We start from the raw sequence: 72,089 nt of genomic DNA, 5'->3' as shown, positions 1-72,089 counted from the left end.
CCTGCCCAGAGTCATTCAGTGCACAGATAACTTGACAATACATTGGTTTGACTTGGGCATGAGCAAGCAATTGTTCAACTGGTCATATCCAAGCTTGTCTGGCATTTTCAATATTATTTGTGCCTATGAATTCAAATACAGTGCTGTGAATTCAGCAGCTGTGGCTTCCCTGCATAGTAGGACCCATCTCCTGTGTATATAGAGGGATCTCAGGATGTCTGTCATGTTCAAGAACAAGGCTGTTCTGTTTGTTGTGGATGTTTACGTGACTGGATATACTCTGCAGAAGTGTACTTGAAAAATATCCGTGGCATGTGCTTCATCCCAACCACTCATTCCCTTTCCTTGACCTGCCCTTTGTGGAGAGCATGGAATGTTAAACATTTCTTGTTGGTCTGCCCAGCCTCTGCTTTATTTACACTTGCTCTCCCATTCCCTTATGCTGGGGCACCTTTTAGGATATTTTATTTCCTGCTCAATGTAATGGACTGCTGGTAGGGACAGATTCTTCAGCAGTAAGGAAGTGGACCTTGACCATTAAGGCTGGAGTCTGCACCCACTGAAGTTGCATGTAAAGCCAGAGATGAAAAAATAGCAGAGAAAATAATGCTTTGTAACTTGCTGAGCAACACATCCCTTTTTCTGCTGCTCTGAGAAGAAGTATTTTTAAAAGAGTAGGTAAAAATCTCTTCTGTTAAAACATTTCTTCTCAATGTAAACAAGTTTTGGGGTCTTGAAACCCACTAGTTCAGTAATCACAGAACCATCTCTGCTGAATTTAGCAGAGATTATATACCAAAGAACAACCCTTACAGCAGAACAACCAAGAGCCTACCCTTTCAGTCAAACTAGCTTACAGATTTTATTTTAAACTATTATACTGAAAATAAACTGTCTGGACGCTTACATAAAAGTCAGCCAGGTTTATTCCAATTTCAGCAAGGCCATTCAGAAGTCGCTTTAAAATAAAATAAAGCAAAATAAAACTCTTTGCCACTTTTTTTCATGAAATTTGCCTTTAGATAATCTTGTGAATATGTGAGACAGGTAAAGGATCAGGTGGAAGCTGTCGGACAGGAAACAGCACAGTGTCCATCACTGAGAAATTGTTAAATAACAATTTGACTCTTCCCACAGACTTCAGCTATAGCCTTAGAATTCAGCTACTTTCAAAGCTGAGTGTCACCTTATGTTACCTCTTTGTGAGGTGTTGTAATGCCAGAGTTGCCATATATGTTTTTTATCTCCAGTTTCAAATGCTAGGTACTTTAAAAGCACCTACCATCTTTTCTACTTCTGAGTTATCCTGTGCATTAAGAGCAAAGGAAAGAGGAAAGCTGTTTTCAGCAATGAGGTTGCAATAAAACAGTAATTTTAAAGGAGTATCCATAGAAAAGTATGGAGACGCTTACAAAAGTTTTTAAAAGCACTTTTCTCAACTTAATTCCTGTTAGATGTGAGCTCCAAGTAAGACCACCATGATGGTCTCTCATACATAATGTACAAGATGAAAAATATTGGTGCTGCATGGGTTGTAGTCACACCTGAATTGTGTCTGAAAGTTCATACTCTTAAGTCTAAAACATTGTTAATACACTTCTAGTAGTGGATTAGGTTGTTATCCTTATTTATTTTTAATAAAGAGAGCTTACAGATCAAAGCCATCATATTGGAAGCAAATAGCCACCTGATAGAGAAGCAGGGGTAGAAACAGGCCCTCACTTTGTCTCTGCCATATAGAAATTAAGTACTTGAAGTATTAAGAAGTCTTCAGCCCAGACCCTTTTCGGTATTAAATGTTCTGTGTGCCACTAACTTTATAGTGGATCAAATATTACTTTCACAAAATAAGACCTTGGCCCTAATTTTGAAAAGTGTATAGTAAATACAGATGCTTCTGAATTACGTGATTTCCAGAACCTGTTGAAAATACTAACCTTCAATATTCAGGCCAGACTGGTTCAACACTTTTGCAAGTGTGGTGTTTAGCTGGGGAATTCAAAATCCAGCTCAAGACCTAAGACTTGGAATTGTGTTTACTAGCTTGGTAATAGGGACACCACAAAGAAGCACACATGCCAGTGTCACAGTAGCTTAATGTTCAAGACTGAAATACTGCTTGTCTGCCTCGAGTGGTCATGAGGTTTAGAGCCAGCTGGCAACTGCCTGCCGAGCTCTGACCTGTGCTGAACACAGCAAGTCTGTACCTAAAATCTTAACCGAGCCATGGTGTGTTTCTTGGTGATAAAGTGGACTTTGCCTGCAGTGAGAGATGCAAAGCAGATCCGTAGATTCCTCATCCTTTCATCTATAAAGCAGGATACAAAGGATCTTGGCAATGGCAGAGGGCTGCACAGTTAATTCATTCATGTGTGCCAGAGGAAAGTCTGAAGGTGAGGAAAAAACGTCTGAAAGATCTGGCCAAAAAATATGTGCCCTCATATTTTTTTTTTGCTGCTGAACAGGCAATCAGAAACATTTCTCATTAATAAAGCTATTAGTCATGATCTCAGCAAATTGATGAAAATATTCTTTGGGGACATCTGAAAATAGCTTTGATTCCAAGCATTTATCAGGGGAGATGGTAGGAATTCCATGCACAGCCTATGTTCAAAGCACTCAGATTCCTTGTGGTTTCTCATCTTCCTGGAGGTAAGCTCGTAAGAGAAAAAATGCGTACCAACTTCTATGTTGTTGCACAAGCATACTGTAAGATGATCAGAGAGATTTAATCACTAAATGCCAAGAAGTTTATTTAAGGTAAGGCTCTGCCCTGCATGGGGGTACATGAGGCAATGGTGAGGTTATAGGGCAGCAGCACCCATTACATGAGTAAGGCAGAAGAGCAGCCCCAGCACCACTTCTTTTCCAGCAGTAATGCAAACACAGAAGAGGGGGAAATAACTATGTAGATTATAGAAGCAATCTAGGATGTGGGAATTGGGGGTTTAAGCCCCCACTGTGCCATCAACTTCTTTGGTGACCTGGGATAATTATTTAGTCATTTTGTATATTGATCCCAAACTGACCCAAATGTGCAGTATTTGCTGTGTGTTCAAACCTCGAGAGAATTGCTGGTGCCTGGAGGAGTGCTCTGTACCCATCAAGACTAGTGGTGGAAGTAGAAGTAATTCCACCTCCACTCAAAAGAGTGTGCAAATGGATTAGGAGTGCAAAGGCAGCCCTAATGGGGGGAGTAGGAAAGCAGAATTGGATGACAACACAGAAAGCAATGCTGAGTGGAAAAAAAAACCCAAAGTCACTCACTGTCCACCTCAGGCATGAGGAGGTGTTCCCCACAGCAGGGTGACTCCAGTCACTATCCCCAGATGAGGACTGGGGCCTTGAAGCTACTTTGTGCCAGCAGCTCCATGCAGCAAGACCTTTCTTTTGAACCCACAGCCAGGAGGGAAAGAGCATCTTACAGATGGATATGGTAATGATACAGGATAGAGATTTAATTGACACTATCATGTGTTATGACTCTCATACCTCCTGTTGTCCATGCTGAGAGCCTGGAAGAAGAGTGTTTTCAATTGCTCAGCTGATGAAAGAAACTAAAATAAGAACTGGAGGGTGGAAGAGAAAAATCCAGATAGACTCAATTCTCCTCACTCCTGTCTAAATCAGGAAACAGATGTAGCCTTGCATGGAAGGGGGAACTCTGCTCTTTATAACATGCTCTCTCTCTCTTTTTATTATCTGCAGACTGAAGTTTTTGGAAGCCAGTGATTAAGGAGCCCCACTGACAAGAATGGGGCAGTTACCTTAGCTGGAAGGAAACACAACTTTTGCAGTTTGCAGTTGCTTTGACAATAAGGCTTGGAAAAGGACCCTGAATAATTCAAATATGAATGATGCAAGGATACATATAGTCAACATGAAAGTAACATTATAAATACAGCATTAAATGAGAAAAAAATGAAAAAGAAGGAAAGAAAGGAAGAAAGAAAGAAAGAACTAGAGTTCTGATTTTATATTTGTTTAATAAACAGTTCTTGAAGTGCAACTTGTCTCTTCTGTACTAACAGAGTTTATGCTTTAGTCGAAAGGCCACATCCAAAAGAGTCGTTGTGAAATCTGAGATACACAACTTTGTTTACAGAATGATACAATTCCGATAAACCACTTCCATGTCACCACATACCTGCCCTTTGGGCTAATAGTTTTTAAGCACTGACCTTAATAACTACCTTAAAGTAATGGATTTGATCAGAACTGTGTAGTAGTATTATTATTTTTATTTCAATAGCAACAAACTGTATGACTACAGCAATTCCTACCTCAACCCTTAACACAAAGAGCCCATAAATTGTTCTCTACACCTTTTATGGCTAAGTTTATCTGCTGATGTCGGCTTCTGAGATATTTCCTTCCACTTTGTTTACTTATACTGCTGCACTTGCACAAGCAGCCTGTCATTCTCCATTATATAAACTTAAGCTTCACAGCAAAAATAGCGATACCTGTTCTTTGTCTTTGCAGATCTGGCACTTCCCTAGAACATTTGCAAAGACATTATTCCAAATATGAATGTACAAAGGAGAAGGTAAGGAGAGAACACATAAATCTAGTCCTTCCTTTAGGACTGATAGGGGGTTGGCCTGAAGAAAAAACTTATTTGAGCTACAGCTATCCACACCAGGGAAGTATCAAACTGATCTACTTTTAGCTGGTTTTGTTTACAAATTTCTATTAATTTGCAGTTAAAACAAAGCAGACCTTATATTTCACTTTAAATGAAAAAGATTCACAAGCTGTTCAAAACTAAGAACAATATTAAAACTGCTATAGTTACATGGTCAAACCACTGTGGACTGTATAACAGCAGCATTCTTGCCAATGTCATTTTGAAGTGAACTAGAACAATGAATGTAAAATTCTGATCACTTTGAAACGTTTGAAATTAAAAGACCAATGACAGGTCCACAGCTGTTTCACATGAGTGCGTTTCACTTTGTGATTAGCCATTTCACAATTTCTTGTATATGTTTTTGAATAATCAGATACCAGATGGATGTGAGTAGTCTAGTGTGGTAATTCCTTAGCAGTTCCATACACAAAATGAACAAAGTCATACCTGTCTTCCTGTGCTTACTGAAATTAAAATACAAAAGGAAACAAAAATACTTTTTCAAATAAAGATTTAGGAAGGAAATAAGAAGTGATTAGATTTCTAGTTTTAGAGTTTCTCTAATCTTGTACATGAGTCAGATTGGTAGGCACACACTCCAGAGAAGTGTGTTCTAAAACTGTGGAAATTTATTGTACGTCATTCATAGAAAAATCAAGTGATTTAATCTGATTCAGGGTGCGCAGGTTTTTTTCAGAGTTGTTGGCTTCTTAATTGCTCTCAACAGTTTAAAACCACATCAGACAGAAAAAATGTTCCCTTTTTGCCTCTCAGACCTTCATTTTTCCCATTTGTAAAGTATATAACTTTATAATTTTTTAAAATATATAAAATCATGATAGCAGCCTATTGAAAGATAGACTTTTTGTTCAGGGAATGGTGACCCACCAAAAGGTGAAATAAGAGCTGTTTCTGAAGAAGGGAGCTTGTTATTGAATGTATTTGAACCTAATTTCCAATATTAACAGTCATTTCCCTGCATAAACAGAATCAGGAGTTAATCAAAGAATTTCCAAGTTAAATTCTCAGCTTTCCACATCAATAAAAGAAATTCTTCCAAACCCACAATCTCCATATTTTCACTTTGCGTTGAAAGAGTGAAACTGGTAGCCAAACCTCAATGTGCCACATATTCAACAGAATAGCATCCGTTACATGGGTAATAAATTGCCTCTGGAGGAAGAATTTTCCAGCTCAAATGAGCTTCCAACAGCAAAGTGCAGGTGTTCCAAAACATTCCTTGGTTTAGATGTGGTGAGAGAATTTTACAGATGATAAATCTTAACTATTACTTTAGAACAACTACCTAGTTTTTACTTCTGAATTACCCATTTGCATTATACCTCCTCATCTCTGTGTACTCAGTCTAAAATGCTCCTTTCATTTACCAACATCACTGGCCACCCAGCAACAACAGAGTGTGTGCTCTGAGACAGAGAGAGATGCTGGGAAAGCGTATGGGAGTGAGCAGCAGCCAGCCACCAAAACGAGCATCATTTTCCAGAGTATGACAGTCAGTTCAGATAACCATCAAAATGAAATGCAAATCAATTTCCTTATTTTAGATATCTACATTTATGGATCTAAATATTCTCACTGTGATACTAGTATCACAGCAAAATGAGGGAGTGTGTTTGCAGGTTGTGCTGCATCAGCATCAGCAAGCAAGGACAGAAGACAGCCAGGAAGATTTGGTGACCTGGCCTTTGGGACATGCTAGAAAGCAAAATGCATGGCCAGGATTCTTGGAGAGTTTTTAGTGTAGTTGCTGGCATGTGCTAATATGTTGGACTTTTGAGGCTTCATTATTATTGTCACACATGCTACTGGATTTTGCTGGCAAGGTAGTCCTACTGTATTAACAATGGAACTATTCTTTTTCTGCATGGACATACCAGGAAATGTCATCACCAGTGCTTGAAGTAGAATTCAGGGTCTTACTTTGAACATCTCAATCACATTCTTTAACTTTTGTCAGGTTTCCTGGCATTAACGGATGCCACAATGTTTGGAAAGAAATTTTTGTGGCACCTTGTTGCTGAGTCATCATTTCAGGTTGGTTTATACTCTTAATCTTTTTTTGCTGCAAGACAATGACCCTCTATCGACACTTCTTCTACCTTAGATTCCACATGTCTTGTCAAATTACCTTCAAATTCACCACTGGAACTGGTCAGGTCTCTAAGGTGTAATAATAGCTCAGTAAAAGCAAAAATTTGTTCAGATGACTGCCCTTTGGGTTCCCAGATCTGAAACAAAAATAGTTAAAATCAGCACTTTTTTAATGTACACAAACATATATTTAGTTTAAAGAGAAAATAAGTTCACACTGCATGAAGTGTTTCAACATGCAAGGTTGAAATGAATTTTTCCTCCTCTCCAGCACATCTGCAGTTCACCACATGCAGACACACAACATACGTTTTTGTTGAAACAGAAAAACGCCGTATTACTTATGGGAGAAATCATAGCCACAAATAACTTCTGAGGAGTCAGCTGAGCTCTTTGAAAATGGCCCTTCATCATATTTTCTTCTGGGCAATTTTTGTTGTCTCCCACAAAGAAAGCCGCCAAATACCCCACATGCAACAAGCCGCCCTCCTCAGAAAGCCAAGCTGCTGTTTGATGTACCAGCCCTTCTCTGGATAATCATAATCTGATCTGACGTGTTTGTTGATGGACATTTCACAGATATATTTTTGTTTTGCTCTTCCCTGGTTTATACCTATTCTAAGAGCTTGTGTGACTCCAAGCCACCATCTGATAGAACTCAACTTTTAGCTCTTCTGGATGCTTGTGCATCAGCCCAGGGTCAGCCAAGCACCGTGCTCTTTGCATGGCAGCCATGCAAGTGAGAGACAGGGGCATGCAAAATTTTCTAATCCAGCTACAGGTCTGATCAGCAGGAGAAGCTGCATTCATTTTTAAGCAGGTGGTATTACACTCCAGTCTTCTGCCTTGCATACTTGAAACCATCAGTTGCTACATTGCACAAGACAACCTTTGAGGCTGAAGTTTTCAACCATTAGCATTTTGGTATAGGTTTGCAAACTGGCCATATGCATGTTACCTTGGCTAATAGCCATCAAGAGCATATTCTTGGCTAATAACCAGTCAAGAGCATATTCTATCCACGTATTCTGTACGTTTTTAATTAAATGACCTCAGTATGCCCACTCTTTGAAGTTGAATCTATGCGACATCATTAAAACTTACTCACATGCTCTTACTTTGGTATTAAAATCTACTGAATACCTCCCAAAGTCTTTCATTCTTCACCCTTAGCAAGAATTGTAATTACCCTACTATAACAAGAAAAATAATTAACAACTTAGGCTGCCAGCATTTGTTTACTTACCCATCCCAGCAGGGCAGTATTATGCATATCCCAGTATTATGCATATTTCAAGTTCTCTAGAGATATAATAAAATGAAAAATTGTATTCTTGAAAATGCTCAGTTGGACCGTGTAATCAACATGAAATGTTTTTGCGTCTTATGATTTAGATAGTACTTTTTTAAATAAGTACTTTTGGACTTTCCAATAAAGTTGTCAAACACTGCACAGTAGTTTGACTGCATTTTTTCTAGGATAATAATTTGACTTGATTTTAGCTTAGTAAATGCTGGATTGTCATCCCTTTGAGACTTAAAGTTCTGATTCATAGCTAATGAAGCATAGTAAAAAGCAAGGCCAAAAGCCAAGTTTTTACAAGTAGCTAGGAAATAAAAGCAAAACAAAACATTCTCTAAATTCAGAATTCTTTAAAGTTACTTTAACCAGTTGTTAAGATGCACTAGTGACAGTGAGCCCTAGCTGCACCTTGGATGGTGTGCTTGAATGCTTAAGCAAAAGTTTCAGATGACTTGGTGGTTTTTAAGGATAGGTTTGAATGCTTCAGCCAGACCTAAAGGCTCAGTTTAAGTAAGTCTCCTATAACTTTCACAGGCTCAAATATCTGTTCTAGAAGTTACAAGCAGTATTTTACTGAACACTCGTGCCCTGTACCCTATTGCTAGTACTGCAATTATTCAAGTATATTCAAGTATAATAATCTGTACTCTTCATTTTAAATGGATGATGCCTTTTGACTTCTCCTCTGTTCCCAAAAATATTGTCCTAGAAGATGAAACAATTGCAGGTGAGACAAAACTTCCATTAAGTAAATTATTTTATAGTACTATTGTATATGCCATATGCAGGAGAGATATTTGTTATCATTGTGCATTGTGACTAAATTATCTATTACAGCACAGTTGCAATGACTGTAAGAAACTCAGTTTTCTTGGTGACTATGAACAGTCCTCTGGAGTAAAATAATTTGTTCATTAGAACATAAATAGGCAATGCTATTGAATATCCTTCAACTTCATGAAATCACACTTGATATCAGTGTTGATTGAAGTGGGCATTATGTGCACATTTTATTGACTTCCCTCACCCTGCAGAGCCCCAGATGGCTTTCCCATGGGCTCCTTTGTCTTGGAGAAGGAGGGCATGTGAGCCTGTTGAACGCTGAGATGCAGATCTGCAGACTAAGAGAAGGATATATTTCTGTATTGAACAAAAAAATTGCTAGTTTTAACTAGCAATTACTAGTTTATTGAATTCCATCTAGTAAACATTATAGAATACTTTACAAGGAGTCCAGCCTTGACTTGTTACTGATCACTCAAAGTAGAAATTTCCAACTTTGCTTTCTTCCCAAAGGCAGTGTTCTTCATGCTCTCCCAGTAGAATCTCTCTCAACCACTCTCTTATTGATGCTGTTTACTAGAAAACTGTTCCAAGTGCTCCTATATCCTGTTGATCTACAACAACATGCAGCTGTCACATTACATAGTTGTAATTACCCTGCATCATTAAACAGTGTTCAGGTTCCTGGCACAAGACAGTATAGTTGAATTACCCAGAAATTTGGACTTTGCTGTATGTCTGCAAACAGGTAAATGGATGCTTGGTTGTTCTCATTTCCTATGGAGAGTCATCCACTATTTGACATTTTAAACAGAGTGGAAGTGACACAGAATACAGTTACTAGCATAAATGGTACAGTAATATGATTCGCTTACTGAGCTGTAGGACCCTACCCATCAGGAGGAGACTCTGGGCTGGCTGAGCCCTGGCATGGGGCAAGGACTGGCTAGGAGTTCTTTTCCTTCTGCCTATGCGTTCTCCGGGTGCACAGATGTCCCCAGGCAAACTGAAGGTAGGAGTATCAGCACTGGATTATTTATAAATACTCCTTGCCATGAGTTTTTGGCTTTATTAACAGGAAGCTACATTCCTTTCATTGTAGTTCTTGGACAAGTTTGTTGATACATGTGGAAAAATCCTGTCCTTTGCATGTGCATGTGGGAGCCATGTTTTACTCTTCCTAAATCTTATTCTGGGCTTTGCTACTCTGCATTTGCATACAGAGCATATTATGCCAGAACCAGTAAAAGATACGTGTGCCATGTACAAAACACTGAATGGGAAGGGAATAGGAGCTAAAATCTGTTACTACCACAGGCCACCTGCTCAGGTATTGGCTCTCAGCTCTCTTTGACTACCCTCAGACCCAGAACTAACATCTTCCTTTAATGTCAAGTTTTGACTTGTTCCTGGAGGATGGAAGACAGGGTAGTTTGAAACAGCACTCCGAATTGCACTTGAAGACCAAATTGTAACACTGACCGAGACGTTGAGTTTCAGCCCTTAAAAAGATATATGATTATCACTACAGCTGCATGTCCCAGCCAAGTTCCAGCTCTAGCACTCCAGCTGTGGGGTTTCTTAGTTTTACGTTTTTATCTCTAAGTTCTAGCATTTGTTCTACCTCTGCCATAGATGTTACTAGGAAATTGTTTGGTGCACTGTCATCCAAGACAAACACTTATCAAGGCTTTCATTTCTTATAAATAGGAACAAGTAGTTTGTGTTTTGCCAGAAGTGTGATGCCATCAATGTATCACAAAATCTACAAGCCATTCACTTGCCCATATGTTCACCAAACACTTTTCAGCTCTATCTGGGCATCCTGGATCAGTCTAAAAGCCATCTGGAATAATACGTTGCCAACTTCTGATCTTCAGTTGAGTACAGTAGCAACTTTCTGAGCTCATAGTTGCTAAAATGACTAAATTTGGAAACATAAAATTGCACTGCAACAGAGGAGCCTGTTGAAAGTTTTATAACCCCAAGAGCATACTCAAGTGTTTTCTTTTAGTCTTTTTAAAGAAGTATGTAAATAGTAAACAGCTTGATCTGCATCAATCCCAGAATAACTTCTGAGGAAAATTTTTCTAAAATTTTTACTTTTTCTGAATCTGCCTTTGCCCATTCTTTATGAGTTGCCTTTTCAAAGAACATTACTGGCGTTTGTAGTTTCAAGCCTTCATCTCCCTAACCTCACTTGTCCAGTCTCACTTTACCCATGGTCTGTTCATCCACTGACTTCTATAATAAACTGTTGCCCGCACATATGGCCATTTCTATCAATAAGAGATTCATAGAAAGTCATTAACTTTGAAAGACATCTCGGGTCCTTGTATTTCCTTTTGAAATAACATCTTCCAAAAAAAATTTACAAAACTCACAAGCCTGTAGATGTCATGAGGAAATACAGCTTACTGGATTCTCCAGATACAGCTAGTAACTGAATTATCCTGTCTTTAAGAACTGGAGGCACTTGCGTTTGTAACAACAGCATAAGCAAGCACTGATGATAAATGAAATTTTGCTTAAATATCATTCTCAGTAGGCCAAGCTGCCAACTTAACAATCTTTCAAAAGATGTTGCCATTAAAAAAGACATTGTAAACCAATACTGCAAAATATTAATTTTGTCAGCATTTTGTGATGTTGCAGTTAAGTACAACGTTCATTAGAAGAAAAGGTTGTGAGTAGAAAGTTGTGTATAGAAGCCTTTGGTCAATTAATTTTTATTGGACTAGATGACTTTGAGGTCAAGTTCTATGGTGAGGAGACCTTTTTCTCTGTACTACTTCACTGAATTGTTATAAATCTGTGAAGATAGAGCTGTAGATAATAAAAAAACAAAAACACCAGAAAACTTAGCTAGGCTTAACAAGTATTTATTCAAATGTGTCAGTAGCACATTCTGTTATGTAACTTTTGTTTGGTCTTCTGAAACACCAGGAAAAGCTCATTCCTGGCTACCTGGAATGCCTTTGGCACACCATCTTTCGTCAATGAAATGAATACTGAGAATTGGCTCTGGAAACTATTCAACATACTGAATATATTTTAGGGCTCAGTCAGTGGCTGTGCAACAACTTGGGTTTACTCCACTGGCAGAAAAGGCACTAAACAGAGAGAAAGGTTCCTCCACTGCAGCAAATCAGTAAGTGCTTTTGATGTCAGTGATTAGCACTGATTTACAGTGTCTAGCAGATGTGCTCCAAATTTTATTTTCCTTTTTGTTTTCATGTCACTGTTCCCGAAGACTGTCAGTAAACGTAACACCAGCTCTGTCCCACTGAAGCAGCATGTAGAGCTGCTCTAGTCAGAGGGATCAGAGCTTGTTTATCTACTGTCTTCTTAAAAAACAGTCATCCCTCCCTCCTAATCAGTGTTACAAATAAAAAGTAGTGTTGCAAAATTAGAGAATAACAGTCCATGCCTGTTCAGGAATGCCATTTTTAAGGCACAGATCTCAGGAAATACACACTATTCCCAGTCTCTGCTTCCAAAAGCTCTTTTCTAGGGTAATATCTTCTTACATTTCCTGTAGCTTTTTTCCCTGCCCAGATAACCTCATTTTGTGTTTCCATTACCTCATGAGTTCTATTTTATCTGACCTGTTTTACTCTGTCCCTGGCCTTCATTATGTTTTTGTTAGGGGACCTATACAACTGTAAGCTCAGTTACACAGCTAAATTGACTGATTTGTACTGTTTCTTATTAGAATCAAAATCTACTTACGCACTAATTCAGTCAGGCTAGTCTTTAGATTTACTATGTATCAACGGTCTCTTGGAGGATTTTACTAATTTTCTTTCTTCCTGACTCTCTCAAGGTCTGTAGGTGTTGCAGTGCCCAAGTGGTGGGTGGGGAAAGTGCCAGTAGATGGTGCTGAAGAACGTGCTGCACGCTCCCGAGTTTAGGTTGTTGCTTCCAGCAAGTGGCTGCTGGTGGTAGAGCATACACAGCTGAAGCAAAAAACAATCTCAATTTTCATCTTGTTAGTGTAGATTAAAAATGCAATTTTCTTGCAATATTGAGCGAAGAACTTTCAGCAAAAGAGAGAACAAATTTTTCATCAAAAATATTCTGTTTCCTCCACTGCAGACCTTATGTTAGAACCTTCTCCGAACTCCTCTTGCTTTAAAACAATACACATTTTCATATCCTGACATATTTTTTTTTACTCAACCACTGCTGCTTCCTTTTTCATTTCTTTATGTCTCATTCCAGGATATGAGACTTCTAAGCGTGGGGCAGCCACTGTGCACAAAATCATTTTGAGAGATTCACTTCTGCCAATCAGCCAGGAAATACAAGTCCACCTTGGTCAGATCCCCACCCCCTCCCAGGAAACTAACACTGAAACTCCTAGGACATGGACTCCTATCTTTGTATGACTTTCACTTTGTGACCTAGTCAAGGCTAAGGACACAATGTAAGTTTTCATCCTGTACTGAGTTGAAGGAAATCTTCACTTTGACAAACAACAGATAACACCACTTCATTCAAAACCTAGAAGCCTTGAGGCAGGAGGGTAGGTTTTGGGTGGGGGTAAACAGAAAGATTGGGAAGGTGCTCACTTGAAATAATTTAGATTGCTGGTGGTTAAATACATAAATTTGGTGCAAGTGATTGAGGCAGATTTAAAGAGTGACTCTTACCTCACCTTTTACTATATTAAACTTCATGAATAAGAGATTCAGGGGACCAATTTGTCTGCCTGAATCTGTTTTTATCCCAATTCCAATCATTTTAAAATGAAGGAAACCAGAAATGCTGCCAATAAAATATTTATCTCCATGAGACCTTCCTGTTGTCATTTAAGGGGCATGGTCTCATTCGTTGAATTTGGATCAGCTAATTTCAGAAAATTCTTCTATGCCTGTCTGACAGAGTTGCCCCTCCCACTCCCCTCCACCCCCACACCCTGCTAGGGAGACAGCACAAGGGAGAGCGTATCATGAGCTCCCCAACAACTCCCATGCTGGCTCGACAGCACAACTCTCTCTTCCCAGCTTTAACACATTACCCAGCTTTATGATGTATTGCAGCTGAGACCAAGGCACATGTTTATCTCTGCTCCAGGGGTGACAATATCTGGACGATTCCCCAAAAATTGTTTTGTAGTATAAAGATCTCAAAGGGCTGACAATTCCTAGACAGCTTTTTGAATTGCCTTCATTTCAGAAGACATGTTCAGCTGTAGGACTGAGGATTAAGAGGACAGATGCACAGCCAAAGAAACTTCTTGTTTAACTCCTCCATATGAGAAGAACCAGCTCTGCCAGCTCCTGCCCACTGGGCACAGGGCCATGCACAGCTGCTCTCCTGTTCTATCATCTGTGCTGAGCATGCCATGAAGCACAGAGAGGTCTTAGTTGAGCTTCAGAGTATGCAGATAAGTATGGACTGCTCTGCTACAGGATTCCCGGGTGCCAGGGCAGAAAGGGTGCCTAATGTTGAAATGCTATATTTCAGCATTTAGGTTTTGGGACATCTCAGGAGTGCTTGGGGGATATAGCAGGGTTGAACATGGCTCCTAGTGCTGTTGGGAATGGCACATTGACCCTGAGATTAGCTCAGCTGGTTAGAGCATGGTGCTAATAACACCAAGGTTTTGGTGTTGATCCCTGTATAGGCCATTCACTTAAGAGTTGGACTCAATGATCCTTGTGGATCCCTTCCAACTCAGAGCATTCTGTGAAATCTGTGAAGTGTGAATCCATGAAATCTGTAAAATTTCCCATCCCAGAGCCTGCAGTCCTCCTGGAAAGGTTCCTCTAATGTTTGACAGTGATTTTTCCGCCCCACTCACATCTGGCAACCCTTCTAGATCTTTTTGCATCTGAAGTGTTCATACCATTATCCATCTTAGAGTCAAAGTAGGTGAAGACTCATACAGGCCAAAGACTGGACCAGCAGACTAACAGCCTCCCATATTCCTCCCAGTATTGCAACTGCTAAAATGCCTAGAATTTTTTTTAAAACTCTTAATTTATGCTTTGAATGGAAGAAATCTCCATTGCAGCTTTTGTCTAATGAAAGCGACTTAACGTACTCTGTCAAAAATAGTCCTCTGGACGTATGAAAGTTTCCGTCTGTTTTATAATGCATTGTTTCTAAGAAAATTCCGCAGTGGCAAAAAGCATGGTCTTGTCCAGAAGCTCAGCCCATTAATAACGCACAAAGATGCACTGTATTCTGCCAGGCAAAAACACCAGACAAGTTGGAAGCCAATATGGAAATGTTTAATGATTTTTCAGTAGAAGTGCCAGCTACTGTGTTTCAACTAAATAACACATAGGTTCTGAAAACGTGGGTATCATAACATACAATGAAAATAATTTGGGTTTGGGTAACTGTAGTCACTGAAGCTAATATATTATCAAAAAAATGAATGGACCTTCATACATGGTGGCTCAGAAAAACATCTCTGGAGAAAGCTCAATATAGTATTTTCCCTAAATTTATATACATGTGCTCTGATCCTGTTCTCATTTTATAATCTATATAAAAACTCAGGTAAAAACACGGGGAAGAAGTTTGGAGGAATGTGTCTATTTGGTTGAGTTTTCCTTCCTTGAATGGATTTTAGAAGATGCTGTATTTTAGCTAGGAAGATCTACTAAGAGCTTTTCTGATCTTTGGCAGTAACAGGAGATACAGAGAAACTGAGCCAATACTGTAACTGAGAGTTACAACAGTAATCTGAGTCGAAGTTGTAAACTGTACTGGGCTGCGTGTATTGCCATCAAAGAGATACTGTTCAGAATAGCAGAGACAAAATCTGTGGGAATTCCCTGGTTTCACCAGATGCCTGGGTAATCAGTAAGAAATGATGACAAAATCCTACCAGGCAAAAAGAGACATATTTCATCTCTGCTTTCCACCACTGGAAGTAACCAGACAATGGAGCGCAACTGCAATCAGACTTACAGAGATGGATAGGTTTGGCTTTTAGAGTATTTAGGACATTTATTTAGAGCTTGATATCCAAATTCCACCTGCGGCTCTGAATGTAATTCCACAAATATACCTTGAAATCTGCTTGTGCAAGCAGTCATATATCGTCATATGAAAGACTTCTCAGTAATACATGGAATGATGCTGGCTGCATGATTTGGCTGAAGTCATATAGCCAAGTGGTCTAACTTTACATTAAAAAATACCCAAATAACCCATATACCTTTCTTGCTGGAGGCAAATATCTGTAAAACAGAGGATAATTTTCATTAACTCAATACCACACCTGTTACAGTGCAAGCTGAATGTATGTTTTAGTTTTAATCTGCATTCTTCTCTTATGTCTCAGGTACACTTCTGGGTTCAAGATACAATTATTTCAGTCCCTCCTTATTTCTCTCAACACATTTTGCTCCTCAGGAAAATCACTCTTGAAAACTGTCTAAAAGACAAAAGTTATAGTTTCAGGTTTACATATGCCAAACTGATTTGTCTACAGAAATGAAATAGGCATATGGTATAATGCAAAAGGATTTCCAGGCAATCAAGTGTCATGATAACTGACACTTATAGAGTTATTCAATCTTAGGGGCACTAATGCACTGCAAGATAAAATCCCACCCTTCACAACTCTCAGGAAATGCATATTATATGTGCTTCACAATCTCTATCTGATTTACTGCTGATATTGTAAAGTGCTCTGTAATCTATGTCCAGGCTCCAACTGTACTTTAGGAGTATCATCAAGGAAATTAGCATTAATTAGATACGGAAAAGATGAAAGACTGAGTGTGGTCAAATAAAGCTGCTGAATGATTAGGTGAGAGGTTCCTGCTTTGCAAAGGCCAAATGCAGTGAAAAACACTGAGCAGCCAGAGGTGAGAGAAGACAGCAGCTACACACTCGCTATTCCATCTGAACCTGGTCCCTCTTCCCTGCTGCCCCCACCCCACCCCCTCCCTCTCCTTACCCAGCTACAGCCACAGGCTGTGAATTGGAGGCACCCTCTCTAGCTCAGCTTGGCATTCCATGCTTTGGTCACACTTAACCTCCAAGGTGTCCAAAATCTAGAAAGTACACAGTAGAAATAATGGCTTTTTTCTGGGGTTGTATTCTAATGGTTTAAACTGCAATAATTCCCTGTACTCAGTCTGGCTACAGCCACTGGGCTGTATGTAGCTGTAGAGAATGGTGAACAAATTGAGTAGCAGTTTGCCAGGGCTGTGGCTGCAGCAAGAGGGGAAGTAAACACATACATGAAACAAGACTTTTGTCGACAATTAATTCTGCAGATTGTGCCTGCAGAGGTATACAAGCTCTCCTATCACCATAGAAACTACCAGCAAGCTGGATGTATCCTGCAGAAAAAACTCCAGTGTTTAGTGAAGGTCAAAGGCATGCAGTAGATCTGAAGTCATGTTGAGAGCAGAGGAAAGGAGAAACACAACATTTACAGACTTTGAGATGGCTCGTGTGAAATAAGTATCTCCTACTCAATGTAACTGACCTGAGCTGTCTGAACAAAGAGCTTTCAGGGCTCTACCTTGGCATTGTTTTCCAAAGTGTCCCCACACCATCTGTAAAGCTATTCCATTTCTGGTGTATGGTGTCACCATTTCAGAAAGAGGCAAGATGGTGCTGTAGAAGTGATGTGTGTCTTGCTTTCATATTCTTTGTTTTCCAGAGTCTACATTTGGAGCAATGCAATGTACTCTATCTGCCTTACCGTGTGAGGTGCATGGTGACACTACAGCCTGAGGTTAGAGTATGAGGGTTCATGTCCAGAGACCCATATCACTTGTGAAATCACTTCCACTTTTCTGGAAGTGCACAATGAACGTAAAATGCTGCACTTCAGACTTGAAAGCAAATTATCTTCACTATCTCTTGGTGGAAACAATCATGTAAACTCTTGAGAAAACACAAGTTGCAGACTTCCAGGTCAGCTAGATCAAATTCAATTGGTAGTTAATTAATTAAAATTATCCCTTATAATGCATATTCACAACTGAAAAGCTTTGTTCACATTTACTCAGTTACCTAAATTTATCAAATTATTAATTGCCAGTGGAAGACAGAAATTTGAAGTCTCATCTTCACTGCATCATTGAATCAGAATGTGGTGCCAGGTAAATCTGACACTCAAATTACTCCATGCATAAAATGGAAGTCACTGCTATGTCAGAGAGGGTAAATTAGTAAATAACTGATAATCAGTAGATAACTAGTTGATAATCAAGGGTGCTTTGAATCAAAAAATGTAAAGTATTATTACCAGCATTTACATTTGCAGTAGGATATGACTCAGCCTTCAGTGTCTAACAGTTCATGTAACTATATAATTTGATTTAAATATTTTAATATCATTTTCATTCTGATTTTATTAGACAAAATTAAAAGAGCCTATTAGCAGACATAGTTTTGTCTAAGAACAAAAATGTGAGTGATTTTGGCACCAATCTTCAGAAATTAAAAAACCCATTCCCATTACAATTTTAACATAAGAGATACTACAAACCCTTCTATACAGTGTTAGAAATCCTAGCTTACTTTGCCTATTTCTGTGTTAAGCATGGTGTATGTGCCATTCTAGGAATGACATATATGCTAGGAGCTTTAAGGAAATTTAAGATATATTATTTTGCTTTTTAATCCTTTTTTCAGTCCACCGTTCCTTCTTCATTTAAATTTCCTCACTGTGTTTTTAAGCACATGCCAAAATCTATACTTAAAATTACAAACTTCTTTTTTCAAACTAGACACTGATCTTGTGACAGCTTCTGAAGCCCTTGGTAGCCACACTGCTCTATCTTTCCCTCTACATCACTTCAGATGTCTTTATATATAGCTGGCAGGGAAGGAAAGCAGGAACATTTTAAATGATGCTACAACAGCAGTACAGCTGCCAACACAGCTTTTCACTCAAAGTCCTATGATATTTACTATGTTTCATGAAAAAAATAGTTCCTGTAATTCTGTGCTGCAAAAAGAATGAACAGGTGGTACTATTTAATAGGTCATAAAGACACACACACACACACACAAAAAGACATACACAAAAAAGTACAACATTTATTTGTTTTTTTAATACTGTGATTTGTAGGCTGACCTCAAGGCTTGACTCAGGTTATGCAAAATGTTGGGACTGGTAAGGCTAAATGAAGAAATACAGAACGTAGCTTTTGTTTAAACAACATTAAAGCTTCATAGCAGCTATTGCTAATATGTGTATGTGTAAGCAGACACCATATTAATGAGAAAACTTGTGCTGATTAACTTAATGCACATATGGAATGATTCTTACTTAGAACTATTTTTGATTTGCTTAAAACTGCACAGGAACTGATGATACTTCAGAGAGACCTGCTGAATGTCCAGGGACATAGTGGACTCTTTAAGGACAATGAAATACAATATCAGGTGCTGTTTTTAGAGCAAGGTATGACTAGGTAGAAGGTCACACAAAGTGTATCTAACAGCAGGGAATAAAAACAGCCTCAACATTTTTTGTTGCTTAGCTTGTTATGATTTGGGGAGAAACTATCTTATTATTTTTGGATGTCTGAGTTCTGCAATTACGTGAAATAAATTTCATGATTAACCAGCTCCTGAAAAATTTTTTTTTCAGTTTTTCTGACTGCTTTTGCAAATCCCAAAGGAGCTCATTTGGGAAATGATGTGGTGTGTTATAAAACCTCTTATTATTTAAAATAAAACATTTCAGTCAAACAAACTGACTAAATTCCTTAGAATTTATAACCTTGGCAAAAGATTATTCCCCTTTTTTAATGTTTATCTTTATTCTTATATGATAGTGTTTCTGGAAAAGAATGGATAGGGAACCCCTTTTTGACTGCAAATTCAGAATGAAAGAGTTAATGAAACAAAACCATGTAATAAGCATAAACACAACCATGATTAAAATGTAAACATATATCTGACAAGCTCACATATATGGAAATGACACCAACAGCCCTAGCTGTGTACAAATCTGTCCCATATATCCATAAGCAAAGGACATTGCACAACCCAAAGTGTTTTTCAACTCTAGCACCAGACAGGCACATCCTCCGCCATGAGAAAACCACGGGGCAACATGTGGATTTTGAATAGAAGGCCACATTCCATTCATGCAGTGAAATTAAAGCTAAATGGAAACCGGAGATCCTCCGGGCAAGAACTATAACTTCTAATTACCAAAGGTAAAAGATAAACTGAAAAAAAATATTCTTTCAGATACTGCTAAAATTATGATGTGTGTCTTAGAAATATTTATCTTTCCTCCCATAAGTGAACATTCTTCTGGTAACCTGGAGTTTTTCTTGGACTCTTGATGCTGTTTCACAATGATCTAAGGCTTTATTTGTAGTCTTAGTGGTGCTTATATAATAACATAAATCTAAAAAAAAATAGAATGTCTGATTATACTAAATTCCAGTTAAAATGAGTCAATTGAAAAAGGAACTATACATCAGTGTTTCAGCTACACTTCAGAGGCTCTTATATACATGTGCTCAGCAGGCCACAGAATGAATGAGGTTGTCACAGGAGATCATCAAGAGTTCTTTGAGATCACAAGCATAATTAACTCTCTAATGTGGATTCATAATAAACCACACAAGGAAGCAGTGTCCAAACCTCTTGTAGTCCTGAAAAAAACTAGAGCTGGGTCAAATTAGAAAAAAGACTATCTCCAATAAGAATTTGTCTTTGAGAAAGCACTCAAGAAAGTCAAGTCTAATTAACAGGGAGTACAATATTAAGGTTGATTCAACGGCTATTCTTGTGCAGTTGAGGATAGGACCAGTTGAACTCTGCCACAGATGCTTCACCTCTGTGTGGCACCTCCATACATACCTCTGGGGTTTCCTAGACCTACTGTCCCTCCACAAAGCCCAGTAATTAAAGCTGATTCCTCCTGTAAGTGTTGAACTGATTGAACAGCTCCAAGTTGGCTGTATAATGCATGTGGGGTATATCACATGCTTGCCAAACCACCAGGCATTGTGCAAGTGAGGTTTAAAATCCATACTGTGTGTCCACTCACAGTACGGTTGTCTTTGACCTCTGAATACAAGCCAGGTCCAAAACTGTCAGCTCACATGTCAGTTCAGGGCATATGAAAACCAGCATCTGACCTTTCACCAAGAACAGGAAGGCTTAAAATCCCAGACAAATATAGAAAGTGACCAAAATTTGCCCAGGCAAGATTGCCTGGTAGGAAGAAAGAGGATAAATGCTGGCATACAGAAAGCAAACATCAAACAAGGGGACATGCTAGGAATGGCAGTTTTTGCTGTATCATTCCTAGCTGTCAATGCATGCTATTGCTGTTGCAAAGTATATAAATATAAATTTCAAAGTCCTTCTGCTTAAGCATGTCTTCCTATTAACTATTTGTTGTGAATAAGTGTTATAAAGTCACTTAAGGAATCATGATTAGAATCATGTAATCAAAAGTCTGTATTACATATTAATGACTAGAGCTGGATCAAACTCAATTCGGATTCATTGCATAATTTGCCATGATTACAGTCATCTTTTTCTGTTGGTCAGGTCAGAAAAGTCCTATTAAAGGCATACAACTATAATTTCTCTTTTAGGATTAAAGGAAACCTTAGGAGGAACGGCAAAAACATACTGAGAAATTCTCTCAGTAGTTGTTCATAATGAAAAATGAACATTACAAGATATGTGATTAAAAATACAAATCCTATTAAAAATGCATGTTGTTTAAAAGGAAAGATAATTTTCAATATTTTTAGGGAAGTGTAATATGGTACCAATGGAGTAAGCTGGATTTTATAGGCAGAGTCCTTTGCAGAGCACAGCAGATCTGACTCAACTTTTTCAGATTAGAAACTGAGTAACAATAGCTCACACCTTTTGCACATGCTCTCTGCTGTGCTCTGCAAGAAACTTCTAGGTGAGAAGCCCCTGAGCTTTTGGCTGGTTGTCAGTCCCAGGATGTTCACTTTCTCTTTCAGTGTAGGCTAGAGGCAAAAAATGGCAAAAAAAATTTAGGAAAACATTCGAGACAGCTCTTCGTACTGGGTCCTGCTCACTAGTGTGTTACTGTGTTTGTACTGCTAAAAAAAGAAACCAAGGCTGAAAGTCAAAGCAGATCAGAAATCACTGTATTTCCATACTGTTATGTGCACTATATGTTGCCATGAGGAGTTTGGCTACTCCTTTGTAGAAAACATTCTCCATCTAGTAAGAATTTGCTGAATGTTGAATGCCTCCCTACTAATTTTGAATATCTGGGCCAAGAAATGTGCACCTGCAAATCCCAATACACAGCTGGAGCAACATTCCAGCAGGCTCCTGCAATGACTCATCAGCTCTGGTCCTGTTCATCCCTCCAATTAATGAAAACAATAACACTTTCAAAGTCCAGTTTTAAGCCTTTTATCCAGAACCACTCGGCCATTGCTAAAAAAGTTAATTACTTCCTCTGATATACACGGAGATTCAGGACATTTTACAGAGAACACTTTAAAAGTATATTAATCTTCACTTTAGAGTTGATTTTCATGTCAGTACCTTAGCTCAGTCTATTACATTAAGGACTTGCTTTTAAGGAAAAGTACAATGTTATCTACTTAGTGCAGACTCTTTTATTTCCTCTTTTATTCATAAATTTATGAAATTATCCAAATATAAGGTAAAATAAAATCTATACATATAAATATGTAAAATAAAAAACAGGAATTAAGTAATCACCATCAATCTGGGATTTTGGTCTGGACCTTCTTCTTCAAACTAAACTGTCAACAAATGTAGGACAGACAGGAACACTACATGGTTTTTTATGAATATCTAAGATCCAGATTACTGATGTTTTCACATTACAGCTGCCTGATAGCTATGGAGTTTCCTTCTGATTTGCACAATGCTTAATGAAAGCAGAATCAGTGCCTTAGAAGATCATAATTTTATCAGAAGTTGGCCTGTTGCCATAACCTTTTTCCTTAACCTAACAGTAACAACTAGGAGTTCTGGGTAGAGGCCTCAAGCACCAGATTTTTAATTTAAGGGATGATGAAGTGGTAAATTATCTCAGCCTTTCCCTTCTGTCAATTAAGCAATACAAAATGCTGCATTATTTGATTATGCCATTTTCTTTATGAGACCTCTGTTATGAAAATGAAACACTAATCGTCACACTTGGTTGCTAACAAAAAGCATATTAGTGAAAGACACAGTTACCACTGGAGTCTTGTCCCAGAAAATCATATGGAATTCTCACTCTTTAAAACTAGGAAAAACAAACACAGTGAAAACATAAGACATGGATGAACTGTGAGGAAGAACAAACAGACCTGATAAAAGTTACACAATTATTGTGTAACTGCAGGACAGTTAAGAGAAAACACATCTCTGCTGTCGGCCACAAATTTAATCTGGTCCCTGACTTCCCTTCAAGATGTCCACAGCAGAGCCCCAGTGGTGGCCAATGGGCCTGTGAGTTGCTGCCAAACCCACACCTCATCTCTGCAGCAGATCCCTCACTTCGCTCCTGGCAGATCCTTACCACTGCGGCCAGAAGGACATCAGCACCTGAGGGGGAGTCCTGTTCTGCTCAAAACACCCCAGTGCAGGATACTATCAGTGCAAGGAGTCCTTGAGCAGCAATCCCCCATTCCACCCTACCCACAGTCCCCAATCTACCCCTAATTACAGGCACCAACTGCAGAGAGAGAGAGAGGCTGATTACTAGAGGGTCATTACTGCTGGAAGATCAAGAAGCACCATATGGATGCTGTGAAAAGAGTTTGGATGTGAGATGCAAACAAGGGTGAGGTGTGGCTCATGTTTTCAACCTAGAAAGGGATGGCTCTCACCGTCAAACCAAACGGTTTGTAGAACCCGTTGTAGAACGGGTAGAACCCACCTGAGGGTTGTAGAACCCGCCTGAGGCCTGTCTAAACTGGTTCATCCAGAAGCACTTCCGATCCCCTGGGTGAAGACAGACCAGTCACTTCCCAGCTGCGTCCTGGAGGTAAACTCAGACATATGCTGTCTCCTCCCTGCCCTGGTTTGTGCAGGAAGCAACTTGGAAACTGAGCTGAGAGCTGCCACCTGCTCAGGGCAAGACCTTGATAGTGCTGGGAGAAGATCAGGATCCTCACTGGATACCAAAGCAAGCATCTACCCTTAGCCTAGACACAGCCTAGATGTGCCAGATGCACTTACCAGGGAATCTGTGTTCCACAGGGAATGGGAAAGATCCTTGAAAAACAATGGGGCGAGGTTGGTTTGTAGCAGCTATCAGTCCAGGGTGACCTAATGGTGCTGCAATTTCACGTACTCACATTCCTCAATTCAAACCTACCATGAGCTAATCGATGATCCATTTGTCTCCCCATTGGATAGCAAATAATAGGGGTTTAGATGCCAAACAGGAATGCAGCACAACAGGGGAAGTTTAAAGCTCCTATTTATTTGGGACTTCCCCATATTGAGATCAGCAGCGATAGGAGGGCCAACTGAGCAGGAAGGATATAATGGGCTATTGCCTGCTCTTTGCAATCAATTCCTTTCAAATCCATGCAGGATGTAGCCTTGTCATCCTGTTTGAAAACATTCTTCGCATGTTGGAGTTTTCAACGCTAAGAGGAAAGGTGGCCAAAGGGTTTCTTATGGCCAGAGAGATCAAGAGACATATATTTGTGAGGATGAGCGTCACAGAACAACTCTTTATGTCATCCTGCTGGCTCACTGCACCTGTGCAGGCATTGTGTTTTTTAGGAAGTGTTTCAGTTTACAATATCCTGTACTGCTCTGCTGAAGCCAGAGCTATTTACAGCACATGGAAATACTACAACATGAGAAGTGCTGGAATGTACAAGTTCAATGTTTCTTGATCTTTCTCTAGTGTGGACTATCATGTCTGCACCCACAGAAATTATTTTTTAGCTGTAAGGTGATTCAGTTCGGATCAGTATTTATCTCCCCAGACAATAATTTCCTTTCAGGTAATTCCTGTTGAGAAGGGTAAAACTTTCCTACCTTGCAGAAAAGGAATCCTCCCCCCCCAACAGTAAGGAATGCACAATAATGTCATTGGCCTATGTTTTGGTAAGTCAATTTGGTGCCCAGGCAGCACTTATTGCTTAGGGCATTTTGCCAAATCTCAGCAGCAAAGTCCCCCAGTCTACACCTAGTTACAAGCACCAACTGCAGAGGGAGAGAAACGCTGATTACTAGAGCAAATTCCATGGGAATTAATAATGAATTATAAAGCCCATCCATTTGCATGCTGCGTCATTTTAGTAGCTTGCTTTTAATGGCATTTTCCTTTCTACATTTTTATTTCCATTTTACTTTGAAGAGACTGCATATTTCAAAATTAATTTCCCTAAGTGCTAATACTGTTAATTTGTTAATATTGTGGGGGTTTATTTATTCTAAATGACAGTGTAATCTAAAAATTAGATATAAACAACTCGCTAGTCAGTGTGTTCCAAACTTGTAAATCTTACCAGATATATTACCAGGCAGTGGGCTACCTGAAGTCAAAAACCTTCCCTTTGAACTCAAGTAGGCTGTAAGATTACCTCCCCCAGGCAAAATCCCTGGGACTGTTCTATAGCAGGGAGTGCTGGGCATGGTGATTGGCTTTACAAACTAAAACTTTAATTATGAAGTTCACATTTTAAATATGCAACAGTTTTTCAGATGACTTTAAATAGGACCCCTTATTTCTTGTAGGTCAGTGTGTGGAGGGATGGGCTGTGTGAGCACCATCAAATACTCTGGAAGCCTTTTAGGGGGGTAGATTTATACTGTGAAAGGCTGCACATCACAAAATAGGTCTTTGACAGAATTAAGTTAGAAGGATTTGTCAGCACTTCTTACATTTCACAGCTCAGAAGTGCTATTCCATGCAGAGAGGGTATTATTAATCAGCATGCAATTTCTTCAGGATGTCATGAATCACAGATTGCTGGACATCCTCCTGAATGGCTCCATAAATTCTGACTCATTTTAAAAACAAACACAATACAATAGTAAGCAAGGCCAAACTAAGGTAAATGTGAAAACACTGAGATGCAGAAATAAGATCCCATCCTCTGTCTCCTCCTAGCTGATACTTTCCTCCCTTCTCCAAACCACTGGACATGCTGAGAGCTTTGGCATCCCCTCAGGAAGGATTGCCTCTGCATCTCCATGTGAACATCCTACCAAATCAGAGCCTGAGTAAATCTTTGTTCAGGACTTCAGGAACTGGTTGGCTGTGAGTAAACACTGAGTGAGACAACTTCCTTTCTTGATGGAATTCACTAGGGAATGTATTGAAATATGCTCTGGCATTTTTTTCCAGTGATGCATTTTTAAGTAGTTTTTATTCATCATTGGACAGGTCATGAGAGAGTCATCACATGACATTTTTCCATGGTCCCAAGGTCTTTTTTTCCAAAAGCTGCGCCTGTACTGCATAAAATATACAACTGCGATTTGCGTGTCAGTTAGGAGTCCAGTTAAAAATGGAATGGACTGAGGAGAAAAGTCATCTCTTCAAGGATAGAAATACAAGACAACCATACATGGTTTGAAATAGAAAGCTGAGCACTAACACCCTAGCTTTAAGTTGATGTGGCTCAAACATTAAACTGAAGATTGATGAATCTACCTGAAATATTTTAAGGAACTCAAAGCTAATGGGAAAAAGGACACTCTCACTTACAAATCAGATCAAAATGGAGAAAAACTAGATACTGAAAGCAATTTCATTTTTTTCTGATTTATAGTCTTGAACAGACACACAGAAGTGAAATATAAAGATTCATGCAATAGATTTTATAAGTATTCAGTCAGGCTGAATAAACAAATGGTTGGAAAGAAGTGTGATTTTCTGTTCTCTATGCAGTGCTAGCTCAGATCTGGAAAGGTTCATTAGAGTCCATATTGACTGCACTTACAGGAGGACTTGAAACAAACTTTTGTACTTTTTTTAATTCTGTCATCAGATTATATCAACTCAAATGTATAACCTGGTTTCGGCTAACACATACCTCTGTGTAGCATTCTGAAAATTTAGACCAAGTAGAAGGAGCTGTTCTTAGAGGTTTCAGAGCTGGCTGCTGCACGTAATGAAAATCTTGCAAAAAAACCACTCTGTGTGTTTCTAGCAAACTGGCAGATGTTACTAACTGACTCTATTTGTTCCACTCCAGCAGTTTTGACAGACGTAAGTGTAAGTATTATACACCTATAGTAGACACCATTTTAAAAAAAACAACAAACGAAAGCCAACATTTAACATACCAAATCCCAAATAAAAACTTCCAAGTGTTGTGGATACTTAAGAAAAACAAATTATGTCATTCAGCAGAAAGACTGTTGATTAAGGTTTGGTACACGTCTTTCTTCACTAAAATATGTATTCCAGTCATACCAGTTTTCTTAAGAGGTTACTCAGAACCAATAATTTAGCTAAAACAGAATAGGATTTAAAATAGTCACTAAGTGACAAAATTCCACTCAAACATAAGCATCTGATTCTGGACTACTGAATTAAGTGGGCGTTTTCTTATTACATTTGCAATGCACCATTTGCATGTAGTTAATAGCCAGTTCGTAGGCTGTTTACACATTTAAAAAGATTAGTCCATTTGCTTCCCAAATGATCTTCCAGGATGATAACATATGTGTGGGATGGGGAGGAAGAGAGAGAAGGAGTTAATGATGGTTATATTCTTCAGATGAAAGTATTTTTGTCTGGGGAGAAAAAAATGCACTATTTATCACAAGCAAATGAATTTTTCCAGCACTGTCATATTATTACCCTATGCAATTTGATCAGTGTTTTAATCACATATGGTATGTTGTTTGTTTAGCCAGACGTCAGGTCATCTAATCATATAACAGAAGTACTGGTAAAAATATTACTATAATTGATGTGAAGATTATGAAAATTGAAACATGTATAACAGTTATATTTGTTATTAGGTTTCCAGACATTTTTCTGACAATGCACTAGGTATCTTATGAAATGGAAGTATGTTTAAAAAAAATTATTTCATATTTTATAATGCTAACCATTTTTAAGCTTTTCCTGTATTTTGTTTCCACTAATACTCTTCAGTCTAAAATAATGCACTACATCTTTGCCATATGCAGGAAAAAGGTGTGTCCTGGATTAGCTACTTCCATCTTTCTCAAATTGCAGACTCCTAAAAATTTTCCTTTGCAGATCCATACCTACTGACAATAAGCATTCTTTTCTTACTTACCTTTCATAATTGGGCCTCAGAATTGGGCAACAAGGCCCCACAGACAACAGGCTCAAAACTAGTGCTTCAGAAATAAGGTAGCAACTCACTTCAGTGAGTTGCTGGGGACACTGGGGAACAGAAAAAAAGTCACATCTTTACAATCTTGGGTGGTTTGGTGGTTTCAAGGTTGGTTTATGACTTGTATAAGTTGTTAACTAGCGAATATTTGTAGGACTGTGGAATAGGTAATTTCATTTTGCATTTTAAATGCAGATTTTGATAGACATAGCTAACCCCATTTGTGAGAAGAAATAAGTCTCCGGTGTTTATAGAGTCTAAGGCAGAAGCAGATTTAGTTCCAATCTACAAGGCAGAGGACAGGAACTGTACACCTATGGCAACATCACGAGACGCAGAAGTGCACCCTGTAGTAAATACATAGTAAAGGCACGTTTCTATGAGGTCCATTTCTTTAAGTGATTCCTGAATGTAATTTCACACCAGCATCATGTCATTGATATTAATAGTTATTCTCAACTTACAGTAAAATCAGTTGAGAATCAATTTCATAGTATTTAATATGCAAAGGCCAACATAAAAAAAGATGAATCATTCCTTTGTTTCTGGTGGGAACAGGATCTCAAAAATAGATTCGTGGCAAAGAAAATGGGTAATTGTTGATTTTAAGCACATGAACAGCAGAGCTCTGCTCAAGTGTATCTACTCTGACAATGTATTCAGTTATGGAACAGACCACGATGTCTGAGGTTATATTTACTGGTTTTGACTGCATGCTCAATTGCACCATTCTGTGGTGTGCTATGGGAAGACTGGTCTGTCCTTTGTGAGTACCTGTACAGATGAGACTTTGTCCCATTAACACAGTAAACTACTTTCAGCTTGGCATGCTGAAGTTTTCTCTCTGCAACCTCTGTTCCAATCAGTGGTAAGGCATGAATCCAGCTTGGAGCACTGATCTGTTCCAGCTGTTGGCATTAATGCAACTTTCATTTTGGAACCAGGAGGTAAATGCAAGACATGAGACATGTTTGAAGGCATTTTGTCAGCGACTTGTTAGCCAGCAGCACGCCTGGCTAACAACGTGCAGATACAAGGGCAGCTGATACAGATTTTCTTAACTGTGAAATCCCATGATGCTGATCATGATGTTGTAGTAAGGCTGCAAGCAGACAGCAATGAAACAACTCTGTCTTAAGACAAGAAGGGGTGTCAGAAGAGCCAGATCTACAAGAAGAGTGAAGTCCCATGAAGCTGTTGGAAGACCTTGCCCCTTTACTTATCCAGAGAAGATGAAACTCCCTGCCTCCCTCTGCAACCTCTTCCTTCCAGCACTAAAAGTTGAAATAGAGCTCTACTTCTAATCTGCATGAAAATTAAGAATGTGACCAAATTTGGCTTGTCATGCTGGATTCACAAAGTGTTTACAAACGAGTTTAATGGAAGTGAAACGGGGAGCAATTGTTTAGCTTAGCAGGAAGGGTATGAGGAATATGGGATGTGCACGTGATATCTGGATTTGGGACTGAAATCTACACTGTTACCTTTGCTTTATCCTCTATGAACTCTCATTTTCATTAAGAGGAGGTCATGTAAAATGACTCTTTCCCAGCCCACATCCACACCCAGCCGACTTCAGCATTTCCTAATTAGGTTATATTCAATCTTTATAATGTGCTTGTAATAGATGTGGTACTGTAGCGTAATCTCAACTGATATTATTCACTTCCCAGGAATGTACAGCTGAAGCTGCTCTGCAGGCTCTGACTTAAAACAATGGGTGTGCAGCTGACAAATAGAGGTAGCTATTTTACATGCCCTGGTCTATTTGGATGCCATTGTTTAAGGGATGTCTGCTGAACAGGTATTCGCATTAGAAAAACAAGCACCATTGCAATTTTCTGATGCGGCAGCTATTTTTGAAACTCATTAAAGCTCGCTAGTGCTTTTCCCATGCAAGGAAAAACTGGAATTGCCTGTTGTAATATTGGCTGGCAGGTATGAATGGTTTCAGCTCACATTTTATAATGAAGAAATGAGCTCATGCTATATAATTGTGGGCTATCCCCAAGAATATTTTTATTCAGCGTTATTGTCAGACTAAATTAAAACCGCCAAAGAGCCCAATTTCTCAAGGTGCCAGGTGCTCTCAACTCCCACAGTAGTTAATAGAAGGGAAGAGTACTCAGCAGTTTCAGAATTAGTCCCTAAATACTGATAGTTATGTGCAAATTTTCATATTAAGCCAGACAACATTTTGCAGAGCTACCATTGTTCTTTCACTCTTCTTTTTCATTGTATTTCTTGATAAACATAATATTTATTCTATGTCACATCCATTTATTACATTTATGTGACCTAATGCCATATCCTTTCAAATTACTTTTGTCTTACTTTTCCCCTTCTAAGCTTAAAACAGCCATTAATGCCCTTTTATTGAAAATTAACTAGTGATGTATTTGAAGCTGCTGGTGATCACAGACAGTGACATTTGTCTGGCACTAGATACTTGTTTGCATGCCCTTCTGCCAAACACAGTGGAATTTTTGTTATCTCCCTGAGGTGTTTTGTAAGAAAAAGTGCTCTGAGCTTAGAGGACCAAGAGAAAGCAGATGAAAAAAGAAAGGAAAAGCCCTTTGGGCCAATATGTGAATTACCACCTCCTTTCACCAGATGAATCACCACTTCACTTCATGCACTCCTCCAGGCATTACTGGGCAGCTTGGGAAGACTGAGAAGAAGGGGAAGATTGGTACCTGCACAGATCCCTGCTTCCACTTGGCATTTCAGAAAGCAGTAGAAAAAGCAAAAGAAAAGGCAGACTAGCAAAACAGTGTTTGAATATCAAAAAAGTTGAAAGTCAAACATCCATCACCAATATGCACAAGGTCAGGCAAAAGCCCTGCTCAAAATGTGGGTCAATTAGTCCTTCTTTCCTCCCCTGGGTCCAAGGTGTTATCACCACGGAGGATAATGAGTTAAAGCCAAGTAAGGCCCTCTGAAGCTCAGAGGTCATGGAACAAGAGTCAAAAAAAGGGTTCCAAATAGTATAAGTCTTTCAACACTGTTTTCTAGGTATTCTGTTAAATATCCCACTGGGAGACTTCTTTTCGTCAAACCTAACCACATTTCTTTGGACTCTCTTCTCCGAGTGATTTCAAATATATAAAGAATTTAGATGAAAAACAGATCTGTATTTTTTTCATTGTTTAAAAAATGGTAGTAAATGCTCACTTCTCAGAAGAGTGATAGTGATTTTATTTATAGAAATTCCCAAAGTGACAGTTACAGAGATAATCTGTGGCAAACAAGTTGCAGAAGATTTTTTCCCTCAGTCAGATCATATTCTTGCTTTCCCATGCTGTATAATAATTTCCATGAAAAGAAGCTTTATGATGTAGCTTTTATCATTGTTTTCAATTGGTAAGAGCAAACATTGAGGAAAAACTATAAAGCTGGGGAAAATAAGAGCCTCCAAATAGGATTGTTATAAAGAAGATGGTCTCACTGTTCACTGAGGTCATTGGCAGAAGAAACTAGACTAATTTGCAGCCAAGGCAGATGTAAGTTGTGTATCTGTTGGGAAAACAGAAAAAAATACAGATAGTGAAAAAATGGGACTATGGAGCTACCTCAGGAGATTGTGGATTTTCCGTCAGTGGGTGATTTTAGGAACAGAGGATAAATGAAGATGTGCGGGAATAGGCCGGGTACATGGTTGACCCACTTGCCCACAGTGCCCCAGGGATCTGGGAGGGACTGTGAAAGGTGGCTGTGAAGACAAATTTGTATGCACTATGTAGCAGCCTGTTTTAGGGAACTCTAAAGGGGCTGTATGTCCCCTGAAAAAGAGCATGGCAATAAGTTGCTTGATCCTCCATCAGGGCACTATGTGAACTGAAGCCCCTTCAGTTCTGACCCTACAGTTCTATAGTAGTCTACAGTATAGTTGCTCTATTAAGTAACTTATCAGAAATGCAGTATGTTGGGATATGTGTGCATTGGTAATCCACAGGAATTATTAAAAAAGAGCAAATATTTAGACCATTCCTAGGTAGTATTGTTAAAGACTATTTAGCAATAGTATTTCAGAATGCAATCTTCAAGAACACAGGAAAACGGACAGTTTTAGAAAAGATTTTAGTCACATTTTCTTGTTTATGGTAGTATGAAGAGTGTTTACATTAAATTAAACTTAGTTTCCAGAGCTTATGTTTAATCATGCATACTTAAGGATCATGAAACCTTTGTCGAAGTACAGCTTTTAAACACACAATTTCAAAGCATAACAGATTGCTTAACAAACCTCACTAAATTTGTGGTCTAGCTCTAGCTGAAAGACGAGCAAAAGCACCACACACTTGAGTTGGGCATATATAAATAAACCCAATATTATGACAAATAGAAGTTGTCCTGATTCAGCAAAGCACTTAAACAGATACTCAAATTCTCTAGATATCACAGGGACATAAGTATTCAAGTATTTAAGTATTCAAGTATGCCTGCCATTTAGGAATCTTGAGACCATGCTTTAAACTCCAGTTTTAATTCCTAATGAGAGAGGTTCGAAATGACAGGGAGAGAGGGCATAAATCTGTGATCAAAAGAGACTGAACAGCAGAGGATCCCATCACTGTTTCCTGGTGACCAATTCATAACCTGTGTGTTAGTAATAATGCTGATACTTTAGCTGCTAAGAAGTTGAAGAAATTCAGAACTGGATCATAATCCTAGGAACCTTGGTTCTGCCTCTGGCCTCTACATGTCTGTCCTCCAGGGTTTCTCGTAGCATGTTTAGCTGGGGAAAGGATCAGCATTTTTTCTGCAGAGAAACTGAAGCTTTGCTCTTAACCATTACTGCCTCAAAACACAAATTGTATTGACATTTTCCTGTTAATATGTCTTTTGCTCCTACACAGGAGAACAAACCAGTATCATTATGGCCTATGATGGTACACTTGGGCACAGTGCAGGGAAAAGAACATGCTCCTTTTGCTGGGGGCTGCAGCCTGCCTTTGGTGACCTTTGTATGGCTAACATGGGACTGGAAAAGGTAACGGCAATGATACAAGACCAGCAAAAATGGCATGGCTGTGCCTTTGGGCCAAATCAGCTTTTAGGGCTATAGTAAAGCCGTTCCTCTCCTCACCACAGTGAAAACAAGCATGAATCTCAGATGGGAAAAAGACAAGGGGAAACTGAAGAGGAAAAGCTAGAACAGGTGCCACAGATAGAGATGCAGGAGGTCATGACCCAAAAGGGCACAAGAGAGAAACTTGAGTAAAACCAACTGTGGTGCAACAGAGTGGCACACAGAGGTTTGAAACACAGCTCTGAAGAGGAGAACCAAGGAAAGTATTCAGAAGAGGCAGGGATGTGTGACATGAGTGAGACAAGCTTTTGAGTGCACCACTGTCAAATGTTGCCAGCCTGTTATTATAGCAAACGAATCCATGTGTTTGTCTCTTTTGTCTTCAGAAATGGTTGTGTGGATTTTCTTCAGCTTCAGCACATGGCGCCACACACATGCATGCCACACACATGTCCTTTCTGAACTAAAAGGAAGTATGAACAATGTCATCAACAGTAACCCTTTTAAAAAGTTCTAAACCACTTAAATTAGGTTCTTAAATGAAAAAGTAGTCTCAAGAGTAGAACTGGTAGATTAAAAGTAGAGTGGAGTATACTCACACAGGATAAATAATTGAATAATTGCAAAGTTGGAAACATATCCAAGGAAGCCAGGAATTATTACAGAATTCTTTTTTTCTTTTGCTTACACAAACTTTATAATAGCTGTTTTCTCTGACTGTCCTTTTGCATAAACTGGGAGCAGCCTCTGGGCTGCTCTCAAATTTATTTTGGCTTCTGCAATAGCAATTAAGAATTACTGGAACTGTGCAGACTCTGGCCATGCCTTCAGTACTGTCAGAGGCTGGGGCACAAAGCCATCCCAATCCCTCGGGCAGCAGTGGGGCTGCTGCCTCCAACCACCTGCTCAGTCACAGCCTGCTCCCAGCTGGGGGGCTGCACACCGGGAACTGGGAGGGACTGTTTGCACGAAGCTCTTGCTCCTATGGAGCAAGCAACTTCACCCTCGGCTATTACACTGACATATGTTTTTTAGTTTGGTTTGGGTTTTTTTGGTTTGGTTGTTTTGTTTTTTTTTAATCATGTTATGTAAATTAAGATTTTCATAGAATTAAAAATAGTTCAGCAACGAGAAATTTCATGTGAAAGGTCACTATTTTCTGTGTAACTTTTATTTCACATAGCAGGATCAGAATATAAACCGCTATGTATGGCATGATGCTTCCTGCCCAGTGACAGCACCCTGCATATGTAAGGGCACAGCGGTCTGCAGGTATGCTGAATATTACAGTCTCAACACCTTGAAATGATCACGTTCTCTGAATCTGGGCACTGTATTTACAAAAAAGAAAACACAAATGCCCTGTGGTAAAGTGTGTTAGCGTTAAAGTGTTCCAACGCAAAGAGAGCAAAGGGGAAAATTCTCTCACCCAGAAGTGGGTAGGTAAACATATTTTAAACTAAGTATGTGTTTATATACAATGCATCCACTGTTTACACTGATTTTAAAATGCCATATGTAATGAAAATTATGCAAATATTTATAAAAATACCTTAGCCCGGGTAAGGTATATACCACACTTAATATTTCAATAAGGGCACATGCAGGGCTTGTATGGCAGTGCCAAAAGTAACATTTTGAAAAATGACCCTTCGGTAAAACTGTCAGGCACGGAGTGTGTTGAGTACCTGCCAACAGAAACCTTTGGAAGGATGTCACTGGGAGAAGTGAAACAATAGCGGGGTCTCTATTTGGATTAAGCAGGGAACTTGTAAAAAATTCAACATCAGCGCAGTATTTATGGGCTTCCTAGTCAGTAACCTGCTGGACTGCCAACAGCTATTTTGAGCCCTTTCCCGTTCTGGGCAAGGCAGTTTCACTTGTATAAAACAGATGGGCAGGTGCCCTTAAATCTTTCACTGCAGGGCGCTTGGCCGCGGCGGGTCCCTCGGAGCCGGTGCTGGATGCTCCGCACCCCGCTCAGCACCGACGCTCCGCCGCCCCGCTCCGGCCCCGCCGCTGGGCGGGGGGAGACGCCCCTGCGCCTCCCCAGCTCTCGCAGCGTTTGCCGTTTACCTGCAAATCGCAGACTGCGGAGTCGTGGAAGCCCAAGCGCTCCCTAACAACGCGTAAATAATGGAGGACAGGCAGGATGAATGAGCGTAGCGGGCGGAGACCGGGCTGAGCCTCACCCCGAAGGATCGGGGCGTCGAGGAGGTGAGGGGGAAGAAGGCTGAGGCGGAAAATCATCAGCTTTTAAGCACACCTCCGAGATGACCGTGCTCGGGGGACGGGGGCTGCCCACCCGAGGGCTTCAGCAGGACGCTGCTGGGGTGTAGGGAAGGTATCCCGCCGCCACCTCGGCAACGAGCTCAAAAAAAGAAAAAAAAAAGGGGGGGGGCGGGAAGGCAAAACCCCTTTATTGTTATTGTGGTTGTTCCTGGCCTCCCTGCCCGCCTCCCAGGCGGCGCTCCGCGGTGCCAGGATTTCCCTGCAGCCCGCCCTCCCCGCCCGCAGCGCCGGCGGCAGCGCCGCCTCCCCGCGGCCCCGCTCGCCGCCCGCGGCCCCGCGCCCGCCCCCGGGACACGGGGCGCCGCCGCCCGCGCACTGACAGGCGCTCGCAGGTGCCGCGCTCGCCCCGAGTCGCGGAGGGGCGGCCCCGCTGCCCTCCTGGCTCCGCACCGGCGGGAGGGAGGTAGCCTGGGAGGGAGGAGCGGCGGGGGAGCCGCCGGCAGCGCCGTAAGTTGGGGAGCGGGGCGCGGGGCGGGAGGGCCGCCGGGCCGGGCTGCGCCTCCGAACCCCGGCGCTGCCCCTCTTGCCCCGGGGAGCGGCGGCGGAGCCGCAGCGCCAGCTCAGGGGCTGGGAGGGGGGGGACGCGTTTTGGGGTGGGTAGGAGAGTATCCATTAATGATCGTGTTTGGCTGCTCGTGGGGTTCATGCCCGAGATGTCGCGAAGATCTCTCAGGGTGTTTCTACATCACTGAAATTCCGAGCTGAAATTCGCTCCTACAATTGGTTTAAACTTCCTTCTCAGTGTATTTTGGCATACCCGATTTTATGTCCTCACCTTGGAGGCAGAAGGCATACCTAGCGTACATCCCCCTGAAACAGCCTGCGGTTTTTTTTGTGAGGGATGTCCCCTTTTTCCCCTGCCGCACCTTCCTGCCCAAGAATAACCGTGCGCTTGAGCGCGCCGCCACTGCATGCCCGGCTGGGGCTTGGGCTGGACCGGGACCCACTTGGAGCAAGTCAGTGGCCCGGTTTGATGCTGGTTGTGGAGCAAAAGGTTCAAATCGTGAACTCAAGAAGAATTTGCGTTGGGTTGCTGATGAAGAAATGCGGGATGTAGATTAATAAGAAGGACTTGATTTATTTTCAGTTGAAATTTAAGAGACCAAAATAGAGGAAGCAATTAATTTAGGACTTGCGTCACTGTAGATTGTTGTTATGTTTTAAAATAGGAAGAGATTTTATTATGAAATGCATAATGCAACAAATATGATCCTGATCTCTTACTTTCCTTTGAAAAATAATTGGGGGAGGGAGACAAAGAATGTTCCCGCAAATGAAATTCCTCACTCATAGACCATTATTTTCAGTTACAAATATATTGTAAGGATGTAACATTGTTCAGCAAAATGTAGAGGAAAAAAATCAGAAGGTTTAAGGTATGAAAATCTAAAGCTGAAAAATTCCTTAGATACACACTACTAGAAATCTTATAATCCATGTGCCATGGCTCAGATGTTTAGAGGAATGACAGAGATACCAAAAAAGGCATCATGATACTCAGTGCAATTCTAGGAGCTGAATTTTCTCCTTCCCTACAGAAAAGGAAAGTGCATTTCTGGAAGCAAGAAGTGACAGATGTGGCATCTCAGCAGCTGGCTAAACATAAAAGCATGTATCAGCAGGTGATTACTGTTGGAAGGATTTATTTTTAAAGTGAAAGGCTTGAGCCTATTTTAGCATTAGCTTTAAGATCTACTTGAGCTCTATGGCATATTAAAAATAGCCTTTCAGCAGAAACATTAAGAAAAGTAAGAGAAAACTCATATGTTCAAGACACTCCTTGCTTTGAACATTTGTTTTGTATTACAGCATACAGAGGAGAGGAACTGAGCAGGTTCTTCGGTGGTAGGATAGTACTGAAGGGAATGATTTTTCCTGGCTTCAGCATAAGCCAGCGGTATCTGGGAAGGAAACAATGGGGCCTATCTTCTCCTTAGATTAAAGATAATCACAGTTACTGTGCTCTTGTGCATCCACAGAGGTAAAAATCTGACTGCAGAAACTACCTCAGTGGTTCTGCTTCTCTTCTGTGATTGGTAAAGCCAGCCAGGATCACCAGGAGGTGGCCTGGGTGAATTTTAGAAAGGAAAGAGATGGATATCACCCTAAGAGGCAGCTCAGAGCCACTCTTTCCCTGAGGCAATGTGGCTCTGCACCATCCCTATTTAAATGCTGTGGCTAAATGTCACATTGACTTCAAAGAGGCGTCTAAAACTGTTCCAAACCACTTATATCAGCTTTACAGTAACCAAGAGAAGCCACTGTTCATGGCAAAACATGTTTTGCTCTCAGCTTTTCGTAATTGGGTATGGTGCTTTGGTTTATAGCTTCTAAGCTAGGTGGCTCCTTATAGAAGAAATTCTGGTCCTCTGCCCAAGTCTTGAGAAATAGTTTGGGGCAGGAAAGGGAACTCAGATTTAAAAACAAATTTCCCTTTGCCATGCAGAATTTGCCACCAAGTTCTTCACTTCTTGTCAGTGAGGCTGTGTCCCAGGGGCTCAGCAATGCTCTCGGACCAGTTCTTCCTCCCATTCCTCACCCTAGTTGGCAGAATTGCTGTGGATTGGGTCACCTGGTGCCTGTTTGGCCTTTGATAATCATGCAAAACATCAAAAACAGGCTTGCACCCTCCTGCATGCAGATGTTACTGTTTTGGTGACAAACAATCAAGCAAAAGCATAATTTCTTTCCTCTTAAAATGATCAAGCCAGAGTAAATGTATTTTCTCAAGATCTTCACCATTTTGTGGAGAGCTGGCTACCTCTTCTTCCCCCAGTGGTAAAACTGAACCAATTGAGTGGTCTGTACCTAATAGCCATGGTATCCCCATGGGTAGAGCACTTACAGGAATGGCAGTATATCCTGTGTTTGTTAGTTTGTGTGATAGCAAGATGAATTTCCCTAATAAACTCAAGCCTGAACTTAAATGAGGATGTGGGAAGAATTGTGTTCAGACTGTTTTTAAATGATTTCCTCTCACTACAAAGCAGATCAGTTGCTAGCCAGGGAAAGCAGCTGGCTGGTGCTGAGGGAGGTGTCTGGGTAGAGCAGTGAGAGCGGATTTGAAGCACCACGTACAGAGCACAGGCTTTTGCAGGATGGCAGAATGAGTACAAGCTCAGGTAAACCTCGTGATGAAGAGACATACCTTTAGTGCTGCGTTAAAATAAGAAAGATTTCTGGATGACATTCATGCAGATAAGCATTACCTACAGTATTTTACAATGTTATGCATTTACCTTCATAAGGTTATTGAGCAAAGATACTGATGCAGCTGGGAAGGTGACTCTAAACAGGAGCAGCTGGACCTGGCTGACAAGAAGACTAGCTTCCTCATAGTTCAAGGGTTAAATCAAGACCAGTAAAGCTTCAGAAAACACACTGCCAAGATATAACGAGATGATTACAAATGGATGGAGTTGGCCAGGGTGATGAGATATATTTATACCTTTACTTAGGTTTCATTGACATTTATGGAATAAATAGTCAAGTATAGAAACAAACGTTCGTCTTATGGTATTGCCACTAGTTAAGTCCGCCAGAGTGCAGCTAGTAAGCAACTGAGATTTTTCATTAGAGAGGCTAGGGAACTGCTGAATGTGTTTGGTTCCTTTTTGTGTTGTGTTTTTGTTTTTTAAAGAGGGGAGATAAGCCATTTGCAGGCCATTTACGGGCTAAACCTACAGTCAAGTAGCACTTTTTAGTACCCGAAGATCTGAAAATGTGAAAGTGTTTTTTAAGTACTCAAACTAAATTATATCTTCATGATCTTTGTAGCTTTTTATGCAGGACCATTTCGCTGAAATGTATATTTAGAACAAGTAATTTGAATTACTGTTATACTTACCTTTGAAATCATGAAAGTTGCGCAATACTCTTAAAACTTGACTGGTATCACTTGAATGCCAGGGAGCCACATTAAGGGTTTCTACCCCCGCTGTGGGTGGTACAACAACATACAACTTAACTATGCAAATGTTGTGTTCATACTGTTTACTTACACTGAATAATAGAAGAAAGCTCACCAAGTCTGATACACTGCTTTGATTTCTATCATAAAGGTCAACGGGGGACAAGTCAGATAAGAAATTAAATGGACTGATACATTGAGTTACTGTGCTGGGGCTCATTCTGAATGAGCTAAGTGAACTTTTCTGTGGTTACCTGTAAACAGCAATTGACCTTCTGTAGAGATACAAGAGCTGATGACAAGCTGAAACTAGGTATGACTTGCTTAGTCAAGTCTGCAAGCTTGTTTAGATGCATTTAGATGGCAATTAATTTTTTCAAGTCATCTGTAGAGAACTTTCTAAAAATAAATACTACTTCATGTCTTTGCCTAAAAGACCTAAAATAGTATTTTTTTTTTCCTGTCTCTTTGAAATACCAGATGTTTCAAGTCCCTTTCTCACTGTTTTGCTGTAGGAATTTTGTATGCATCTGAAGATTTGTGTTGTGCCTTAAACAGAGGAAACAGGTGTTGAGTCTTCATTCCACGCGGGGTTCTTCCTATTAGAATATTAGACACTACTATAAAAATAGTAAGTAAAAGCAAATTATTAGTCTGAAATTTCATTTTTTTCGAGTTGACTTAAGTCTGTACACTATAACGTTTAAGTCAAGCAAACCAAAAACCCTAAAACCTGTTATGCTGGAAAAAGCAAGTATTCGTAAGTTGGAAAAAGCCTGCAGAAAATGGTGATACATATATAAGTGCATTATGGTCATTCTGGTTATTTCTCATAGCCCTCTTGCCTTAAACAGTATGTGGGGTGAATGAGGTGAGAAGTAGCAAAAAGAGAGGATCTGTTCGAAATTCTGGGCTAAAGCTGAAGGTCTTGCTCTGTCATAGTCCTTTTGGGTGGTGCAGATGGTCAAAGAACCAAAGAATGATTGGACAAGTAATGTAATATAGTCTTGGGATTTTCTTACTTTGCGTTCTGTGACTTTGTAACTTCAGTGCTCTACATACGATATTTCTAATTATGGGGTTCATAATTCTCAGTGATACTCTGCAAAGAAGATCAAAGGTGCTTTGCTGCTACCACAGTCAGCATCTATGAAGCATTTCTCCTAAGTGGTTGTGAAACCAGCTTTCTAACCAGCAGAGTTCTCAGTCATCATCTTCACTAGGAGAAACCGTGATACCTGTAAACGCATGAGTAATAAGTCTCTAGCGAAGAAGAGGCGCATGGATCTTGTTGTCTCGATAAACACTTTCTCTGTTCTATTCTATTAAAGCTCCTTATTGACTTTTAAGAAGGTGACTTTCTCAAGCCATATGACTGGGTCAGTTCCTGTGTAGTAGACAAGATTTTTTTGTGTGTTTGTTTTTTCTAGCACTTAAATGATGGACTAGTTACCCAAGTGATGTACAGGAACGTAATGCCAGTGTTGCTGGGGATTTTTGCCCCACATTTATGTTCTTGCTCTTTTATTTTTTCCCATATTTCATTTATATCGTCAAGAAGTCATTCAAAAAGATTTTAAATTTTACAAAAAATTAATACTTTAGTAATTTAGAACCTTAAAAAAATCCTTATGATACCAGAACAATTTTTTGTATATTCTTTGTTGTAATACTTCCTAAATCTAACCTTTTTAAATTGTATTAATCGAGATATTGTGATAAGAAACAAGTTCCATTCTTTATTCCTTCTTATGTGTATCTTCAATCCTACTTAAGTAAAGCCTAAATGTATCTCTTTCATGAAGGTCTATGTATTTTTTAGAAACCTCTAACTTTACCTTTTTGCCTCAGTTAATATGATTCATTGTATATTTTGATTTAGTTTGACTTTAATTCTGTTTATTCGTGAGATTGGGTAAATTAGATCCGCAGGCAAAGATTAGTCCAAAATGTGGTAGAGTTTAAGATGAATGTTTTGGTTTGCTTTTTCTCTCCCCTTTGCCATGCTTGAGATGCACACCATAAATATGCTGTCTTCTGTGTGACAACTACCATTTAGAAACAGCATCTTGTTCAGGCACTCTTGCCGCTGCTTTTAATGATTAATTCTCTAGGGGAATGGCCAATCAATTTAAATTTTTGGTCTTTTATTTTTGGATTATTTGATAAACTGTCTTTTGGGAACTAAAGCATAGTTTCAGTTTGGTTAAAATTTATTTCCAGAGAATGGTTAGGTCAGTCTTCTCAATATTCAGATTTCAAATGATAGCTTAATCAATTTGAATTTTATGAGCTCCCTGTCATTTGAAGCATTCATGTGACTCATTGGTTCTTAACCATGTTTCTGTAACCGCAAAGAATAAAAACAAAAGCGTCTCTGACACTAAAAGCTGCACATGCCACAGTGAGGGTGAAGGAAAAAGATGATGCAGATTCTGCCCTTTGTAGTTTGATGTAAAGGTCAGCCATGCTATTTCTCCCCAGCTCTGTGGTCCCTGCAAAGGCACTCTTCTTTTTTTACCTTTTCCATGACTTGTCTATATTCATTTGTAAGATGGTATGTGGTTATGTAGTGTTTCCCCTCTTTTAAGGAAGTGTGGCTGCTAGAAATAATATTATGGGTGAGCCCAATTTAAGGCTTGAACAGCAGGAGAGCTAGATGATAAGTGAAAGAGGGACAAGGAAAGAACAGTGCCATTGATTTTCCTGCATGTCAAATGCAGCTCACATGTTTCTGCTCCAGATACGAAAGATCACTGCTCTTCATCAAGTTTAAGCTGATTCTTTGCTTGCTTGTGGCTCCTCTATTAGATGACCTTGGAATAATAACCATGGTTCATAAGATGATAAGATGTAGTGCATCTGGGGATCTCTTCTGCTTGGATGTTTAAAAAGCAGATGGGAATATGGAAGTGAAGAATGGAATAGCATGTTCATGCATGGGTTGCAAATATGGCATACAGAATTGTACTTTACTGCAGTCCAAAGAGTTGGAATGGGAAGGTGAAATAGGAGGGAGGTGATGCTCATTCCAATAACAATTCTGTTGTAAAGCTAAATATCCCCAAAAGATGCAACAAATGAAGAACTGTCTTCTGTGAGATTTTGTAGTTGTCATTTTATGTCTGCATAATTCTTAATATACCAGATACCTGTCTTGTGATTAGGGCTTTGGTGCTACAGAAATACAGATTTATAGTAATACATTGCTCAATTTGATCATCTTGCCTGGAAGGCAACTGTAGCATCTAGTTGGTTTGATGAAAATCTTAAATGAGAAGGTTGGATTGTTACTGTTATCATATCTGTCTAACTTGTTTCTTATTAATAATATGCAAAGTAATCAGTGGTACAGAGAAGTCGTACAGCCTGAATAGAGAATCTGTTGTTAGGAACAAGATAGTGGACTGAGCAGACCAGTAATTTGTATGGCAGCTGCTCTGTTCTGTATGTCCCTTCCCCACTTGCATGGTATGATTTTAGTGGAGAGGGAGGCTATCTTCTTGTGGTTTTACCTCTGTGTACCTTCAGGCATGATGAATACCCATCTCAGCCTCCAGAGTCTTTTAGATAAGATCCCCTGAGGTCAACAGCAAAGACAACAAAGTAATCCATTTTAAGACAGTGGGCTGTACAGCTCTCTTAAAAATACATACTTCTAGTCCTGAAGAAGAAGAGTTACAATAGCAAGAATCCAAGAAGGTTATGAATCTGTAGGAGTTCCTAAAGGAGTGAGGACAAAAATAAAACCTAGTTCTTGAAACAGACAATCAAGCGATTTATGCTGTGGACAGTTTTCAGGTTTTTGTCTGAGAATTAATTTCACTTTTAGTTGGAGTAGTTCTTTTACCTCGAGACTGCAACCATGCCTCTACTTTGGCAGAGGAATATACATTGTAAATAAGATATTTTGTGACATGGTATAATATTTGGATTACTGAAATATGCACTGACAGGTGTATAGGAGGAAGAGACAGGAGTAGCATCTAATGAAGCAGCAACAGAAAAGTTGGAAGCTTTTTGACACTGCCTTTGGTATGAGTAATATATCCATTCAAGTGTAAATCTTTTAAGTGTATTCAGGTAATCTCTGAAAATACAAATATATAATCTGCAAGGAAAGAAGCAGGCTTCAATGCCCAAATGAATAATCTAAACATGAAAATAACTCCTATTGCTAAATTCCTGCTAATTTTCAGGCATCAAACCTGCTTACATGTCTTTGTTCATTGCATCTACCCTTCCCCACTTCCACTGTTTTCCGTCTCCTGGTTCCGCATTCCTAGTTTTCATGCAAAGGTTCTGTCCTTCCTCTGAAATTAGGTTGATGGTTATTCCCACCTGTTGAGTTGTTTGTGGGGGTAGAGCAATGTAAGTTATAGGGGTGGTATTTTTAATAGAGAGGATTTTTGAAATGTCTAGGTGGCAGACACCACCAGAGTCCTGTAACAATGATATAGTTTAACATCTTAAAATTGCCTGTCTTGGTGATTCGCAGTGACAGGAGAAGACATGTTCCCAGGTACAACTTTTAAGGTCAGGACTAGCTTTAAAAGTACAGAAGTGCTGGAACTTGTTAACAATGCTGCAGATTTTGGTGGGTGGTGTATCCATAGGAGTAAAGGGCATTATGGTAAAGCAGGGGAGTAGGAATACATAATTTAATTCTGTATTGTCTTGTTAGAGAAACAGTTTAAAAACTTTGGTTAAAATTCTTCCACCTCTTTCTAATCCTCATAATAAGCAAACAGATTGCTGCAGAATGAGGATAGTAAATGTTGGCTTGAATGGCAATGTCTGATATTTATAAACAACTCTGAAAATGAGCTTTAAAATAGAAGCTTTCAAGACATCTGAAGAGTAGGTGGACATGTTAAAAAGGCATCATCTAAGAAACTGTGTATATTCTCTCTGTAATAAATCAGTGTGGTATCTGCGGAAGTAGGAGCAGGTGTCTGTCTATGTACATATGTGTGCATTAAAGATCCTCCACTGAAATGGTAACAGATGATTTTTCAGGTGCTCTGACTCGATGTTCTTTCATTCCATCTGGTGAGATAGCTGTAGTTTGTAGTTTTTGGATAAATATCCTGGAAGTACAAATGTGATCCCAAAGTCAAGTTTTACAGTAGTAACAATATATGGGAGATGTGGCTTGAAAAGAAATTACAGTTATATTGTCAAATTCAAGAACTATTTCAATTTCTCTTGGCTAAAAGTAAATGAAGCCACATGGAATTTTTTTCATTGTACTTTTCTTCAGAACCGAGTATCTGAAGTTGGACATGGACTCTGCTCGGTCATGCATCTGAGATAACCTTGTTAGAAAGCTGTACTTTAAAATGTTAAGTTTTTCCTGTTCATTTTGAATAGGCTAAGTCGTTGTGAAATGTGTGCCCTTCTGCTTGCATGTCAGAGGAGAAACAGCTTTTGAAGTTTCCAGATCTCAAACTGTTCATGGCAGTTTCACAGGAAAGAATTTATTTGGTTCTCCATGCAGGATTTGAAGTAGTGTCAAACACAGATATCTGCTTTTTTTGTCTTTTATTTCTATTTTGTGCTGAAAGATGAGAACTTTACAAACACAGCATTTTGGATGAGAACTCCATTTTATAACTTCCAGGAGATTTGCCCTTTCAACCTTCATAATCATGTTGATGGCCAAGAAAACACAATCTGTGGACAGAAAGGCTCTAAAAATTTAGTATGCCTTTCCCTAGATAAAAATGCTTTTCATTTAATTTTTAAAAGAAATGCCATGAATTTAGGGGAAAATACTTCATATCTTGAATGATAAAAGCCAGAGCAGACTATTGGGAACTTGTCTATGACAAGCTATAGGCCTTTCCTGAGTTGTTACCCAGTTCTGTGTCAATATGATTCTTGGCTCTGCCACAGCTGTTTGAAGTAGATAATGGTCAGTTCTTTGAAAAAAAGAAAAAAAATAACAAAGATTCAAATAAATCGCTCTGTTCCTCTCATTTCCATTATCTACCTATTGATTTTTCTCTCCTGCCCCTGATCCTCAGTCTTCCAGTGCAGATCATCTTAGGGTGGTTTCTCCAACAGAAACGGATGAATTGAAAGCGAAGAGTTTAAGAGCATCCACTGGCAATGCAGGCTGCAAGTCCTGATGCCTATAGAAGAAAAAGCTACAACTTCTCTTTGTAACGTTAGTCTGGCTTGGGAGTGACAGTAACTTTTAGAGGACTCCAATGGGCAGAAACTCGTATGAAATCAGGCAAATTAAGCTGGTGTATAAGAAGTCATAATTGATCTGCTGTGAAATTCCATGACAGGGAAAAAAGAATTTTCTTTTAATTTTCAGTGGATGTACCGGGCAGAAAGAGGAGCTGTGTATATTGCAAGTTGTACAGACCTATCCTTCCACTGCTGATGGAGCAGTTTGTATCTCGTCATCTATTTTGTAAAGCGAGAGTTTTGATTCAGATCATCTGATTTGCAGTAGTTACAGCTTCCAGTAATTACACTGATTCAAATACTGCTGAAAGAGAGAAAGAGAAAAAAGATGTATACTAAGTGACTTTAAAGAAAATTCATCTTGATTGTTTTTAAAGCTATCAAAAAGTGGCTGATCAAGGAGAAAATGACTGTTTCCAGGTACAAAGCAAATGACAGAATTTCAGTGGAAAGCCCAAGAAGAATATTTTGGTATCTGGAAAAAACACTTAAGAAAATTTTCTGTATCTTCTGCATAAGAAAGGTCACTAGCAAGAATTATTAAGGGAGTTTAAATATTTATTAAGCTTAATCAAGTTCTAAAGCAGCACTCAGTTTGTCTGTTGGGTAGTAAGTCACTGGGGATGTAACAGTCCAAATGCAAGGCAGATTAACAGTCTCTCTGAATTTTTCAGGTATTCACAATTATTTGTTTTTAAAATTGAGATTTCACTTTAAGATGTAATGCTCTTTCAGCCCCTATTCGTACCTTAAGTGAAATTGCCTGCCTTGTTTCAGACAGTCTGAAACACTCACCTTGGGAGGCGTGAACTTAATCAGGAGCCATTAACCTGGGAACCTGGTGACTATAAAAAAGTTAACTGTTCTACTGCAAGATGCTAATGTGTTGTGTTTGGAGAGTTTTAGTTTACTGACTAGGTGCAGATTTTTTTTGTTTGTTTTCATTGTTGTTTGAGCTTTTTTTCTCTTCCCAATGCTAAATTGTCTTTGCCTTCTCACTTTTGTTCTCTAAAGTGAATGGGTTATGGTCTTTTCAGGAATGGGAAGAGTTTAACAGCAGTGTCTATGGCTGGATTTTTGTTTAAGAAGATATATATATGATTCGAATTATTGTAGGATAAACTGTATTTAATACTCTGTGTTGTAAGAGAACTTAAACCAACAATATTAAAATCCCATTTTCCTCAAGTATGTGGTTTAACTTAAGAAGCCTATGACTGTAGCTATAGGGGTGTTGATGAACTACTTCTAACATTGATCTTTGTAGCTGTTGGTGAACAATTTAATAATTTCCTCTAGTAAGGATTTCCTTGGGCTCTGAGGAAGGAGCCCAATTATGCTGCCCCGCTGCTTCTGCAGCCAGAAGGAGCATACCTCTGGTGAACCCAGAGGGAAAGAAGGAATGCCAGTTTGGTAATATCTTCCTTCTAGGAGTTACTGTACATGTCTTTTACTGGGACTGTGTTTCGAAGTGTTTTGATTATGATATTTCTATTCCTTCCCATGTGAGCTATATCCAGAGAGTCTATGGAACAGGCCCTATATTATCCATTAATTTCTTAGGGTCCAGTACTGAAGCAGCAACACTGAGATGCTGATGCCCTCCTCGGATGCAAGTTCCCTATTAAATTTCTGAAGTGTACTGTCTCTGTGCTCTTCTGTAATTCAGGGAGGTAAAGTTTGTTGCTTCCCTGTGTTTCTGCAAAGGCTATCTCTGTAAAACAGTACAGACTTTTACAAGAGAAGAGAGCCCCACACTGTGCCTTGAGTTAATGCAATCCTGATGCATTGTTACAGTGTTATATGTTATGGGTTTTTTTCAGGATATGGTTTGCACTCAGGACAAGGAAAATGACCTTGATTTCTGTTCCTTTGTCTACACTAAGAAAATCAGGAATACCTGGCCACTTACTTCTGTGGCTTGGATTCTGACCATCTTTACAGTGGTTTTGTTTTCTGAGTTGGTATTTGGTGGGGGTTTTTTGTTGTTGCTGTAGTAGTGTTTTATTTCCCTAGCTGTTATTTTCCCCCTGCCCCCCAAGTGTTTGAGCAGAATTTTTTGACACTGTAAGTGTCTGTCCTGGGCTCTACAACATGTCATCTTTTCTTAAATTTTTGAAGGATGGTAAACCACACTAAGCTCCCATGTCTTGAATTCTAATGGCAAGAGCCATTAGAAATTTGCTTTAAATAGCCTGTAGTAAAGGTAGAATTTCATCTTACCTACTTATTAAAGGATTAAATAAATAAACATGCCCTTTACTTAGGAAAGTAGGTCCCTGAATTATGTTTTTATTTTTCTGCCTAACCCCCACTGCTTTCCATACCAGTTGTATGAATTGGTGTGTGAAAGACTTGCAGCATGTGGTAACGGCTCGTTCTTGGTCAATAGGAGGTGCATCCATGCCCAAAGGGATCACTTGCACCTCATTTCTGTGCTGTTAAGAGTTGTATAAACAAAACATGTGACAACCAAACAGAGCTATACCAGTCTAGCAGTGTCACAACGCAATATAAGGCCTTGGTATAGTATGCTCTGTTTCAAAACCAGCTTCTCTCAACTCTGAAGTAATTACTGCAGCCTGGATAAAGCATCGGCTCAATATATTTACTGAGTTGGTTTAGCCAGACCTAAACATAACTTTTGCCTTGTACAACAGATTGATTCTCCTACCTGTCCCTCAGTATTCAGTATCATGTGAGGAGCGAAATGTCTGAGATTACTAAAAGGTAAGCTAAGGTATTAATAAAATGCCTAGTGGTTGTTAAATTTGGATTGAATTTGGCTGTCAGGCACCTGGCATAGGTCTCCTCAGTATCCTGAAAGTGGAATGCCACTGCTGACCAGTCTTAATTTTATAGACAATGGTTTTGGCAATGGATTATGTATTTAATGGTCAACTTCAGGATCTCTCTGCCTTTTGATCTCCCTTGTTGGGAGCGGCTGGTACTGAAGAACACGTTTAGCAGTTACTTGGCCTTTATAAAAGAGAGTGAAAGGGACCTGCAAATGTAGGGCTCTCTTTCTGAGGTAGGAGGGAGGGAAAGGAATTGTCTTGTTGAACTAGATGATCTTAAAGGTCTTTTCTGATGATTCTATCTGGGCCTGTGAGGGCTGCAGAGAGGTGCAGCTGGCTGTTGGCATCTTTGTTACCTAATGTCTAGCCTAGTTTCTGTTGCAATATATGATTAATTTTGAGGTTTCCATTAATGTGGGTTTTGGAACAAATTAAATGTGACCGAGATGCCAGCAAGGATCTGAAATTTGTTTTCTGCTGAAGAACTCTTTATACAAATGAACACCAATTTGCATCATTAAGCACACACTTCACTCAGGCTGCCTAACAGGATGGAACACTGAGATAGAAATTGCCTCTTGCAGTGCTTTTCTTATAAGGCGACAGCCACTTAAGCCCAGCTAGTGCTTTGGCCCATGTGTGGGTTCTTTTAAAGCCTTTCTGGGGAGGAGGTAGTTGTTTTATAGCAGTCTGAGTTGGGTGTGATCCTCTTCAAAAGGTCTTTGTATCTTGTATTTCTTTAGATACTAACTAACTCTTGGATATTCGCCTCTCCCTAGGCACCCCAAGGATTTACAGTGTTTTAGAGGTGCATGAGAGAGTTTGTTCGGTTAGGAGAATTCATCTTAAAAAGTTGTTAACTTGTTTCTCTCAACAAACGCAAGTTGTTGTTTTGGTTGGTGTTGTGCCACTGTGTTTGTCAGTGTCGATTTATACCAAGCTTTAAGTAGGATACTCTGCAATGAGTTTGTTTTCTGGTAGTTCGTAATCCTTTCAGGCTGGCTAACATTAACGAGAGGCAGCATTACTGTGGCTGGCTTTCTTTTGATCATGCACAGCCCTAGTCAGGAAATGGGTGAGGAGCGTGAGTCATGATTACATTACCCTAGTGTGACTGCCTACTAGGAGTTTTCTTTTTGCCGCCAATACGCTTTCCCTTGACACTACTTCTGAAAACAAAATGACCATTTTGGAGCACTTTGAAATATTGACCTTTGAACAGAGAGATTTATGTTCTCTTGCAGTTTCAAGGCAAAGTTCTAAGCAGGAGCCCCTGCAGAGTGCAGAGTGAAAACGAATGTCTGCAAAATGCTTTTCCAGAAATCTGCAAAGGACAGGACTTGACTTGCAGTACACTCGATCTGCTTGGGTTCGTTGGATACAACATGCTTCCCTGACCCATTTAATTATTCTGTCATGTTGCCTGCACATGCAAGCTCAAGGTCCAGTCTTGTCTTATACAGAGGCTGTCATCTCGCTCACCATTTGGCTTAAGCTGTGTCTTAGAGCTCTACTTATCTCTTGAAATATGGCTGCAGTAATGGGAAGATAGGTGCTGAGTACTGGCTGAGGTAGAACCCTGAGTGTTGAGAAGGTAGCTTTAGTGGGATTTGAGACAGCAGTATTTTGGACAGTTTAGTTAAATACAGGGATTTAGAATTTGAAAGAAATAACAGCTGCTAATCAGTAAACTAGCTTTAGCACTGAATTGCCACTGTGTCACTCTGAATGTTCAGATAGTACACTTCTGCACAAGTGCTGAGTATATTAATTTATTTCAGATTAAACTGATTAACTCTGTCAGGTTTTAGGAGCAGTATGTGAAATATGACTGCTGGCACAGAGAGTGAATGCACCCTGATACTACTTGATATATTGCAAGAAAAAAGAAGTCTGATCAGTTGAGTACAAGCAACTCAAGTTAACAGAACAGAAAGTCTGTGGCAGAGAGATCTCAGGAGGAAGTGGGGACCCCTGCACTGCTGTCCAGTGTGATGTGTCCCTGCCAGCTGGGGCATGTTGCAGGTGTCACTGACATGCTGCAGAGCAGCACCACATTATGACATGTCTTCCAGTTGTCGCTCATTCCTCCAGATACTTACCTCTGCTCAAACAGTGCTTTCAAATAGTGGAATTGTTTTGTTAGAAGTATAGTATAAACTCACAATGAAGATGTAATTTCTGGATTTTACCTTTTGTTTCATCTAAGGGTGTTAAACCAGTTACTTTAGTTGTATTAATAATCTGCTTGGAATTGGATATAGATAACCAAATTTTAGAAGCCTTATTTACTTCATGATTTTAGTCTCATTTCTTTAAAAGGGTATGAGTTGGACTAAAAAAGAAATTCAGTGAAGATTTTTGTAATCCACTGAGACATTTCCTTTCTTCCACCTACCCCAGCTCCTTTTTCTATATAATAAAACAAATAAGCCCTGTGTGACTTTATATTTTTCTGTAGCTTTATATGTCTACCTCATTGTTAGCCTTTGCACATAGAGGGCTCTCTGGCCTTCGAATTTGTTTTAAAACTAGTTTATTAGACACTTTAAGTGGTCAATACTTATTTAAAGTGAAACACTTTGAGAATTGAATAATAGACTGGTGATTATGATATTCCTATGTCACTTGTGTGTTTCAAGGAGATGATAAGGAATATTTGACTTAGAGATGAAGGGTATTTGAAAATTGGAGGTGGGGAGTTCAGGGTAGGGTTTTGATTGTTGGGGGATTTTTTTATTGGAATCTTGCAAGATCCTTTTATGTTAGATTGCCTTTCGTTAAGATGCTTTCCATAAAATAGTAATAATAACTATAGTTAGAAACACTTCATTTCAATATGACAGCAGTTTTGGGAACCCTAAGGCAGAAACAAGTGGAGCTACAAAGCCATTTTTGCATCAGAAGTGCATAAAACCTGGATATGAATCCATGGACACTTTTTCCTTGCAGAAGAGTTGGTTAAGGATTGCCCATCCCTTCTGCCAGAACTCCTTTTTTTTTTAAGAGTGATATTTCAAGAGTCAGCTGAGCTATCAAAATGACTTGGTGCAGCTGAAAGTAGCAATCTCACTCCTAGCCTTGTGATTTTACACCGCTTTCCTAGTTAGTTTTCACCCAGTTCTGTGTACTGAGCTGGCCTATGAGGGGTCAAGCATGTGCACACAGTAGGGGGGAAGGGGAGAATGCCTTTCTGGCAGCAACTCTCTTGAAGCACTGCCATCAGGCACTCTGCAGCTGTTGGTAAGCCTGTACTGTAAACTGAGTCAGTGGGGAGAACTGCTGCTGTGACCAGTTTGCAGTGTGGCTTGTAGGTCTGTCTGCCCGCAGAGGGTACAAGGAACTGCAGTGCAGAACCGGGAACCAGCAGCGAGGAGTGAGGAATCCGGAGTGGGAACTTCTTAAACCGGCTTTGAGAGCAGAGTTGGGCTGGGGAACTACACCTTCTGTGTTAAGAGAAAGCCATCTATGCTCACCTGCTCAGAATTACAAAGGATGTGTAGTGTGGATTTGTTAATCCACTTAAAGTGATCTGAGTGCTGGCTGACATCAAAAGGGGCAACACTGCCTTCTTCAGTCCATATCTTCCCAAGTTCTTCCACATGGCAATATCAGCACTTACATGAACATGCCTTGAGTTGTGTCAGGCAGCTGCTTTGGCTAAAAATGTTCCTTTCTTCTCTCTGAGCAGATGAGATTTCAACCAGAGCAGTCTTTTAGGTGGCACATAGGCTCAGGTTATAGGGTTTGGGGGTTTTTTGTCAAATTTCACAATGTTTTTCGCTATGGCCTAAGAAAATGGATGGGCAAGTTTTTAGGCCTGTCCGCCTTGTGGCTTATGAGTTCATGATTCCCAGCTATTTGCTCATCTGGTCTGTGACTTAGTAGGAGGAAATGTGTGACTGTGCTTCAGTGAACAGTCTGTCTGATGCAGCATAACCTCGCCTTCACTGGCTGCGTTAGGAGTTAACGTGCCAGACTTTGTACTGACATATACCTGTGTGTAAATCTGCATGGTTTTGAAAGCCAATGAACTATATGGTATTAAATCCATATATATGAATGTACCAGCCAACAAAGCTAAGAAGAAAGTAATAAAGAGGGACCTGTTTCGGTCTGTGGAGCTGAACAACAAAATACAGTGAGCTCATTAAATCCCTGTCTCTGGAGAAGAAAAGAAAAGAAAGAAAGGTTTTTATTGTTCTAGAAAAGATGCTAATATTTCAAAGCTCAAAGCAAGCTGCGACTGAAACCTGTTGGAAGGTGAAAAAAATTACTTGACTAAAAAAAAGGAATTATTTAAGATATTGTAGTGACTGGTCAAAAGCACAACTGCAAAAACAGACTCTATAAGGCATTTAATTTAATATTGCATCACAGCCAGATTTTTAAAATGTTAGTCCTCTGGAATGTCAACAAAGCATGTCTTAAAAACATTTAGAATCTTAGAATAAATGTGAGAAATAAGTCAGCATCAAAGAGGGATGCATTTCTACTGAAACAATCTTTTTATACTGCACTGAGCTGCATAATATTTTTATGAGCAGCCTGCTAATAAATACAAAATTATTGCAGTACAAATTTGCAAGTGGTGGACATTGGTGAAGAAATATATTGATGAGGAAGATGGAGAAAGCTCAACTGATTTATTGATTCACAGCCTGAGCACATTCACATAAAATGTTTTCTTTTTCTGAAGAATTGCAGTTTATTTGCTGGAGAACGATAGTTTGGAAAGCCTTTTTATTTTTTTCCTTTTTTTTTTTTTGTTTGTTTGTTTATTCTAGTTTTATGGGGGGATTTTTGTTGTTGTTCCTAAGGAATAGAGTCTTACTGGACAGTGTAATTTGAGCACTACCACTGGCTGTGCTGGCAAAATTTGTCAATTAGATTAATATATGTGTATATTCATCCTAAAAAAATGGAATGGGAATGCTGACTCTAAACGGATAAAATCTAAAGGATAACAAATTCTTCTTTGGCCATTCTAGTTTATTCTGCTTGGAGAACTTGTTATGCCAGCACAAGAAAGAATTCTGAAATGGTTGGTCATATAATGCTGCCCTGTATATACAGGAAAATTCCTGTTGTAAGATGGTGAGAATAAAAGCAGAAATATGATCTTGTTTATAAACAAAGCAGTGATGATGGAAGAAAGAAGTGATTTTTATCTTGTATATGCTGTTAGGGAGAAGGGTTTTGAAATCTTGTTACTAATTCTGATCTGCTCGGAAAAGGATGTTGGAAAATTGGAGGTGGTTCAAAAGAGAGGGAGGGAGAGATGTATCTGAAGGCTTAAAATTACTCCCCCACTATAACCACATGAGGAATTTCCCCTGTTCACTTCGATCAAAAAGGATGACTGAGAAACAACTTGGTTAGTATTCAAGTCCCTTAACAAGGCTGAAGGTTTCTGTTTGATAAAGGGCCTTTGTAATCTCACAGACTGATAAAGGACAAAACAATAACTGGAGATGGGGGCCAGTTGCTCAAATTAGACTTTTTTCTTCCTTTTTTTCCAAACCAGGTTGGCTTTCCTTTGTTTTGTTTTTTTTTTTTTTTTCTTACAAGCTAAAATGAAAATTCTTAAATAGATGAATTACTTAATTGATTTCAATATAATGTACAAGTACTTCAGTGGTTTAAAGTTAGTGGTCGTCTTCCGTGGTTAACATGATTTACTCCAGTTCAATCTATTTGAAAGTGTACTAGGCAGGGAAAAGCGACAAAAGTTAAAGGTATCAACAATTAAAAATCATTTCTGGAACTTGTTTTTTCTTTATTTGTGAATGTAGGTTTTAGGGGTGGGAAAAAGAGGAGGATACTGGAGAAATGGAAGATACCTGGGGAGAAAAACACTGTATGCACCCTATCCCTGTCTGTGCTTACACTTAATGGCAATTAACACTTCTTCAGGTGGACTGCTCACAGCTGGTATACTATTGTCTTTGATTTACATGGAAAAAAAGAGTTTTATAGCAAGGGAAATGAAAATGTATCCTTTCATGATTTTTCTTACAATTCACTTTCCCTTCCAAAGACAACTAATGAATTAGTCACTTTACATTTTTTTTTTTTTATTATTTCTCCCCAGCTGGTGTACCTCTGAGGTTGTCCAAGCCTTCCTTGTCATTCTTAAATGTATCTGTAGTACGGAGCATATTCACATTTTCTTACCCCTGAGCAGAATTTAAGCTGTTTCAAGTAGCTGTACCTTGGAGTATTTAGCCAGTAATAATCTGGAAGGATATATCGAATGGAACTCTGCAGGGCTATCTGCCATCTCTGCTACTACACAATATTTTCATGAATGAATGCAATGTATGCTTATTACATCCACAGATGATGCTAAACTAGTATGTTGCAGAGGTCAAGATTATATTTCCAAGTGATCCTGACCATTTGAAGTGTTTGAAGTTAGTAGAATGCAATGCAGTGAGTGCGAAGACTTTGCCCTTGTAGGGCATAACCAAGAAGAAGATACAGAATATCTAGCTAGACAACAGTTATTCACTAGAGCAGCTAGGTTTTTAGTGGACCACAAATGAAACATAAGCCAACGATATTGTGATGCTGAAAGTAAAATGCGGAGAAAGAGAGAAATTGAGGTGTCAGCTTGAAAGTTGTCTTTGCTTTTGAGCATATTTAAAGAAGAATTTGAGCTTAGGGGAGGAAGACCAGAAAAGGAGGTTCGGGTGAAGAAGCTCTCTGGGTTCCAGAAAACATGCCCTATGTTGAAAAAGTAAAATACTTGTGTTATTCAATCTGAAGAAGAAAAGGCTGAAAGGAGATGTAGAAGGCATAAAATAATTAATTGTATTAATCAGGACCCAGATTGGAGCAGGGGAGGCTTTAGGTGCATCTTCTTTGATGACTAACCTCTGTGAAGTAAATGAACATATGCAGTCTGCATGTACAGGGAATTTTAAGAGAAAGGTGGACAAACGTCTTCACAAGTAGCACAAGGCATCTGTATCTTTTCAGGACAATGGAGAAATTAATGAGCTGCATCCTCTTGACCTGTGCTTCTGTAGCTTTGGGAAAGATTTGGAATTATTTTTTCCTTAATTTTTTAAAAATGTGTATGATAACAGGATAAAATAGGTTAGATTTGATCTAGGAAAGTTGGGTGAACGCAGTTTGAGAGAACTGAAGTGCAATTAGCCTGATTGTTTTTATAGAATAATTAAAACTAGTTTTTATAAAGTAATTAAATCTGTAGCTTTAGTCAGGTGCAAATTCTTTGATGAAAGGAGAAGCAAAGAGCCAAGGACTTCTAATCTGATTGGGGAAGTTGACTTTAATACAGATGAATTCAAAGGGCCTCTTATAAACAATCTGGAGAGAGAAGAGTTACCACCTGATTTGGTTAAAGCTACTCAGAAGGTGGTGGCTCTATAAGCAGGGAGGTGATGGCCTGGTCTAGAAGTGGACAGACTTGTGATCTCATCTTCAGAGTCTGATAGTTGATATGGACACCTAAGTCCACAGGAACGTGAGAGGTAAGCCTTGTAGTAGTACATTATCTGCTGCTTTTCTTGTACCTGAGGACTTGGTTAGGCTGGGAGTTTGTGTTGCGGCATTCAGGAGTTGTGACTTCATGAGTTCAGGCCCCTGTTATAAAACCTGTAAAAACACATTTTACACTGATGTTGTTTCAGGCATAGTGAAAGTAACAGCGTTGACAAGGATGCTCTCAACAGTTCACATACTGAAAGCTACTGGTAGCTAAAGCCTAAAATGAAGGAAGCCCTAAAGCCTGATTCTTCTACACTTGCAGATACTTCAGCATGTAGGAAAGTTGCAGCAGTGTAGTTTGTATCTGTCTTTTGCTATGTTACTGCATTTTCATTTCGTTATTTAAATAATGTACAGACTGTTTTCTCCTACTGACTTGCTCCACAAGATAATTCAATGCTGTTTGAAATTATGCTTTGGAAAGGAGTTTCTCCAAAGTTCACGTGCCTCTAGTCAGTGATGTGTAAGGCAGAGCCCTTGCTAGGGATTGCCCTGTAGAAAGCCCATAGGCTTCCCAGCACAAACAGTTGCTTCTGGCTCTGCTCTGTGGAAATGTGATTTTCTTTCTGTCATTTCTTTGCTTAGGACACTGCTTAAGGATCTGGGTCTCTTAGGATTTGTGCACAAATAAAAGTCTGCACTTTGACCCTTATTTGTCTCTGGCTTTGCAAGCTTAGCTATTGAGATATTTGCTGATAGTCTGTCCTTTTAAAATGGACTGTGGAATAAACTAAGGCATCCATGGAAAGCGTTGAGCTGTGTAGAAGGTGATGATTGCTGAGTGGACAGAAGGAGGATTGAGAAGTACCTCTAAAAATATTAGTCTTTACTAAGTTACCAAGCAAAACACTTAAATGAGAGTGTGAAGTGATAGGAATGAAAATGAGAAAGTGTTATAGCCAAACTAAAACTTTAATTTTCACTGGCCTGAAATTTCTCTGGTTTGGCTCATGCTTGGATCTTGTTAGGAGAGGGATATCTTTTCAACCAGAAGAAAAATCCTTTCATGTTGTTTTCTCTTAAATTGAGGTCTTCCACCATAGGCTGGCAGTCCAGGATTGTAGACTTGGTTTTCTGGTAATTTCTTATTTAGCTTTCCAGTTTGGCTATATAATCAGTTACTGAGCTGAAATTAGTTAAAACAGAGACTCTTTTAGCAGTAAGATCAGAAAAAGGTCTCCTTTAAGACAAGACCAACTTTACTGTATGGCCTGGTATTAAGATTGCAGTGTGACCCGTCCCTTCTCTTAGCCCATGTGTACTTGTGATTCCATTAAATCTTGTTGAATGCAGGGAATGTGTTAAGGTTCCTGTAAAAATTTTGTTGACTAGTTTTGCAGGATTTGAGCTGGAGGCTTAGTCTTGTTAAGCTTTTCTTCATTTGCCAAAGTTTGATTTATATTTTTTTCCTTAATAAAAAGCCTACATATACTACATGTATATGTATTGATATAGGTTCTTCCTTATTTAGTTGTAAGTGAAATATGAATAACAATAGTATTTCAGCTAAGTGACTATTTCCGGATTTATAATATATTTCAATTGTTCGAAGTAGCTTAAAATCTGTACTTCTTTGGGCAGTAGTTGACAAAGAGGATAGGTATGCAGAAACAAAATACAGTTGCTGTGAAACCTATGTTATATTGTACGTGGAAAGCCTGTCCATTGAGGAGAGAACCCTTTTATTTACAGAGCGTAATTTGCAGATTTCCAATACAGTGGCTAGTGAAAACTGCAGCAAGGGTAGCCTTTGTCTTCAGCAGAGAAAACAATGCTTGCACTAAGCATATAATTGTGCAAGTTCCTGTCTTCAAATGCAAAACCTCTTGCACTGGCCAAATGGAAGGCAAGGCCTTCACAATTAAAGGGACTGCTGTATAGAGAGAGATTATAATTCTTGATAGTGGAGTCTCTTGCAGCATCCTCTGAGGTAGTGTGGTTTTACACTGCCCCTTACTGGGGCTCTCTTGTAGCGCAAGAACTAAAGGAGATCTGGATGCCCAAAAGTTTGCTCTACCTACAGAGTTTTGGCATTTTTTTCCTCCTAAAATATGAGCTAAATAAAATAAAGTGCTTTTCTTGTATGTCAGAATGGTCTATTAACACTAAAGTTATTTTACGCTTTATTTTTAATATTTCCTCATGTTCACATATTTCATTGTGCCTTCAGGGTTTCTTTAAATCTCCTTGTGGAGTTCAGTAATAATGGTATTTGATACACGTTCAAACTGGTGGAAGCCATGGAAGCTTTGAATGAACTAGGATTTGTCTTTCATTTTTAAACTAGTGACCAACAAGCATGACTTTGAACTGCATTGGTGCTACATTGCCATTCATTCCAAATTAAAACATCTGAAAGAATGAGGAATCAGAATGAGAGAGAATTTGGCCTGTTATTTCTGTGAAGTGAGATAGAGCTGAGTTCACTAGATAAACATAAAACAACCTCATAGTTTGTCTTTGCTTGATAATAGTTTTCTCTCTAGAGTTGAAGATATTTTGTTTAGCTAAATGGGTTGCTTGGGCAGAACAATTATAAGAGGGAGAAACAATGCAGTAAATTTTACAGTTTAAAACTCTGAGGTAACTGACTTGACTCATTAGTTCTGTTCCCTTAGAATGTGGCACAAGTAGTGATCTTAGGAGTTACTTTTGTATCTTGTAGTACTGACATGGAGTTAAGTTGGCGAAGTTTTGGAATGTAATGTGAATCTCCTAGTATTCTGTAAGCCCTAATGAAGTACCATTTTGTTGTGTAAAAGGAAGCTTTGAAGGGCTTCTAATTGATTGATGTGATCAATTATATTTTCAAAATTGATCTTAAAAGTATAAAATGCCCTCAGAAATTATTGAACATTGAGCTTATTTTGTATTTCAACTTTCATCTGTTTACATCTGATATATTTGGCGGGGGGGAGGGCTTTTCAGTGTTATATGAAGTGCAGTAGATATCTGGTGGGAATCAAAAAACCAAAACACTAACCTGGCTAGATTCCCAGCTCCCCTTGTGATGCACTGTAGGAACTAATTACTTGGGTTAAAGGATTTGTGAAAATGCTTAAGTACTTCTTGACAATCTGGGTGTATAACCATACAGTACTAAGTTTTTAAAACTGGTGATTGTTACTGGGCTTAATTTGATGAAGGGAAATATCTACCAGGGCATGGATAAAAGGCAGCAAAAGTAACTCTTGTTGCAGAGGGCCTCCCTTCACTTATTGTATAGAGCAGTCTTTCTGCAAGCTCCTTTACAGAGTGAGGATGGCAATGGACAAAGTGTGAGGGATTTGTAGCTGAGCATTCTGATGAGGAGGAGTGATCTGTGGTGCTTGGGCTTAATAGAGGAAAGTATAAAAATGGAGAAAAAATGCATTTATTCTGAGATTGCTCGGGGGTCAGGAACTGGTACTGTAAGGGAGAAATACACTGTTAAAGATTAATGAAGAGTGTTTTTCCATAACTTGCTGACCCAATAGCCTGTTAGCCCTTATTAGCTCTATCAGGTTTCTTGAAGACCACGTTCTAACAGGACAACATGGTTTGCAAACACTGTTTCTTTTGGTTGCACAGAGCAACTCTGAGACACTGGGGCCTCATGGCCTGCATAATTTGTGGGCTAGGCTATAACTGCTATGAAGCATTCATGTAGTCTAAAGATTGTAGTCGCAAGAATCAGTCTCTTCTAAGACATCTACATTTGGATGTTACTAATGAATTGTAAAGACCTGGACTAGCTCTTTTTTAAAGTACCTAAAACTGCCTGTTTAAAAGGACACAATTGTCAGAAATGCTGTTGGTGACAGTTTGTGAGAGTTCCAGCACTAAATGGGGGTATCTGAAGTTATCTGATTCAAGGGGGTCTACTCCATTTCCAAAATGGTTACCTGAATGACTCTGCCACTCTTCCTAGATCCAAAAAACCTAACATTGTTGAATGTTAAAAATGTGTTTCTGGATGTGCTCTCAAAGGCTAGCATTTTGAATGCCAGAATAAGGAGAAGATGAATTGTGCTCAGCAACTGTGTCTAAGAAACTCTGACTTCAAAAAAAGCTATGAAGTCAGAGAAAGGTTAGCTAGCTAGCCCATGTTAATCTAAACTCTTTTATCCTGCCTAATGAAGGGAAGCAACATCATAAAAGCTAATCCGCAGACTGGAACTGTCAGTACCATTACTAATTTCATGTTTTGCTAAAAAAAACACCTGAATGAATTAATGATAACTTGATTTTTTTTATCCCATGCAGGTTTCCTCAAGTTCTGGAAGCAGCAGGGGATTTGGTTGCTTACTGACCCTGAAACTTGTGCTCTACCTTGCAAAGAGCTGAAGTGGGAGATATTCACCTTCACATACTCTGCAGTTCTCTGTATTAGAAGAAAGAGCCTTTATGTGCAAAAGTCGTTCAAGATGATGATGTAACATTGATAAAGCTGAAGCTCTTCTGAGAAAAACTGACTTTCTAAGAGGCTTCTCCTTCCCCACCCTTCTTTTTTTTTTTTTTAAATAACTACTTCTCTCAGAGTCTACAACCAAGATGCCAGCCAAGACACCCATCTACTTGAAAGCTGCTAACAATAAGAAAGGGAAGAAATTCAAACTAAGGGATATCTTATCTCCTGATATGATCAGTCCACCACTTGGAGATTTTCGTCACACCATACACATTGGAAAAGAGGGACAACATGATGTTTTTGGAGACATCTCCTTTCTGCAGGGCAACTATGAGCTTTTGCCTGGAAATGAAGGTGAAACCAGAGTTAGCCAGTCTGGTCTCCACAATGAATTCTTAAGGGCAAACAGCACTTCTGAATCCATGTTTACAGAAACTCCATCACCAGTGCTCAAAAATGCTATTTCCCTTCCTGCCATTGGTGGTTCTCAAGCCCTTACTTTGCCCTTATTGTCACCAGTGACATTTAGTTCAAAGCAAGAATCCATCAGGTCATCAAGAAATCCTAGGCTTAGCTGTGAGCCAGTAATAGAAGAAAAATTGCAGGAGAAAAGTAAACAGATGGAGGATGGAGAAACATACAAAGATGACATATGGGAGCAAAATGGTTCTTCGTCGCATTTTACCAATAGTAGCGACAGTCACTCATCCAGTTTTTCTGAACGATGCACTGATTGGCAGACAGTTGATTTATTTGATGACAGTCGGCTTTCATGTGAACTAACCAAGACAAAGACTAAGTCAGAAGAATCCCTCTCAGATCTTGCAGGCTCTCTTCTCTCACTACAACTTGACTTGGGGCCTTCACTTTTGGATGAGGTCCTCAATGTAATGGACAAGAATAAATCTTAGAACTGGTACTCCCTTGCTTCTTTATAAAGAAAGAAACAAACAAAAAAGACCGTAGTTCAAAAGTAGATACTTAAAAAATCAGCTGTATTTGCAGTTGTTTGACGGGTTTTCTAAAAATATTCTTAAAATACTATTTTTTTACCTATTGTTTTTCATGATTTTTACTACAATAAATTCTCATATCAGGAAGGTGAATTTGAATAGACATTTTCAGCAAACATAAAATGTTTTGAAGTACCAGTATTAATGATCAGAAACTTAAGAAACAGAGTTTGAGGATGATACTGATTGTGACATTTGGTTAGTTCACTTCTACGGGCTTCTGAATATGGGAGAATCTCTAAGTGTCAGAAAGGAGACTGATATTAATTATTCACTTTTATAAATTATTACAACATCACTTTACGTGTAGGCCTCTTTCTAGAACCTTGTGTTTGAGGGTTTGATAGTGTTTTTCTTCATTTTCCATAGTACCATTTCTGTTATAAATTCACCATAACTACTTTCTTGGTCTTATACTACCATCTTATATTCAGATATGAACAGTTTGAAGGCTTTTTCAGCTTGGACACCTGGTCCAGAGTCTCAGCTGCTTTAAATGAGTATGCACAAATTTACACAAGCTGAGGCTTGGGCCTGACACTGTATATGAAATGATACGTTGTAAACAGTGACACATGCAAGATATTATGGTTAAATTATTTTAAAAGTTGATATATATTTTCTGTATGCATATTGGCTTTTTACTGCAGGGCCTACACATCCAGTATCTCATCAAAATAGTTGCTTGGCATTATTGGTGCTCTTCTGAAAAGTGTATATTTGTGTGTTTGAAAAGAAATATGTATTGATACTCCTGCTTTTTTCTTCATTTATTTCCACAACATGCTTAAACTTGCAGCTGATTATTTTAATTTTTGAAGAAGGCACTGGTTATTCACAATGCTTGTGATGTGTGCTGCAACAGCTAATGTTTTGGGAAATGTGGATCCTTCAATTACAGTACCTACATGGATTGCATAAATATCTTGTGCAATACAATAAAAAACCCTTTAAATTGCTATGTCTTTGTGATTCACTACATAGCTTCACCACAACACAAAGCTTTGTTTTCTGCTGTAATGAAACAGACTAGTTGCAGAAATACGAGACCAAGGGGCACATCAGTTCTACTGATGACTTCTCCAATTCAGTTTAGTTCCTCAGATTTCAAGGGCAAAGTCCAGGGAGAGTATATCTGTATATCCCAGACCCTCTGGTATATACACTGATTTTAAGCAACTGGAGATAGGAGAGTAATACTTTGGTCCCAGTGAAGTTAATGGCAGACTTCCAGCAGCTTTCACTAAAGTCTTTAGGTAAAATCTCAATGCAATTTGGAGACTGTTCTTTGTTAGATAACCATATTTATCTGCATCTTCCTATCAGAACTTGTAAGTCATGGATAATTTAAGATATATTTGTCCTTAAAATTTTGAGAGAGTCAGTGCCAACTAAAAACATTCCTTCAGCATGTTTTAGGAACACAGTCATTACCCATGTTTCTGGTTAAATCCATCTATTATTGTAGCTGCATGTCTCATTGGTGCACAGTCTCCCATATTTTTCCTGTAAATGAGGAAGTGAGATGTAGAATATCCAAGAACTGTGTTAAGATAATGTTTAATTGCCTTCATATTCTCTGTCTGTAAGCCTGGATCAGATTTCCAGGGCATTCATGATCCAAGAAGAATGGTGGTTCTGGGATTAGTGCTTTTTCTGTTTTAGAAAGCAAGTTCAAGACTCTGCTTGGCCACGTTTCTTATGGGACCTGGGGATTTAGAACTTAGAATTTAGAAGAGAATTAGGCCAAAACTTGCCCTGGAAAAATCTGTCACTCGTTAGCATAGGGGAAGTTTGGGTGAAATGAGGAATTAAGACATCTTCTGTGTAGTCCAGCTTCAAATACCATGATTAGAACATTAAAAGTACTTGCTGAATGGAAAGTCATTATCTTGCAGGACTTTCCAAGAAAGTATTCTCTAGAAAGCAAAACCAGATTCTAATAGCAGCTGTTGCACTCATGTAATTTTTGCCTTGTCCTGCTTTATACTTGGTTTCCTGGCTTTGGCTGCTGAAAAGTGTCCTGCTATTACAGGATTTTTTGGTCTGTATTGTTCTTTCTATGTGATTGTTCTTCTAAATTTGTAAATCCTCAAGTCTTGTGATGAGGGTGGGTGGTCTGAACTAAAATAATAGCGATCGCTCCAGGCAAAATGAACTACTGTGTTTTGGAGAAACTTTCCTCAAGTCAAGAGCAGGGCTTTTACACTGGCAAAGCAGATTTCATATTTCTTTAAAGCCTTCTTGTTACTCCTCTCAGAAGCTGGATCCCTGAATTGTTCAGATCTGCTCAGTCTTACATGTAAAGACCTAGAAGATGCGAAATTGAAGTGTCTCAGCTTCTGTTCTGACATGATCTTCTGTAAAATACTGCTTTGTGTAATCTGATCTGCCATCTCAGCTGTCAAAATACAGCTTGTCAAATCAAAACCCAAGTTTCTGGTTTGTGAGAACTTCAGCTGTCCTGAAGCCTTGACAGTTAGACTTTCCAAAGGGGAGTTACTCAGCTATTTCCTGAAAACCAAGATCCTGCCTGGCTGGAACGAAGGACTGGAAGGAGTTGCCTTGGATATTGCATCAATTTTCTGTGACCATGGGAAAAGTATGCTAACTGTACAACTGCACAAAAAGTTCCACAGCTGCTTCACAAGTCTTCTGATATTCCAGAAAGCACTTTTCCACCTCTTCTGCTAACTGAAGAACTACAGTGGAGGCCTAAAGCTGTAATCTCAATGTGCCAGAGGAAGAAAGCAGTAGCCATAAAGCATATGCCTAGTTCCTACATGAGTATTTGCTAAGTTTCACATCTGTACAATTCTACAAGCTGGGATATACACAGTGTGATAGAAAAACATACCAGAAAGTCCCAATAATCATCCAACTCAAGAACCCTTGAACTGTCCCAGCTCCCCTGCCAGCCTTACTGAGGTGATTAGTATTGTGCTGGGGATGTCCGTGGGAGATGAAGAGCAGGGCAGTTTCTAACAAGGACAAAGTCCAGACACTAAGAAGAAAAACAAGCCCCCAGGCTAGATCTCAGCTGAAGGATGGAAAGCATCTTGACAAAAGGCTAGCAGAAACCCTGAACTTGAATCCTCATTCTTGACATTTCCATGTTCTGAGGGTATCTAGTTCATTTCACCTGTTTACCCCTACCACTACAAAGTATATACAGGACAGCACCACCTATATTTGCTGGCAGATGGGTATAAATAACTGTGCAGTATGTGAACATGATAGAAAAGGGCAGAAACTCTAAAAAAAAACCAAATCCAAAGACAGTCATAAACAAGTCAAAACCTTGTTTGGGGATGATTTTACTTTGTAGTCCTTTTTCCTTTTTACATTTTTGGTGTTAACAAGGAAGCTAATTATCAGGCTTAGACCTGAAGGATGTTATCTAATTCATATAAGAAATTCTCAGCAAACAACAGAAATAGGCTCAGGCCAAGTTTCAGAAAAACGTAGGAGATACCAGCTCAATTTTTTTTTAATTCCTGCTAAAATTAGTGAGAGAAAAGACGGTTTGGGTGGCTCCTTTTTTGAGTGTGATTCCTGACCAGAATTGGAAGCAGCTGTTTGATATGTCTAATAAAAATAACCCAGATGCAAACCTAGCCGAGAAGGTGCTGGATCTGGCATAGAGAGACCAAGTAGAGTTTGGATGATGCAAGAAGAAGCTGAGAGAGAGAGATACACTGGACTTTATTCCAAGGACAGAAATAAATGATTGTTGTAGATCAATTAAATTAGCAGTGACCTAACTTCTCTGCTTGCATCCATTTGCTTTTCCCCATGAACACAAAGTACATTAATACATGTTTCCTATAAACACTTTCATTTTATGTGTTTTTTAAAGGGCTTTCCTGACTCCAAATATAAGGCTGGATCCATCACTAACTGCTTCTCTCTAATTAGTGTTTTTCAAGTGCTAGAAAATCAAGGAAGTGCCTAATACTTTCTGTTTACTTTTGAATATTTTAAGTTATTTTCTCCCTCTAACTGTTACAAAAAGACTGATTTTTTCCTAGTATAAATTAACATCAGTCCAATAAAATCATGGATTCGGATTTATACCAGGGTATTCTCAGAGAAATACATTTCCCAGATTATTTACACCAGAGAGAATGTTCTTTTTCATGCATATATTGTAGTATGACCCTACACATTCTTCAACCTATTTATCTTCCTCATTGTCTAAGACAATCAGCTGATTGTCTTAGACAAGCTGATGTCTAAGACATCAGATGCTGATGCTCAGAGAAACTATGATTTTAGGTTTGTGGATGGGCGACTTCTATCCTGTGCTGTGTTTTCTTTGCTTCTTAAGTAATCACATATTTAGGAACCTTTCTTCTATTGGAACCTCCTGTCAGGGTGAAACATGAGTGGTGGCAGATGTAGAGACCAACACTCCTGTGGTATTGCTAGGGCAGGGACTAAAGGCCCTGGGCTGAGGTGAAATGGGACTCCTGAGCCCATGGACAGGGGTGGGGTCTCACTTGAGAACCCTTATAATCTCTGGCAGAATTTTGTAGGCAATCCTTTTGATCTGGGAGATGAAGTTTAATTCTGTCTTCAGTGAGTCACAAGTAGTCACAAAAGCCATCTTGACATGCAATGAGATTTTGGTTCAGTACAAATGAAAGAGCTTTGGGCCTTTCACTGTTTGCTATCTAGGATGGAATGTCTGGCAAAGAAAAGTCAAACCCTTTTGCTTATTTAGCAAATTGCTAATGCTATTCCAGAGCACCTCACTGGAGAAAAAAGCACCTTAGCTGAAACCATTTACACTGGGCTCCTTAGACATCTGCCTAAAGGCAATATCAGAATCAAAAGAAACTCTTAAATGCTTGAAGTAATGCTTGAAGTCCCAAACAAATATCACTGAAACTAACTGGATGTTAGTTATTTTTTTCTAATATCTATTTTCTTTATAGGAAACAGAGTGCCAGCCGATAGTTTATACTTCTGAATGATGCTGTAGGATGTTAGCTCTGTCTCTCAGGGCTTCCACCTATTCCTTTTTGACAAAGCAGTTGGTGCAGTACAAAAAAATTCTGGGGATATATTCACTTTTTCTCCTCCTTAATTTCTAGTAAATTTTATCTGGTGGTTGAAAAAAATCGTGAGAATATACTGAATCATAATATTTCTATTTCCTCTCCTGGCAGAAACACATATCTGTAGTTCATGGTTCATGTATTTATGTTTAATCATCAAATACTTTCTAAATTCAGAAAAGCTTCACGTCACTTGTTATTTTATCCAAACTGCTCTCACTAGAAAAATGCAGATGGAGACAGCAACTTAACAATCCAGCTGTAAATGTTGACCTCCTGCATCTGCAGGCTTGCAAGAGCTTTCACTGCATTTGGCTTATGAAATTACTTTTGAATGTAAGCCACAAATATGCTAAATGTTAACTAAGGTTTTTTTAGTGAGACTTCTACCCTGTGGCAGTGTTGCAGAGATCCTAACCACACTAAGTGCACACTGAGGAATACCATTTCTCGTACTGGCAGTAACATGCTTTCCAACGCCGATCACTTGGCTTGCTCTGGAACACGGAAGGGAGTTTTGCCTACCAGTGCCGGGGCAGACAACCAAGCAAATAGGAAGAACTAAGAGAAGGAGAAAGATCCCTCCGACTACAGCATTATCCTGAACTTCCAAGACTCTCTTGGCTCTTCAGAATAAGAGAGTGTCATGGTTTGAGAGCCCCAAAATCCAATTCCCGAGTCTAAGCCCCCCTCCCACATCTCAGCCCAGTGTGAGATGGGTTTTCCAGACACCACACAAGACTCAAAATGGGGGGAAAGGGTTATATTACAATGACTGTACTCTGTACAAATGAATATTATAATACATTACACACACAATCTCAACTATCTCTACCATGATAAAGCAGTATTTACAATGGATCAAATCTCTTCTCTCTCCAAATAAAAGTCCAGGAGGGAAGAAGGAAGAGATCCTTTCTACTTTCAGAGCAGCAGTGTCTCTAGGGAGCCAGCACAGTGCTGTGTCCCCATCAGTGCTTCTAACTGGGTGAAATTCTGTCAAATTAAGTGAAAAAATTTACAAGTAAAATGTTTGGAGGGAAATGCTTAGCCTGAAAGCATTAGCTAGGGCATCTAAGGAATACTGTTATATGGAAGTGCAGTGCTTTACTAGGCTATACACAACATGGTATTATATATGTTCAATAGGCTGTGTAAGATTTCAATCTTAGATGCCTTAAAATAATATTTTCTATAAAATCCCATTAAAAACTGTATCATTTGAAGGCAAAAATCTAGATTTTGCTCTCAGTTTGAACTATAATCAATCAAAAGGCAGTATGATTACATGACTTGGAAAAGAGGCCAAGATGGGATAGTGATGGCCTCAGGAAATCTAATATTCGGAGATTACAAGCAAGGCATCTGACTTATTTGTTTGGCTAGTATTGTTTGTCTTTTTGGAACTGCTGGGGAGCAGGTACTGTCTTATCCTTTGTCTGGAGAGCAGTTAGAATAACCTGGCTGTTATCACAGTACAAAAAGTAATACAACACATGTCCAGCAACAGAGGGATATACACTGCCCCATGACACCTTAGCAGAGATGTCAGAGGTCAAATTGTGCAGAATCAGTTAAGTGTGAACAGGTGCAATCAGACCACCATGGAATAACTTTCTGGTTAAGTCGTGGTAAGTCAGGCATCAGACACTCTACCCTAATGGTATCTGTAATCTTAAACCATCCTGTAGGCACAGAGTATCTAACACTATTCCTAAAGCAAGCAAGCAAGAGAAACAGGCATCCCTAATTACTGCTGCATAATGAAAAATATTTATCCTGTTAATGTTGTGGATTGCTCCCTTATGTAGGAGTAATCAAAGGATATTTTCCTTTCCTACAGTTATTGAATGAAAAGAGGGAAATGATAAGTAGTCTGCATATGGTGGTGGCATTCTTTCACCACATCATTTTATCAGGGGATTTTAGCAAGGGGATTACTTTGCACTTCATGCAACAAAAAATTGTCTCTGATGTCCCATAACCTGTAGGAGGCTGTGGCATTGCTTACTTAGTCTCAGTGCCTTCACACCAACTTAAAAACTGTCTAGGGTTTTCCACTTAACTTAGAAATTGCATTGAGCAACAGAGACACCATGCACATGAAGGCTAAAAGCCTTCAGTGGAACAGCATCAAGACAAAGCTGAAGTATGCCTAGCTCCCCTCTGCCCCATATGTTCAGTTCCTTCTACAGAAAAATGAGCAAAAGAATGGAAAATTAATGTCTGCTTGGGTCTTGCTGTGATCTCAGACAGGACATTGCCAGGCATACCCCATAGCCAGAAGCCCAAGAGCACACCAGCTTATTTACAGCCCTGAAGCTTTCCCCTGCTGGAAGTGTGGGCTTTGCCTCTTCACCATGCACCTTGCAAAGTGTCACTCAGATTAAAGTGTGCCCACTGGGCTTTGCTTTCTGTGGGTCATATGAGAGGAAGCAAAGTTTAAATTACACAGTTTTCTATTTGTAGGGCTCCTCTCTCATTTTTAAAAACAGCATATGGATTAAGAAAAGGTCCTACTGCCTCCCTCTCTTCACAGTTAACTTGCATTTCCACGATCCATTCTGAAAGCTTCCTTACTACATTAAATCATAACCATTCAACCCTTGGCATGTTGGAAGATACATCATGCCAGTGGGCAAATCTGAGAAAAAACCCATAAGTTAGTGGCTGACCCACTGGGTATTGCAGTTTTTTCTGGTACAGAATAAAAATCTATAACATTATATGAATATTATGACGTAAGTATGCACACTTATACAAATAAACCAACATTGCTAATGCATTAGGGTTTTTAAGAGTTTTCACATCTTTGGGAGCAGGGAGAAATCCTGTTGTGTGGTTTCTTTCATGTCTAAAAAGGGCTCCTTTCATGATACACCCTTTTCTGCATTGGGGGAGTATAGGCATACTAAAAGGGTCTCTCTCTGCTGTCTAGCTGCTTATTTTCATTCTGACTGAAACAAAACGAGGTTTCCAAAAGTACTTCAGGATCCCACACTGTGATTTCCAGACTGTATTTCTTTATAAAGCCAGGCTAATTGTGTACTATGTTGTACCATAACAAAGTCTAGGAAGTCAGGCAAAGTATAAATTAATGCTCAGTTTGACTTAGTCTTTTGATATTCAGATGTGTGCTAAGTACAAATAAATTTAAATGCTACAGAGTCCAATTTTGGACTGTTTGTTCATTGTTTCTTAACACATCTTTTAATCTGCTGTGGACAATTCTATCTCTTCCTTTTTAGGAAATGTCTTAAAGATGTAATTTAAACTACCTCATAAAAAGTTCATCACTGTCAGGCAGAGATATGTACAATTGGGCTTGCGCATGGCTATTTTTTGGATTCTGTGAACTGTTTCCTTTTAGGGGAAAATCTATTGACAGAGCAAACTTCCACTAGTCTTCATTTCAAGGGAGGTGAGTATATACCCTTATTTGCATTCTATACCTGCTTGTTCATACTCATTATACTTTCTACCAGCGTTCAATTTATATTATAAGTATTAGTTGATACGTTCCAGCTTCTCAGATCAGCCAAGTCTTTTCATTTTTATATGCAAAAAGTCTGCACATGAAGGAGTCAAAGTAGGGAGGACACACACTCTGAAATATTGAACTTCTATGTTTTCCCCTCTAAAACTCTTGTAATAATCTAGTCAGACACATCTCCTGATTAAATCTACATTTCTTTTGAACATATTTTCCTGTCGGGTTAAAGTATTTTCTAGTTACAAATGTGTGTATGGTATAGGACAGTTCAAAAAGTTATGAAGCTTTTTTCACATTTAGAAAGCTGTGATACTGGGAAATATCCTTAGACATTCTAACTAAATAAACTAAGAGTTCATAACATGAGGTGCAAAAGAACACCTTGAAAAGTGAAATGTGATGTAGTTTTGGCAGATTTCCTTTCTCTCACCAATGTGAGATGTTCCTTTAAATAGCATTTCACATACATTTTATAAAACTCAGTGATGTCTGGACTTGATAAAGAAAAGGAAGAAAAGAAACAACAAAATATCTCAAATCCATCCATGAAGTTGTAACAATTTACACGTGTGAGGAATTCTCACAGTACCAACCAGGCTTAAGGGAATTTGGATTTCTCTACAGTAAAACTCTTTGACAAACTGAAAGCTGTAGACCTGACTCGAGGATAAGTGGAGTCCACGGTGCTCTGTGAATTTTCTTTTGCTATCTTTCAACTCATTTTTACAATGAAATTGTGTTTAGCTCCTGTGGAATGAAGGAAGAATTATTGCTTTAAAATATATTATCTATAGATCTGAGTGTTTGTCAGAATGCAATCATAAATAGAGCTGTCTGTGGGAAGCTATGTAAGTTTATAGTGCTCCAGTGGTTCTGGGTTTGTCCCCTTCCTCCTTCCCCCAGTTACTAGTATCAAGGCCACAGTAAAGTACTATGTCTTTTCTGGCCACCACCCCTTGAGCAGTCTAGAGCATAAGAAATGTATGCAGAAATTAATACTGAATTAGGAAATCCATTACAGAATCCCCAGTTATATTAGGTAATACATAGATAATACATAGGTGGCCTTGGAAGTTTCCCACTAAGCCCATCATCTATGATGGATCTGAAATTTAACCATGACAGGATACTACTCTAGAATAACATCAGTGTACCTCAGAAAGAATCGAGTATGTCTTGAATTCATAGATAATAACCACTTGTTTTCTATCGTAACTTGTTCCTGATGTTTGTCTTGGGGAAATTTCAAGATGATCTCATAAGTCTTCTTAATCTCATCCATTTATAGGATTGTTTTCCCCTTCTCTTATATGCACTGCTAGATCCAACTGGCCCAAACCCTTCCTACAGTAAGTGTTTTACACCAGAGATCATTTTTAATTGTGTTTTATAAATAAATAGTTTAGATCTATGGGTAAGGTTACCCACTAGCTGAATATGCTGAAAGAGAGTAACTGATACTTTATAGTCTGCCTGTATACTTTATAATGTACTAGATGAACAGTTTCTTCTGATCAGACAGAATATAATGAGGAATTTAAAACCAGCAAATCTAGGCCTGATCATAAAGAGATGTGGCTCTAATGCTTTGCTTCTGTCTGTTTAAGTCTTGTGAAGAGGAGTTAGTAATTTTAAGGCAAGCCACACTCCCAAGCAGGGCCTCATTGTGTTGTGTGGAAATGTGGCAGCCAAGCAGACACCTCTGGATCAGCAATAGGACAACACAAAGAGACTATCTTTAGAGACCCTTTTTATCTGTTCTGATTAGAGTATTAAAAGGAATTTCATCAGCATGAGACTATTAGGCCATGACAGAAGTCTAAGGTATAGTCTCTGGATGTGGTCCAGCAGAAAGAGAATTCTAGGAACAGCCGTAAACCTGCTCATCTGTAAAGGCAATACAGCACAGCAAAATGAAGTAGCTCTGAAATTATTTTTCTAAGTTCTTAAGATGTCTAAGAACACAATATCCTAGAAGAAACTGCTCTGAGGAACTGGTGACGAATTCTTCATTAAAGGTAGGCACCTGCCCATGTTTCTCAAAAAAATTTTTAAAAATTAACACTTTATAACAGTTGTGAAAACCCCAACCACACTTTTCCCCAACTCTTTCTCTCCCCAGTTGTAGAAGTAGTAAAAAAATCATTAAAATCAGAGCCTGTCTTTGAGCCTATTGCACTTACGGTAGAAAATCAAACAAATTAGTTTTATATTTAGTTATGAATGCAGTAAGATCTGAAGCTTGTCCTTAGTTCTACAGTAACAATTTCCCAATGCAATAAAGCCAAG

At 39.2% G+C, this 72,089-nt stretch overlaps 1 protein-coding gene and 1 long non-coding RNA gene across 5 annotated transcripts; one reads left to right on the top strand and one right to left on the bottom strand.

Annotated features, from left to right (window-relative positions):
* Positions 1–13,973: 13,973 nt before the first annotated feature.
* Positions 13,974–28,150, bottom strand: LOC135411241 (uncharacterized). Its single transcript, XR_010429060.1, has 3 exons — positions 28,031–28,150; positions 16,759–16,855; positions 13,974–16,230 (listed from the first exon to the last, which is right to left on the bottom strand). It is a non-coding gene; the product is annotated as an uncharacterized LOC135411241 (long non-coding RNA).
* Positions 28,151–35,051: 6,901 nt separating this feature from the next.
* CDC42EP3 (CDC42 effector protein 3) lies at positions 35,052–62,203 on the top strand. 4 transcript variants are annotated; one of them, XM_064648563.1, is made up of 3 exons: positions 35,052–35,339; positions 39,840–39,955; positions 60,087–62,203. In XM_064648563.1, exon 3 carries the CDS (start codon positions 60,375–60,377, stop codon positions 61,140–61,142), a length of 768 nt encoding a protein of 255 aa, XP_064504633.1. In that variant the 5' UTR covers positions 35,052–35,339; positions 39,840–39,955; positions 60,087–60,374; the 3' UTR covers positions 61,143–62,203. The 4 variants fall into 4 exon arrangements, with proteins under 4 accessions (XP_064504633.1, XP_064504630.1, XP_064504631.1 ...); XM_064648561.1 differs by lacking the exon at positions 35,052–35,339 and adding an exon at positions 35,691–35,861; XM_064648560.1 differs by lacking the exon at positions 39,840–39,955.
* The last annotated feature ends 9,886 nt before the right edge of the window (positions 62,204–72,089 follow it).

Source organism: Pseudopipra pipra, chromosome 3 (assembly GCF_036250125.1).
Source record: "Pseudopipra pipra isolate bDixPip1 chromosome 3, bDixPip1.hap1, whole genome shotgun sequence".
Classification (NCBI taxonomy): domain Eukaryota; kingdom Metazoa; phylum Chordata; class Aves; order Passeriformes; family Pipridae; genus Pseudopipra; species Pseudopipra pipra.
Note: the sequence above shows the minus strand (reverse complement) of the source record. Positions and strands in the feature narration are given on the sequence as shown.

Excerpts from the sequence above, each read along its gene's own strand:
- CDC42EP3 (XM_064648560.1), top strand. The coding sequence starts at position 60,375 with ATGCCAGCCAAGACACCCATCTACTTGAAAGCTGCTAACAATAAGAAA.